General features: G+C 37.2%; 8 protein-coding genes across 10 annotated transcripts in view; 6 read left to right on the top strand and 2 right to left on the bottom strand.

Annotated features, from left to right (window-relative positions):
- Nucleotides 1-4125, top strand: part of LOC121763054 (protein DAMAGED DNA-BINDING 2-like) — a 4341-nt gene extending 216 nt beyond the window's left edge. The window contains exons 2-12 of one of the 3 annotated variants that reach the window (XM_042159107.1): nucleotides 5-214; nucleotides 425-515; nucleotides 692-819; nucleotides 1111-1233; nucleotides 1333-1421; nucleotides 1518-1638; nucleotides 2106-2197; nucleotides 2601-2730; nucleotides 2913-3161; nucleotides 3263-3459; nucleotides 3557-4125. In XM_042159107.1, coding sequence (XP_042015041.1) covers nucleotides 485-515; nucleotides 692-819; nucleotides 1111-1233; nucleotides 1333-1421; nucleotides 1518-1638; nucleotides 2106-2197; nucleotides 2601-2730; nucleotides 2913-3161; nucleotides 3263-3459; nucleotides 3557-3770 — 1374 coding nt within the window. In that variant the 5' untranslated portion in view covers nucleotides 5-214; nucleotides 425-484 and the 3' untranslated portion in view covers nucleotides 3771-4125. Of the gene's footprint in view, nucleotides 215-424; nucleotides 516-691; nucleotides 820-1110; nucleotides 1234-1332; nucleotides 1422-1517; nucleotides 1639-2105; nucleotides 2198-2600; nucleotides 2731-2912; nucleotides 3162-3262; nucleotides 3460-3556 lie in introns of all 3 variants that reach the window. The other 2 variants (XM_042159106.1, XM_042159105.1) reach the window with 2 other exon arrangements.
- A 2380-nt stretch (nucleotides 4126-6505) lies between these two features.
- On the bottom strand, nucleotides 6506-7624 carry LOC121761783 ((S)-8-oxocitronellyl enol synthase CYC2-like). The gene has a single exon (XM_042157450.1). It carries the CDS (start codon nucleotides 7622-7624, stop codon nucleotides 6506-6508), a length of 1119 nt encoding a protein of 372 aa, XP_042013384.1.
- Nucleotides 7625-10882: 3258 nt separating this feature from the next.
- Nucleotides 10883-13163, top strand: LOC121762935 (inositol 3-kinase-like). The gene is made up of 2 exons (XM_042158962.1): nucleotides 10883-11983; nucleotides 12575-13163. Exons 1-2 carry the CDS (start codon nucleotides 11144-11146, stop codon nucleotides 12842-12844), a joined length of 1110 nt encoding a protein of 369 aa, XP_042014896.1. The 5' UTR covers nucleotides 10883-11143; the 3' UTR covers nucleotides 12845-13163.
- A 3210-nt stretch (nucleotides 13164-16373) lies between these two features.
- On the top strand, nucleotides 16374-20758 carry LOC121761874 (SMR domain-containing protein At5g58720-like). Its single transcript, XM_042157578.1, has 11 exons — nucleotides 16374-17272; nucleotides 17637-17662; nucleotides 17814-17903; nucleotides 18136-18218; nucleotides 18780-19009; nucleotides 19207-19283; nucleotides 19367-19423; nucleotides 19786-19853; nucleotides 19923-20029; nucleotides 20132-20202; nucleotides 20303-20758. The coding sequence occupies exons 1-11, from the start codon at nucleotides 16744-16746 to the stop codon at nucleotides 20429-20431; spliced, it is 1467 nt and encodes a 488-aa protein (XP_042013512.1). The 5' UTR covers nucleotides 16374-16743; the 3' UTR covers nucleotides 20432-20758.
- Nucleotides 20759-21562: 804 nt separating this feature from the next.
- Nucleotides 21563-21901, top strand: LOC121760702 (protein EARLY FLOWERING 4-like). Its single transcript, XM_042156335.1, has one exon. The coding sequence runs from the start codon at nucleotides 21563-21565 to the stop codon at nucleotides 21899-21901; it is 339 nt and encodes a 112-aa protein (XP_042012269.1).
- Nucleotides 21902-22224: 323 nt separating this feature from the next.
- Nucleotides 22225-25177, bottom strand: LOC121761875 (peptidyl-prolyl cis-trans isomerase CYP20-1-like). The gene is made up of 7 exons (XM_042157579.1): nucleotides 25050-25177; nucleotides 24638-24716; nucleotides 23737-23784; nucleotides 23626-23649; nucleotides 23187-23369; nucleotides 23031-23106; nucleotides 22225-22736 (listed from the first exon to the last, which is right to left on the bottom strand). The coding sequence occupies exons 1-7, from the start codon at nucleotides 25116-25118 to the stop codon at nucleotides 22592-22594; spliced, it is 624 nt and encodes a 207-aa protein (XP_042013513.1). The 5' UTR covers nucleotides 25119-25177; the 3' UTR covers nucleotides 22225-22591.
- A 2713-nt stretch (nucleotides 25178-27890) lies between these two features.
- On the top strand, nucleotides 27891-37569 carry LOC121761873 (6-phosphofructo-2-kinase/fructose-2,6-bisphosphatase-like). Its single transcript, XM_042157577.1, has 23 exons — nucleotides 27891-28148; nucleotides 28363-28426; nucleotides 28529-28824; nucleotides 29124-29330; nucleotides 29800-30009; nucleotides 30118-30213; nucleotides 31417-31515; nucleotides 31605-31634; nucleotides 32042-32095; nucleotides 32269-32322; nucleotides 32396-32473; nucleotides 32920-33011; nucleotides 33085-33142; nucleotides 33242-33316; nucleotides 33422-33469; nucleotides 34743-34840; nucleotides 35191-35266; nucleotides 35399-35461; nucleotides 35574-35665; nucleotides 36445-36513; nucleotides 36608-36671; nucleotides 36759-36824; nucleotides 37053-37569. Exons 1-23 carry the CDS (start codon nucleotides 27984-27986, stop codon nucleotides 37125-37127), a joined length of 2229 nt encoding a protein of 742 aa, XP_042013511.1. The 5' UTR covers nucleotides 27891-27983; the 3' UTR covers nucleotides 37128-37569.
- A 4333-nt stretch (nucleotides 37570-41902) lies between these two features.
- LOC121760701 (zinc finger MYM-type protein 1-like) lies at nucleotides 41903-42721 on the top strand. Its single transcript, XM_042156334.1, has one exon. It carries the CDS (start codon nucleotides 41903-41905, stop codon nucleotides 42719-42721), a length of 819 nt encoding a protein of 272 aa, XP_042012268.1.
- The last annotated feature ends 27753 nt before the right edge of the window (nucleotides 42722-70474 follow it).

Here is a 70474-nt window from a genome sequence, read left to right as displayed (position 1 = left end):
GCAGACGAGGAGGGGTCCTTCGTTCCCCAAAATCGTGATTGAGAGAGATTCCGACACCGAAGATAGTTCAGAAGAAGAAGATTTTGATGATGAAGTCCAGAAACTCGCCGGAGAGGCGTCGGATGATGAGCAAGCAGAGGAAAAGGATGATGCATCGACGTCGACGAAGAGGAAAAGAGAGCCTATCACTATCAGCCTCAAGAGAGTTTGCAAAGTAAATAGCTATTTCTAGTTTTTAGTTTTTTTTGTTTCAATTTCAGTAATTATTCTACTAGCAGTGTGCTTTATATGCGTCAGATTATGACGATTTTGAACGTATACAACGTGTGCTTGTGTGTGATTTTTTATGGATAGTGAAACATTCTGTTGTTGGAGATATGTTTGTGTGAGATTATGACATACTGTTTGGTGTATTGTTGTTTAGGTGTGTAAGCAGTCAGGTCATGAAGCCGGGTTTCGTGGCGCCACCTACATTGACTGCCCTATGAAGCCATGTTTTCTTTGCAAACTGCCTGGTATTTCATGTTGGAAATGTGTTGTTTTGAAATGTGCTGTTTGTGTCATTGTGTGTGAACTGGTTATTTATCTTAGATGTGATTAGATGTGATTGATAGCTTGATGATAGCTTCCATTCCGCGGTGCCATAAGCTAAAATAGGGGCATTTTCCTCATTAATTTTTTTTAATTGAAGGGCATACCACGATGACTTGCCCTCACAAAGTGGCTACTGAGTTTGGGGTTTCGCCTGCACCCTTGAAGAACTCTCATAATTCGTTGAAGTATCTTTTCGACCGCCAACTTAGGTGTCATGTGCCTAAGGTAACGCCTCTTGGCATGCTCTTTGATTTCTGGACTGGGTTTGTCTTTTGTGTATTTGGGGTTCTGTCATTTGATATTGTGATCATATTTCTCCTTTCGCTTTATGTATAAGGACTTTTATATGGATTCTTTGTTGATCATTCATTTTTAGTTGTTTTCTTATCAATATCTTGAGGTTGAAAGTCAGTTCCATTTTGGTTTTACTTTTGAGTATTGAGTGTACAAGGATATTTATCATGAAAGTTTTTTTTCCATGTTATGAAATATGGTTTAATGCTTTGCTCTTAACAGATGAAGCCAGCATTTGTGATTCCGAATAAAGTTAACTGTGCCGTAATTAGATATCATAGCAGACGTGTTACATGTTTGGAGTTCCACCCGACAAAGAACAACATTCTTATATCTGGGGACAAGGTTAGCCCTGCATTCTCTTAAGCGCATAGCTCTCAGTTTTGTGTACATTTAATGAATAACTGAGCAATATGGTTCTCCTTTTCTATGGTTATGGTATAGAAAGGACAGCTTGGAGTTTGGGATTATGAGAAAGTGCACGAGAGGATAGTATATGGAAACATACATAGCTGCATATTGAACAACATGAAGTGAGTTCTGCTGGTTTCATTTGATTTTCGTGATTGACTGATGACTCGTGCATGAACAGTGTCTTGACTCGGATGGTTGGCTGTCACATTCTACAGGTATAATCCATTAAATGATGGAACCGTCTATGGTGCCTCATCAGATGGTACTGTCAGCTGCACTGATTTAGAAACTGGAATTTCATCATCATTGGTCAACCTCAATCCTACTGGGTGGCAGGTATCTCCTGACCATCTGTTAAAACAAATACAAATGGTATCTAGTATCTGCAGTTAACATGTTAATTTATCTTGTATATAACTGGTCATCTTACTCGTGGTCTTACTAGTTCGCCTGCATTCATTTAATCCTAGATATTACCGCATCTGTTGTCCGCATCTGTGCCATTTAAAATGGGTTTGAAGACTGCTTAGTGCTTACTAACTTCATATTCAACTTCTCTTCTATCTCGGCTGAAGGCATTTTTTGGTTGCTCCAAGGGCTTTTAAATATTAAACAGAGAAAAGTGCAGTCCAACAGCTAAAATGTTTATGTAGAAGTGGAAAAAAAGTAACTAAAAATGATCATTCTTGTCTTGCTCTTAGCTTTATTCATTCATGAGGTTTAGTTCTTTGGTTAGTGGTTACTGCATTTTGTACATGACATGCGTTTGGAATCTAATTAAAGTAGTTGTTGTTTTTCTTTAGGGGCCTAGTAGTTGGAAGATGCTCTATGGTCTGGATCTGAACTCTGATAAAGGAATTTTGCTTGCTGCAGATAATTTTGGGCTTCTCTATATGTGAGTATTCCCTGTTTTATTGAGCTCTTTGCACATGTGTTTCGTGAAATTGTAGGCTAAAAAAGAGGAGAATAGATGTGCTTGACTCACTGTCAATGTTACCAGCATCACTTTTAGTGCAACATTCTCACATATAGTTTCATTCTTACGGTGAATATTTTAAAAAGATCCATTAATATGTTGATTGCCTTCAAGGTACATTGTACTTCATATGGTCATAAAATTTTTATCTTATTTTTTAGTTGTTATTTGATATGATTTAGCTGTATCTACAAACTTCTCATTTTGATGTATGTCGTGTCATCCAGCTGTGGACAATTTCATTATAATGCATGATAGTGTGCAAGATTTCCTTGGCAAGTTATAAATTACTATGGCTTTACTTTTTAAAATGCATATGCAGGATTGATGCGCGCTCCAACAATGTGACAGGAAAGCCTATACTGATTCACAAGAAAAAAAGCAAAGTTACTGGTTTACACTGTCATCCTCTCCAACCAGATCTCCTTCTAAGTTGTGGCAATGATCACTTCGTAAGCTTCTCCTGCCTAGTTTTTGGTTGTTTGATCCACTCTTGTGTTTATGTGACAGACAAATAGATTGCTTCTGTTCCTTGACGAGTGATGACTACATTTGCGGCCCTTTATTCAGTATTTTTTGTAGCTTGTATCTAATTTCTTCATGTGCACTCTTACATAGTTTATATCTATCCCAGGCTCGTATATGGGACATTCGGCGACTTGAAGATGGCTCTTCTATTTATAATCTTCAACACAAGCGTGTTGTTAATTCAGCCTATTTTTCTCCACAAAGCGGTAGCAAAATACTGACTACGTCTCAGGACAACCGGATTCGTGTATGGGATTCCATCTTTGGAGATTTGGACTCTCCAAGCCGAGAGATTGTACACAGTCAGGATTTCAATCGGCATTTGACTCCTTTTCGAGCTGAATGGGATCCAAAGGTAACAAATACATTCCCTACAGCTTGATAGTCTAAATACTCTATGACTGACTATTGTGTTGCCAAATTATAATCAAATACGAAAACTGTTCTTTTACACAGGATATCTCAGAGTCCCTCGTTGTTGTTGGGCGTTACATAAGTGAAAACTATAATGGAGTAGCCTTACATCCCATAGATTTTATTGACATCACTAATGGTCAGTTAGTCGCGGAGGTCATGGATCCAAATATAATGACAATCACTCCTGTAAATAAGCTACATCCACGCGATGATGTCCTGGCATCTGGTAGCTCCAGGTATGTATATCAGTTCATCTTTGCTTCAGTTCCTTTCTTTCTAGTATCATTTGTTTTGTTTGGTTGATTACACTGCATTATGGTTCGGTCGAGCCAGGTCTATCTTCATCTGGAAGCCCCAAGAAAACACTGAGCTAGAGCGCGAAGAGGTTGCTAATCGGATCATTATCTGCGGGAAGGCTGAAAAATCACGGAAAGGGAAGCTCGATGATGACAGTGGTGATGATGACATGTTTGACTCCAAGAAGAACTCGAAGACGAAGAAAATTCATGTAAAATCTAAGGTACATGGTGGTAAGAGGAAATGCTGATTTTTGGGTAGGGATTTTGAAGAAGAGGCAATACAAACCTTTTCAGCCTTCTACATGCACTGCTCCTGTGCTTTTGATATTGTGTGTATGAAATAGGGTAACATAGTGATTAGAAGGGTTAACTGGATGGGGTGAGTGAGAAATCGCTTGATATTTTTGCGCGTATGAGAACACGGTCCAAGCCTCCCTAAAATATCGGTTGGGCCATGTTAAGCTATTGCAGCCACTATATTATTTAGGTTTGTACTTGTTTTTTCCTACTGTGGAAGTAAGAATTTGTTACTTTATGCTCTACTTTTAATACAACACTCCCGAAGTAGAGTATTGAAATGAAGTTGAATATCTCATTTTACAACATTCGGGTTCAATTCTCTATCAACATATATATGGTGTCTCGACCTCTGATATCAGGTCACCTCACTTTATGCTTTGATAATATTTGATCATTTTTTTAGATTTTCCTCTCTATAATTTATTCATAATAATTGGTTCTGTCGTCCTGAAAATCCATTTCTTTGGCGGTGCGTGCTTGCTCGCTCGCTCAAAATATGTTTTTTCCAAGCTGAATCCACTGGAACTATTTCTGATTAAAGAATCTCTTTCTAGTTGCTTCGGAACAATTAAGATATTCTTCAGAAGAAATATGGGCTTATGGCAACATGCTTGGTCCTGCTTATAGGTCAAATCACTACATTTTAAATAGTAATGGTACAAATATTCAATTAGTTCGGACTTGTATAGTACTATGTCCCTCCCAAGTTACTTGAGTCGTATTCCGCTTTGGATTGTCCCAAGTTACTTGAGTCATTTTTTTTTGGCTAAAAACAAAACATTTAAGAGTGACCACAGTGGGTGAATCACGGTGGCCACCGCGGCGGGGGAGAAGTCGCTGCATACGCGGAGCGGCGGTCTCGCAATGGTTCCGCGGCGGCCTATTGTGAGCCGTCGAGACCGTTGCGGCGGTCAAAAACGTTTTTTTTTTGTTAATTTTTTTTTATGACTAGGCGGGACAAGCCTTTTGTGACTGTGACTAGGTGGATAAGTTTTTGTGGCTGTGGCATGGTTGTTCCGTCTTATTGTGGACACTCTAATATCACATACGTTATTCTTTCTTTTACCTTATTCTCTCTTTTTTCTCTTACTTTATTCACTCTTGTCCCCTATAACTCATTAAACACAACTTTCTTAAATCTCGAAAAGAAACGTCTCAAATAATGTCGGATGGAGAGAGTATTGAATTGGGACCAAGACGAAAAAGTTCTTCTAGTCTAGAAGCTCGTGCTTCCTTTGTTGAAATAAAGGTAAATAAATGGTTTGATTCTACATTTCTTAAGAATCGATAGCATGTCACAGGCACAAGCTTTGCATGGCCGGATTTATATCTCCATTTGTATATCTCATTATAGTTGAGTTATATTTTTTTATTGTTATATTATAATTGAGTTATTTTTTTTTATAAAATATCATATTTAATTTCTTTAATTTTTATTTTTTTCACATTTTATTTTCTCTGGTCTCTTTATCTGTCTTTATTTTTATTCTTCTTATATTATTTATCTTCATTTAATTCATTAAATATATTTTTTTAAAACTAATGTGCTCAAAAGTCTAGTGGAATAGAGGAAGTATAAAATTATGTGCGTAGGTGAAATAAAATATTGAATTATAATACTAAAATAACTAAGAGATACTCAGATAGTCAGATGAGATACCCAGCAAGCATGTTTCATGGTTTTCATTTAAGTTGCATATATGATTTTGTCAAGGCACATTATCAGCAAACTTTGTGGGAGAGTTAGTAAAATATAAATAGGATCTTTAATTGTATTATATGATTGAGTGTGCAGTTTCAGTATAAGAGAATAATATGACTGAGTGTGTAGTTTAGAGTAATAAATTTAGGTTCGTTTTACTTATTTACAGTCGGTTTCTCAGCTTTTGCTTGCATTCGATTTATAAGCCATCCATATTTAAAGTGCAATAATACATATATCCCCTATTTAAACTCAATTTCCGTGTTAAGAATAATATATTCTTAGAAGGAATAATGTATTTAATTAATCAAAGTAAAACACGCCATTTGTAAATGGTCCATTGCTGCTTAGAAAATGTAATTATTAGGTTATATTTTAATGATTTTATTGCGGTATTACATATGTTCCAATTCTCAATTCTTCTATTTGAAATAATTAAATACTATTAACAATATTCGTAATTGACTACCTAGACAAGATTAGCGGAAAATGAGAACCACTATCTCAAAGCACGAGGCTTTGCTTGTTAGATTCATGAATTAAGATTGGCAAAAACTCTAGTGATCACTATTACATTCAACTTTAACTCTTATTCACACATTCCTCAAACTTTGTAATATATGTGTAATGTAGTCCAAATCCAAATATACAAATACCAAAGTTTGGTAATTTGGTAATCTAACAGAAACGGATATTTAATCCAACAAAAAAAAAGAAACGAATATTAGAGAATTTAAGTAACCCAATAAAAAACATGAAGTTCAACATAAATTGCGTATGCTTTTTATTAGGAATCAATCTAGGTCAGTTACACATGATTGGTTTATATATAGTCAACCGAATAAGAATTATTTTATTATATACAATAAAATGATAAATACAAATATATATCAATAACAAATATCAAGATGCCCAAATCAAATTAGTGGTGTAGCACAAATCTATCATTACACCTGTATTTTAATTTGATAGACTCATCGATCATGGAATTAACTTATCTTCCCTCATCACATCAATCCAATAAACCATCGAATCCAAAACATGGTACCTGCTCTTAAATCCAATCAAATCAATCTTGCTGCGGCTGCACAACATCTTGAATGGGCATCGAAACATCTGATCCAAGAAATCCCAATTTGCCAAATCACTCATCTCAGTCTCCACAAGCCCCTCTTTTGCAACAATTTCCTTCCAAACTCCCTCCATACCCTCCATACCTAGGGAATACACGAAATCTCCCGAAAACGTGCACTTTTCGGGAGTTTCAATCCCTAGCTTTGCCCCGATACCGGGCCAGATTTCCTTCCAAGTATAGTATTCACCGTTTATCGCGTTATAAGCACGACCCTCCGTGCCCTGCTCGTGGCGGGTAGCAGCGAACACGTGCTGATCCGCCACGAGGCGGGCGTCGGAGGCATCGATGCACATCTCCTCCCAACACATCTTGGTGCCTCCAAACACAAAAGGAAGGTTCAAATACTTACGTATAGTCCCATAAACACAAATTGTACCCATTAAATTATAGTAAGCTCTTCTAGAGCTACCAATAATGAACCCTGGCCTATGAATAGACCAATCCACTTTATACAAGGGCAACATTTCTTGCAACAAATCCTCAAGCCCATAATAAAAATTATGGCCTATGTTCACCCTTGGTGAATCCTCATTGTAGCAACTAACTTCTCCTCCCAACAACCCTTGTAGTGAGATGTAATGTTTCGCCCCCGTCTGGAGCGAAACATGCCTGAGGCGCCCCGCCTTTGGGAGGAGGGCGACGAGGGCATTAGCCATCATCGCCCTATTCTGCCCATAGCACTCAGGGCTATCCAGCGGGAACATGCTGGCCCACGTGACCCAGAAAATGTGGGTCACGTCATTTATTAGAGACAATTTGTCTCGAGCCTCGTGAGAGTGTAAGAGGTCGCACGACACAAAGTGGTATCTCCGATGGGCGTTGATGGTGTCCATCGAGATGTCGGGTCGACGGGCGACTCCGTACACCTTCCAGCCACGCAAAAGCAGAGTTGTTGCTAGCTCCTTCCCCACCAGCCCTGTGACCCCAAAGATGATTGCTACATTTGCAATAGATTTGGCAGCCATTTTTCGTTTCTATTGTTTTTGGCTAATTATAATTAGAGAAGCCAACTAAGGTGAATATATACAAGTCCTATAACATTAGGCATTAATGGTAGCTTCAAAAAAAGGTGCAAGTGCCTTAATTATATAAAGATATTCAACAATCAAACTCCTTGTTTATAGGAAAGATTTGTGGCTTTGGCCTTAAGAAATTGCAAAAAGACTAGTTGTAGATGGGTAGGACTATTCAATACATTCGGCGCAGGTATTATAAAAATAAAGTAGACCGTTCTACCATATACAATTATTAAAAATTACGACACATCTTGTTTTCTATATTATTCACTAGTTTTGATCTTTAAAGAGATTGTTATAAAATTGCATTCCTATAAAAAGTAATTTATCCAATATCCATAATCAGCAAATCAAGCCCATGTCTATTTTTTTTTCAGAAAATGAAATAAGGCAAGAATTATTAAGCAAAGTTTTACAGACTAATAAAAAGTGCTCATTCTAAAAAGACTAGGATGTAAGGAGAGAGACTATTTAGATTTTAGTGTATAAACCCCATACCAGTTACTCTTACGGTCAATATGGGACATTGAGTCTGTAACAATCGACCCCCCTTAAGGATCAACGTCCTCGTTGGTCTCATCTAGTTCTTTGCCAGGCCACCACTCCAAGTTCTCGTTGGTCACAATCATGTTAGTCACGGCGAGTTCTTTGCTCGGCCACCACTCCATGAACTACCACTCCGAGTCGACCCCAAACGTACTCGTTAGTCATGGCGAGTTCTTTCCCCGACCACCATTTTGAACTGTTTGGGCTCTCATTGAAAGCATCAATGTTACAGACCAAATAAGAGAATTCGTCTCAAAAGACTAGTATGTTAGGAGAGAGAAATCATTTAATCTTTAAACCCTTGGTTGCTCTTATAACCGATGTAAGACATTGAATCCGTAATACAAAATCCTAAATATTTGGAAAAAAAAGGAATGGATTTGGGAGTGGTTTAGTCAAAAGAAATCAAGTTGGCGACTGGGAAGCAACTACTTGCTTGATAACTGGAATATTAGCCGTCATCTTGTTGGCATTCTTCCACTTTTTTTAGACCAAATTTCATTCTCTCTCTATATATATATCTATGTAAATGGCACATGCTGATAATTGAATAAGGAGTAAGGACAGCCTTGCGATCATGTTAGCTCCTTAAATAATAATAGCATCAATTCAATTCCACTTGTCCTAAAACTATTAGTATCAATGTTTTTAATTGATAATTGCTGCTTTGTATCGTCTATTATCTGCAAAGAGGTGGTTTCAAATTTCAAGTGTGGATGCTTCAAGTCTCAATTATGTAAATTAGCATTTTTATTTTACGCCCGCACGGGCTTAACTCAGTTGGTTCCTGGGTGGTAGATTGTCCCTAAGCAGACAGGATCGAATGCTGGCAGCCGCAGTGTGGGAGTTTCACCACTGTGGTGGCTCCTTGTGTGCTGGTTACCAGTGTAAGTTCCTCCCACCTAATGGGCCGCTGAGGTACCGTGTTTGAACCCCTCCATAGCGATGTCGGGCCGGGTTATGGGGGCGCCTGGGGTGAGCGAATCACCTTTTGTCCCTAAGCATTTTTATTTTACGTAAGTGAAGATGTCAGCAATCATACATTTTATTCTCAGCAGGTACAACACAAAACTTAAAAACCTACTATCTATATATATATAGTGCAAACATGCTACCTCTAATTAATTATGTACCTAAGGGTTAGATGTGTTGAGTTATTCTGAAAAAAAGTATGGTGAAATGATGAGATGTGATGAACCAATTCTTTTGATTAAATCATTCATATGGGAAAAATTATTTCGACTTTTTTGTATGTACATATATATAATCTGGTGGTAGATAGCGTCATTCAATTTTTTAAATAATATTGATGAATGATTTTTGCTATCACCTTATGAATAGTTTATGCTTATGTGAAACAATTAATTTTAATGCATGTTTTTGTAGATGTAGTAGGTATACGAGGCCCATATTTGAAGCTTGAAGCCCACTTCTTAGGTGATAAAAAAGCCCAATTCGTGGAGGCCTTTGTATCCAAGTTGAAAACTAACCGGAATAAGTAGAGACAAAGCCCACAAGTATAATAATTTTCTAATTAATTTACATATTATTTAAAAACATTTAAAGCAACCCTTATTTTCACCAAAAAAATCATCAGAACATTTATTAATAATTGTACAAACTCGAACTTCTTAAATTTATTATGTTATATGTGCATTCAAATATACTTTAATTAGGAGTCCCCAATTCTTAAATAAAAAATTAGAATTGGAATTTAGATAGAAAAGTTGCATATGATAGATAGGAGTGTGCTTCCATAATTTAAATGTTTTTTACCATTACTATATTTAAGTCGAAATCGAACTACGACATGCAGAGAATGGGGACACGTGGGGAACTGCTATATTTATAAAAAAATGAAGGAAATTAATTAGAGTTTGTCTTCCAGCACGTGTGAGAGTGACTAAGCTCATTTTGTCTTATTTCCCTTTTCATCGTCCGCTATTTTCACAACAAAACGATAAAATGAATTTTCATAGTGTTGGTGAGTTGGTAGAGTAATTAAAAATAAAAATAAAAATAAAAATAAAAATAAAAATAAAAACGAATTTCAATTTAAATAAATGTATCAGGCCAAATTGTAAAAATAAAAATATATTAAATACAAGTTAACTTCCATTAAAATACCTTTTTATTCAAACTCAATTCAAATTTATTCATACTCCGAATTAAAATAGTACTCTGTTATATAGTAGTGGAGACATTTCTTTAAGTTACGAGGAATACGAAAAATTGTGTTAAGTGAGTTAAGTAAAGACCGAATAAAGTAGGAAATGAAAAAGTTAGAGAGATGAAGAGCGAATAAAGTAAGTGAGAAGAAATATTTTGATTTTTATTTAAAAAATGAAATGACTCAACTATTATGTAACGTATCAAAATGACAAAATGACCTCAATACTATAAAAACCGAACGAAGAACTGGTACTAGTTCATATCCCTAATTCCAACTAATATTAATCCATATTGTGGAATAAAATAATCCAACTAACTAATAAATTATATGCAGTAAGTATAAACCAAAAAGTTTTAATTATTTTCATTAGTTAAATGAATATTAATCCTTTATTAATTCCTGTAATTTATTATACACGAATATAATTTATAAATTAATGCGATTCATGTAAGGAGTTGGACTCAATTAGATGAACGAGTTCATGAATTTCAAAAGACGGGAATTGGTGAAGAGCAGCATATATTCGAAAATAGAGAACAAATCGGGCAACTGAAAAACAGAATAATAGATTTTCAAATGTTCGCTCAATCTGAATGCAATAGCAAATACTAGCTTGAATTCAAAGCATCAAACCCTACCCCGACTCCTCCACGCGTTGCCACCAATCGCCCCTCCCATTTTTGTCCCCTTCCCTTTCTCTGCATTTCCATGGCGTTTCCAATTCACTAATTTTCTAATTCCCCCAAAAAATGATCGAAAATCGGTCCCCTATTTCCTGCCTCGTCGTCGGCAACTACTGCCACGACGTCCTACTCAAGGATGGCGTCGTCCTCGCCGAGTCTCTCGGCGGCGCCGCCGCCTTCATCTCCGCCGTCCTCGACGGTGCCGCCGTCTCTTCCACCTTCGTTTCCAAAGTCGGCTCCGATTTCGCCTACTCCGTCGTGCGGCCCCCCTCCGTTTCCCTCTCTTCCAAAACGACGGCGTTCCACGCGCATTTCTCCTCGCAGGTGCTGCGGCACGATCGGGTGTTGAAGCGGGTGGAAACGTGCGCCCCGATCACCCCCTCGGACCTCCCCGCCTCGCGGCGGTTCGAGTTCGGGATGGCGGTCGGCGTCGCCGGGGAAATTCTGCCGGAGACGCTCGAGAGGATGCTCGACATCTGCGACACCGTGTTCGTCGACGTCCAAGCCCTAATTCGCGCGTTCGATCCCGACGACGGGACGGTGAGCCTCGTGCATCTTAGGGATTCCGGATTCGGCCACCTGGTGCCGCGGATCGGGTTCTTGAAGGCGTCGTCGGACGAGGCGCCGTACGTCGGCGTGGAGGCGGCGAGGAAGGAGTGCTGCGTGGTGGTGACGAGTGGGGAGGAAGGGTGCACGGTTTATTACCGGAATGCGGAGCAGCGGATTACCCCCTTTCCTACCGTGCAGGTCGATCCGACGGGGGCTGGAGATAGCTTCCTCGGCGGATTGGTGGCGGGGTTGGTCCAGGGGCTGCCCGTGCCCGATGCCGCCCTGTTAGGGAACTTCTTCGGCTCCCTCACCGTCGGGCAGCTCGGGTTGCCCAAATTTGATTCTAGGGTTTTGCAGGTTCGTCTGTAAAATCAATCTCTCTTTCTCTCTAATCGTTTTTTATGATCAATTTGGTGTCGTTTTTCCTCTAATTCAACTGTTGAGTTGATTGCATGCTTTCGTAATTGTATGATTTGAGATTGTGAGGAGCTGATAAATCTGGGCTGTCAACTGTTTGAGAAAATGATTAATTGCATGTTCCTGAATTTGCTTGAAACTCTGTAGTTATATTTGATTGTTGCAGAGGATTTGTTGTTCCTCTATAATTAAGCAGATACTTAACTCACTAGCAGTGCCATTTTCTTTTATCAAATCATATGGAACTCTTTTAACATTTCTGCTTCTCAAATCATATGGATTTGAGGAATTAGTATGTATAATCATTTGCCTGTTCTTGGTCTTCAATTTCGTGGATTTGGATTTTGTTACTTCTAGTTGGGTTGGTAGGGAAATTGTTCAAATCAATGTAATTAAGAATGAAATTGTTGCCCTAAAAACTAGCACTAAATATGCATCATTGGAAGATTCAATAAGCTTATGTTACTATTATGCTAGTATTGCTACTTGACCTTTTCTTCTGCTGATGAGTACTCTGCAATTTCCTTACAGGCAGTCAAGGATGAGCTCCATCGGAGGAGGTTGAAAATGCTTGGGATGCTAAACGGAGAACTGGTGTTCGTGAAGCCTAATGATCACGAGGACTTCCATATGGCTCTTGTTAGAGCCAAGATAATAACCTCTCTTCCAGTCCGAGACTGCCAACAAGATTCGCCTAGACTTGTTGAAAATCACAACCATGTCTCCTCCAACGGGCAGCCAAAGCTTTTGTCCAGCCATGCTTGTGAGGAACCGATCATGTCAGCTAACCGGATACCTTGATGAATCTCAGCAGCGTCCGCCCACCACCACCAACCGGGCAAAGGATCAATAAATGGGGAAGCAAAAAGATATGAAAAATAAAGAGGCGATGACACTGGCCAAGATTGTTCTGACTCCAAGCACCGCTTCAATCTTATGATCGTCGATGTTTCTTGAGTTGGTAGAGCGGCAGTATCTTCGTGCTGCCCTTGCTACCATGCAGTCGGAGGACGAAGAAGAAAGATGCAAGAGTGTAAAGGTTTTGGTAGGGCAAAAGATGTAGGGATGTAGTACATTTAATGGTCTTCGAAAATGTGAAATATCTGTGGTTTTCTATTTTCGCCTTATTTATTTCTCCATATATTATTTTTACCAACATAAAACAAGCTTATTTTAGTAAAACAAGTTAATTTAGTTCGAGAGTTTTAAGATAATTCAAATCAAGAAGTGGCTTATAATTTGGGATATTTCAAATAGGAATACAAATACAGTGAATGATATCGAGGGGAAAGATTAAATAGATATAATACAGGGAGTGGAGTACTATCGTAGACCACAGTTTAATTGTGGGTGATTATTAATTGAGTTAATTTTATTACAATATTTGAAATTTAATTTTATTTAAACTTTTAAAAATAGTACTACTGTATTGCTTATAGTATTTATTTATTTATTTTAATATTTTAAATTTATAAATTTTATCTTCACTTTTTTATTGTATCGATTTAATCCAAGTTATTTCAACTTATGGAATTTATGTCAATCTTTTTATTCGTATCAATTTAATCAATTTTTTTAAATAAATTTCTAAAAACTAAAAACAATATATAAAGTTAATATTATTGAGTGTACAACGTAATTTTGGCAAAAAAAAAGTAAGTCATAGTTTGATACGTCATGTAACAATTTCAACCTTAGACTGAAGTTTTCATAGTAAAAATTGTTATAGATTAAAAAATTACAGTATATGGTATAATTGATGAGTTAAAAAGATTAAGATAGATATTTGGTAAATCGAAAAAGTTGTGATATACTACATGGTAAAAGAAAAGAGTTAAAATTGAAAAATATTAAAGACTAGGTACCTTTTGTTAATTAAATTTGTCCTAAATTCAATATAAATCCAATTTATATAAACGGTATAGGGAATTTGAGGTTTGATAGGAAAACTAACAAACTCCATAAACACTAGTCGCGTGTAGTAGAAATATTATTTGGCCCTTTCAAGAAAAAGTTCCGATTGTAATTTGATGATATTTATCAGGTATGTTTTCGAATCATCAAGATCTACTTCTCTATGTTTTAGTAATTTATTTGAGCACATATTCAACATAGAGTTTAGGTGCTAATCAGATTTACAGAAAGAAAAGATGGATTTATTATTCAAATTCTATTTAATAATATGCCATTACAAAAGTGCATGTCAGTTTTGAAAGATATTAGTACAAGAGGTTATTTTGAGTTAATTTAGAACTATGAAATATTATCATCTTTAGCATTTTATGTCTGATAAATTTTGCTCTAAGTTTGAAACTGAAAATCCTAATGCTAATAATTATTAAAACAATTAAAGAGCAAAATTAATTTAAGCATTGGCAAAATTGGAAGTATGAAATTCAATTTGAGTCCACACATCATATCTTTACCCTAAATTTTAGAGCATCTCCAATGGCGGCGAGCGAACAGGTTAGCCGATTCCCGGCGCTGGCCGGTCCGCTCGCCGAACCATCAGCGAGCGCCATTTCGGTGAAAAAATCGGCGATCCGACGCCGATTTTCGGGCGCTGGCCGATCCGCTCGCCGGTCGGCTGGCCGCCATTGCAGGCTCCCGATCGGCGAGCGATCGGCCAGCTCAATTTTTTTTCGAAACACTATATATACGCGATTTGCACGTCATTTTCATTCGCACCGCTTGTTTTAACGAGTTTTCTCTCTCACTTAATTTCTGTACAAGAGCAATAAAGCAAAATAGAGAACAACAACGAATCTACTCCAATGACGAGCGGGTCTCAAACTCCCACGGTACCCGTGGGAGGTGGATGGGGTCCGATGGCCGGGTACTACAACATGTACCCTTGGCAGCAGATGATGCTCGGGATGGCAGCCGGGGGTAGTATGCCGGGATGGCAGGGGATGCAGGGCGGGGTCGGGGCGCAGTCGACCCCATCGGAGACGCAGTTCACTAGGTGTGATACTTTCTCCTTAGAGGAGTTGGAGATAGATCTCGAGGATGCGGACACTCCCGTTCAAACTGGGGAAGTAGGGCGGGGTCGGGGCGCACCAAAGAAGAATAAGGGCAAGGGGAAGGGCAAAAGGGTGGTCGGCGAGTCGGCACAGCCGGCTGATGACGACATCCCGACATGGAGGAAGTGGACGGATGCGGAGAACGCCGCGCTGTCCAAGGCTTGGGTGAGTGTTTGCGATGATCCCCTCCATTCGAACAATCAGAGGATCGTCAACTTGTGGGCTAAAATATCAGCAGCCTATAAGACATTTTGCCCGGAGGGGAGGCCACACAGCGGGGAGGAGTGCCGGAAGGGGTAGGGCCGAATCAGGGCTGCGGTCTCCCGATTTTCGGGCTTGTACACCAACGCCCTTCGCATGCAGACCAGTGGCCAAACTGACGAGGATTGCAGGAGGATAGCAGAGAAAGTCTTCCCGTGCCCGGGCCTTATAAGGAGTTCACCTACTGGAACTGCTTTGAGGTGCTGATGGACTCCGAGAAGTTTCGGGCAGGTATCGATGTTGGCTGGCCGAAGGAGCAGCGACTGAACTATGCCGATGATTACAGCGGCAGCGGCGGCGGTTCCCACGACCTCCCCGAGGATGTTCAGGAGTTCCCGTCCCCTCCATCGTTTACTCGCCACACTCGCTCGGTTGGTCAAAGGCGGGTGCAACGGGTAGCGAGAGGGGTCGCCCAGGGGTCCCAGGAGGTCCAGTCGACATCCCCCCTGGTTGGAAAGTCGCCAACCGAGCTCACCTTCTTCGCGGGCTCAGATGCACAAGATCTTAGCGGAATGGAGGGTGGCAACTGACCCCGTGGAGAAGAGGTTTCTTCACTCAATGCTCGAGAGTATGCGGGTCGATTTGGATGCCGCCTCGACACAGTTGGGGGGCTCAGACGCGGGCTCAGATGCCGCAGATTTGGGGGTCCCGGATAGCGGCGGCGCCGACGGCGACGACCACGAGGAGTGAGGCGGAGGCAAGGGCTCGTGTGTGGAAGAGGTTTTTTTTAAATTAATGTAATTTTTTTTAATTAATGTACTTTTTTTAATTTAAATATTATTATTGAATTTTCCCATATCTGTGTCGTAAATTTAATTCCGTATTTTGTGTGATTGTTAATTATTTATTTTTTATAATTTTGTTTATTGTGGTTAGCCTATTGCTTATCCAGATACTTGTCTTGATGATGTGGTAGAAAGAATTTTTAGTGCTATGATGTGGCAGAAGGAATTTCTGGCTAGCCTACCACCATTGGAGATGCTTTTAGGCGCATCTTTGGGGCACAAAACAACCTTTTAATATTCTCTTCTGGAAAATATTTTTAAAATCACACACCTTTTTGCTACCGTTTTTTATCCCTAATTTTTTTAAAAAAATTAGGGATTTCATCATCGATCCTTTTCGCAATTTCGTGTTTATCTTCCTTTATCTCATCGAGATTCTCTGTTTCCTCAAATATAGCGCGTAAATTATCGTGCTATGATTGGATCAACCGTTCCAATTTCTGCTTACCTCCTTTTTGGACGTTGACCTAATCCCATTCCTTCTTCTGCCTTCAAAGGGGTTTCGCCGTTTGCTTTTTTAATCGTACCGTAAAAATGTGAAACGGCACCTCTGTTGTGAAGGGATGTTGATTTTGTAGATAGTTTGTGTGTATATGTACTATGTAGGGTTATATATCTATATTTCTGGAAGATGACAAGTAGGAAGAAGAAATCGAGAGCCGCTAGGAATGGAAATGCTGAAACTCATGCTACAAGATCTGGAGAAAATGGGCAGAAATCCGTGAAAAATGCGGTGGAAGCGTTTGCTTCGATGTCTTTGGGGGAAGCTCCGATTAGGGCTGCAGAGATCCCTGAAAAAGCTGCAGTGATGGAGGATCAGAGCACGACGTGCTCGAGCTCTAACGGGAGCTATGAAATGGGCTCGTGCTCGAGCTCGAGCTCGAGCTCGAATGCTTCGGATATGTTTGGTTTGGGGAATGGTTTCCGTCAAGAGGAGCTTAAGCAGAAGAGTAGGCCTAAGATGAAGAGAGTTGTTGCTACTGCTGGAACTGTGTCCAATATGCTGGGGAAGGACTATGTGAGGTCTGTGCCAAAAAGGGAGGCTTGGAAAAGTAACGGTTTTCTCGAGGAGAATTGGAGCAAGGAGGCTGAACAGTTCCTCTGCTCGATGCTTGGAGATAACTGTGAATTAAGCCTGGCTGTAGTTAGTGATGTATTGTGTGAGTTGTTTGTGATCATGTGTCAACACTTTCCTTTTTTGCTATTTGTTGTTTTTTGTTCCTAACTTGGAGGATTGGTTTGGGGTTGGATTTAGGTAACTATATGAAGTATCTTAGATTTTAGGAGGAGGATGTGATGCCATGAGATGTACTATTTTTTTTGTCTAGGAACTCGGAATGTTGAATGTGAGTGATTTGTATTGGTTAATTGCCAAATTGTGGAAGAATAGAAGAGGATGACACTTGAATTTGAATAGAAATAGGTTCTTTTGGGGAGATAAGGATCGTAGGTTGTACTTAAGTGAGTATGTGTTTTGGATAGTTGTAGATTCTTTGTATCCTAAACTCATCTATACTTTTGCAGGTCAGTGCGGTTATGACCTAGATAAGGTGAATGACACTAGTTCTCTTTCTTTCTTTGCCTAAAACTTTTGTTTTTCGAAATAACTATGCTATGTGTCTTTTCCTTTTGAAGTATCGGGGTAGTAGCTAAACTCCAAGTTCATTTCATATCTTGGTTTTTATGCTTTATATTTGTCAGGCTTTGGACACGTTGCTTGAATTGTCAGCTTCCTCAAATGAGCAACCCGGTGGCTATTGCGAGTCTACTAGCAGTGAATCAAGTGAAAATGTATGCTAAAAATGATTGCCTTTTATCTTTTCCAGTGTACGTTAGGATTCTCCAATCTTCTGTTGAGCATGCTCATGTACTTTGCTAGTAGGTACTAGGTAGTAACATGATAAGGCAATGACAATTTACATTAGGTCGAAACGGTATAGAATATGACAACAACTGGGGTGTATTACTTAGTGTTAGAATTGGATGAAATAAGAAAATTTTATAATTGACTGTTGTGTTGCAGGTAATTGATGGAACATCTGACTCAACTTATCGGTCAGCATTTGTTGAACCTGACAATGTGTGGTTTTCAGGAGACCTATTCTGGTAATGGAGTTGTTCTGTTTCTTCATGATCAATGTCTTACTATACTTCCAAGTTGAATGGTTTTATCAGTTTCATTTGTTCGACCGGAACTTCAAAGTGCAGAGTTCATAGACTAAAAGTGTTAACCATTCTCTATAAGAAAAACAAATTCATAATCATTCTACTTCCTCAAATTCTTAATTTATCATGGGGAAAATTTTACTTTTGAGTAATTTCTGTGTTCAATGATATCTCTTGAATAAGTTCATTATTTACTTTCGTTTACCATCTGATTCTGAGACACATTTTCCTGTAAATGACCCATGGATCAATTTACAAGGGAACATATTGTGTTTTCAGAGGGTTGTCCGTCAAGGAAAATCCTGCATTGGAGATAATTGAAGAGCACTATATATTGTGAGAATGCAAAACATGCAAAAGTTGTATGTTCTCAAATCTCAAGTGATGGAAACGCATTATACTATTAAGATACTTACTAGTTTCAGCATGTTGAAGTTGATCTCCTTATTGGATGCTTGGATTGTGGATGCTTAACTGGATCACTCATTTTTATTGCCTCAGGAATAATCCAAAATTTCCTCAATCCAGTGGGTCCCGCCGCAAATCAGAGAAAGTAGTCTCGGAGGCAGAACTTCCTCAGAAGGTGTTGCAATCCTTGTTTAATATGCCCACGCCGAAGGAAGCCGAACAAGAACCAAACAAAATGAACTGGAGAAATGTTGTTAAGAAAATGGTATCCCTTGGTCAAGGATCTAAAGATGAAAATGAACAACAGCAGCAGCATATCCATGGTACTGATAGAAATGTTTACTGGTGGGATTCTCTTGTAAAATGTTTTTGGTGAATGCTGATGATTTTTGTTCTCTGCTGCATCGCTTTTACTTGTTCCTTGTGTTTTCTCTTGTCACTCGCCCCTAATTTATAAGCTCTTATGAAATTTTATGTTATTTCTAACCCAAACTTAAATTAACTTCTCTCAAACTTGTAGCTCAAGGAGACGAATATCATGTGCTCAGGGAAACTGCGCATGAGCACTGGGATTCAATGAAATCATACTATCAAAAGGTCAGGACTGCTGTTTCTTTACACGGTTGTAATTGGTTTTCAAATTAGATCCCATAAATCTGAGAAGGCTTATTATACTGCAGGCTGTTACAGCATTTTCAAGTGGGGAGAGAGGCTATGCATCTTATCTTTTTGAGCAGGTATTTTACCTTAAGATTAGCTCATATGCTCTCTCCTGGTGTGTGTATACTGTACACTTGCTTAGAAGGGGGCTCGTCTGCGGGGTTGCTATTGATTTATTATTCTATCCAAGAAGCTAACCGACAGTGCATTCTTTCCTTTACATTCGAAGTTACCATATCCTCTGAGCACTGGCTTTAAATAGTGCTTTGCCTTCTATAAGCTTTGGATTTCTTTACTGCATGCTATACTCTTCTTTAGATGCCTCTCTGCACATGTATTTACGTGTGTATAACACTCCCTTAGTGTGTGTGTCACCACATATCAGGTTAAATTTTACAGTGCGTAGTAATGCTTACGAGATCTCTATGGATGGATGCAGGGGAAGTTGCAAAACAAGAAGGCTCAAGAGGCAGATGTGAAGGCTAGCCGAGATATATTCGATGCAAGGTGGGCTAATTGAAGAAAGACTGATGTTGTTAGTAGATTTGTCCGTTTCACCTATTTCTCGAATTGCAGGAACAAGAACATAGAAAACATGATAACAATTGATCTGCACGGACAACATATTAAGCAAGCAATGAAGGTTCTGAAGCTCCACCTTCTGTTTGGAGCATACGTCCGATGTAGGATTCCACGCCACCTCTTCAAACTAAGATTAATTGCCATTTTGGAAATTCTTAGCTTCCAACACTTACTCTTCTTTTCTTTATCATGCAACTCTCTAGCTGTGAAGGTATTCAGGGTTATCACTGGATGTGGCAGCCATGGTGTTGGCAAGTCGAAGCTGAAAACCTCGGTAAGATCGAATCAAGCTTCCAACTTGACATGCATGTTTGAATGTCATCTACAAGGACTCTTTTTTGACCTTGTTCGATCTTTCTCAACTGTGTGCGCAGGTCATTGGTCTTCTGCAGAAAGAGGGTATTAAATGGTCTGAGGAGAACCGCGGGACACTGCTCGTGAGGCTTGAGGGGCAGATGGATTTCAGCTTCCTCGACTCGGGTTCAGGCAGCGACGGTGATTAACCTAGGCAGGTTAGCACCAGTTCTATACTTTGACATTCCTTCCTTGTATCTCTCTGGAAGAAGTCCTCAAAGAATGTTGATATCTTATGAAGATTTAGGTGTACAATGTTAGAGAAGAGAACTAACTCTGTTCCAGATTAGGGTTTTCTAGTTTGGTTTAATGTGGGATGCAAATAAACTAATTGTATTTGTAGCTAAGCATTATTGGCATCATTTGTATTCTGTACAAATTTGTTGTTTTGAGGAATATTATTATTCAATCTCTGATTGTTGACTTGAGTGTACTATCTCATGGGGTTTGTGATATTTGGAAAACTTTAATTGTGATGTTTGTGTTATGCATTACCATTATTCCGTCATTTTGTCATAAAATATCGTAAATTTGCTGTTTATCCCTCGTGACTGCATGAAAAAAATTGAACCATTAAAGAATTTGCTAAAGCTATCATTTTTTTAGACTTGTAAACATGAAAACAAAAAATGTCGAAAGTGGGAATGATTGTCAACATTTTTTTACTAAGCGGAAATGATGGATACCCACATGTGAAGGTAATCAATAATTTTCAGTCAATTTCATTGTTCTTCACTCTTAATCAGTTTTAATTAAAATAACAATGAAATTTGTCATAATTTTAAAAATTTTCATATGCACAAGTGTATCACCCATTATCAAGTCTGTTTAGTCCATGTGAACATTATTTCATTCATTTTATCTATATATAATTAAATTATTAATAATATCATTAATTTTGTAATTTATGTAAAATTAAAGTTCAATTTATCATTTTATTTATACTTTAAATAAAATAAATAAATAAATAAATAGAAGAACAAATTAAACGTTAGTTTCTTATAATAATAGTAATACTCCTATAAATTAAAACGAGAATGATATTATAATATTTTCGTGTTGAGTTGTTTATAATTAGTAAGAGGATAAGGAGTTCAAATACGTAAAATCCGAAAAACTATTATTTTGGTAAAAAAGAAAAATGATTATAAAATAAATAACCGACATGGCTTTTCACCGCCTAATTCAACGGATCCCTTGAATATTTGCTCATATTCATATACAATGGAACCTCAAAATACCACCAAACCAGAAGCTCGGTCCCTTGATCCTCCTCCTCAATGAACGACGCCTCCAATTTCCTCATCTCCGCCGCCAACCACAGATTCTCCGACGGCGAGGACGCAGCTGCGGACGACGAGGACGACTTTGAGACATGGGAAGCCCTAAGCAAGAGCTTCGGAGAGGTCCAATCGGTGCTCGATCGCAACCGCCGCCTAATTCAGCAGGTCAACGACAACCACCGCTCCAAAATTCCCGATAATCTGGCCAAAAATGTCGCGCTCATATGCGAGATCAATGATAACATGTCAAGAGTCGTCGGCCTCTATTCTGGTCTCTCCGCCACCTTGTCCGCCGTCGTTCGGCGGCGGCGCGAAGGAAATGGAATATTGAAATAATATGTAGTGTATGGCTGATTGAATTGTGTTGGATGATGATTGTTACAGTTGTGTTGAGTTGTGTTGGTGAGCTACGACATGGCCTACCCAATTTTGCAATAACGTACATATGATCCAGCTTGGGTTTGTTTTTTGACCAACTTCAGTTTTGAAGGAAAAAGGAAGGTCAAATTGACGAATGTTGTGTGAGCAAAGCAATGTTTTGAAAGCTTTTTTTTTCTTCTTTTTGGAAAGGGAAAGATTTTTTCTCCAAGTTTTAGTTTTAGTTTTAGAAGAAGAATAGAAAAGTGTTTGTGCTAATGCAGGTTAACGAAATGATTGGGTTAATTTCATAAATTCATATTATCATTGTAAGATATAGAGAGCATAAAAGCTCTTGTATCCAAGATTTATGTTCCAAATGCCCAGGTTTGTCCGATAACTTCAGCATTCAAACTCACAACTAAGTGGAACTTTAGAGTCTTGGTGCATCTAATATGGGAGGGTTCGGTTTGCAAAATTGTATCCGAGATTAAATTTGTAGTATGTTTGGTTCATGAGGTTCAATCTCTCAACTAGATGAATAATCATGAGATAATTATTCATAGCTAATCCCCTATGACTAAAATAATCTCACAACTCAATCCTATATTATATCTTGGTATTATTTTATTTTGGCAACCGAACACCACCTATATGTATAAAAAGTGATCACATTGGGAGTGGGAGTTCACCACTATCGACAATCACCACTTTGCTTTTGGGTGTGCCGCTTTGATTGCCTTCAGCTTCAATCTTGTACACCACATCCATCCCGGATAGCACCTTTCCAAATACGACATGCCGGCCATCTAACCTGAGACACGGTAACAAGTAACTTGTTGATTTGCAAGAATTGGAACTAGGACTTAGCTTTCAGATCTGATGGCTGTATTATTGTATTTGGCAACCGCAAATCCAGGTGGAAATTGTAGTCAAATAAAAGCTAATAGTCATTCCAAAGATTTCCAATTGCCAACACAACTTATGAGTACCGGAAGTTTGGGCCAAGCTTACATTTGAAAACAAACTCAATTTATTGGGTACTAAAATGTCCTTGTCAAACAGTATGACGCGATTCTGAAAAAAACACGCATTATGTATAACTTACCAGCTGGTTGTCACAGTAGTGATGAAGAACTGGGAACCATTAGTGTCAGGGCCAGCGTTTGCCATCGACAGGATTCCTATGATGGCGGTTGTAAGATAACAACGAGTTCAAACTTTCTTTATCAATTAGATTAGCAAAAGAATAGCAAATATATACCAGGTCCTGTGTGTTTGATCTTAAAGTTTTCATCAGCAAACTTCTCCCCGTAGATTGATTCTCCACCTCTTCCATCGCCTAGAGTAAAGTCGCCTCCTTGAAGCATGAAGTTGGGTATAATCCTGTGGAATGTACTTCCCTTGTAATGCAGAGGCTTCCCGTGTTTTCCAACCCCCTTCTCACCTGAATTTACACAAAATAAGATTTCCCTCACACGAAGTATTCAGCAACTCACTCAAAAATGGCTTCGAGATAACAGATTCTTTAAGTTTACTCGAGCATAGTCAATAACTTACATGCCTAAGATACTGCACAGTTATGAAGCCATCCAACTAAAATTAAAATCAACAGGGACTCTATGGGTCATCCAGTTGAGACTTGAGATACCGACGTCAACATGGCATGCACAAACAAGAAAAAGAAGACAAAAGTGCTGTACCTGTGCACAGAGCTCTAAAATTTTCTGCGAGACAAAATAACCAAAAGTCAGTTATATAGCAAATATTTGAAAATTGCTCAGGAAACATTAATCCCACAAAGCTAATCATACCTGCTGTCTTAGGAACAGTTTTCCCAAAGAGACCCATAGTGATGCGTCCTAAGAACATATGCCTCTCGTATTAGTCAAGGCAACAGTAAACTAATAAACGCAAAAAAAAATAAACACATGAGTGTGTGAATCTGAATATAAATTACCCGATATCTACTAGCATACATCATGTATGGGTGGTGCAATGATGAATTGACTTCTAGGGCATGTGGTGGTTTGGTGCATATAATGGTGAATGGATATGATGAATGCGTAAGGGTGTGATGAACATGGTTATGGGGGAATGGTTCCCATACAACAAGAAGAAACTTACTCACATTCCCATTCCCGTTCTCATTCTTACGAACTACAGTTGTTTTCTAGTTTCTTTATCACAATCACACACAGACTTCACTACCAACCTGGACCAAAATCCTAAATACAGTCAAACTCACGTGTTCTCTACTCTTCTACCCCTCTCATAAATCAGACTTCATAGCCAAAACTCATGACTTCCTAAGCACCTGTTTCCCTTGGCTATATCTTTTCTAAATCAGAGCATTGTGGTGCTCTTCCTTTCTAGGATTTCTTATGTGACAGACTCTCTGACTAAGTCTAAATATGCCTACAAAGACCTAGATGCCCAAATAACTCTAGTGCGATGCAGACCACTTCAACTATTCTTTATACAGTCCCTAATTTATGCTGTCTGGTGATTGACATGGACATAATACAGTCGCAATGTTTATGTGGCATGATGGTTTGCAAAACTATGAGATGTAACACTACTCTACAAAATAGATTTGAAAATCCAATGTACATAAATATCATAGAATTGGAGAAAGCCAGTGAACGATGGCTAGCAAAAATAAGAGAGAAAACACTAAATCGCAAAATATATTCAAATATCCAATATCCATACCAGCTGGTTTGCCATCAATCTCAATGTCAAAGTAAACCTTGTGAGTCACTTCTTTCAATTTTTCCTGGGATTTCTTTGCCTGCAGGAGAAATCAATAAAATTAACAGAACGATAACGAAGAAGACACTGCCCCGGATATCTCAAAACAGAATATACAAAACTCAAGATCTCTATGAGAAATGTTATACACACTTATTTCAAAGAACAAAAGTTTTCCCCCAAATTTAAATTATACTCATAGCAGCAAAAAAAAGGTCAAAATCGACGATTTCTAAATCAAATCAGTTACAGACTGGCACCGAGAGGGAGAACAACAGCAAACTACAACGGATTTCTGAAGAATTAAAAAATATTTAAAATAAAAAAAAACAATAGTGAAAAGGAATAAAATTTAAAAAAATTGAAGAATAACCTGTGCAAGAGAGAAGCTAAGACAGACTAGCAAAGTGAAGAGGAGATGTAGTCTCTGATTTGCCGCCATTTCTGTTCTGATCGAGGGTTTCCTTCAGCTTCAGTTACTCAGCTGAGAAGTGAGAACTGGTGATTTTAGATAAAAATAGGAGTATTAAGATGGGGTTTCTTCCAATGGCGTAACGACACGTCTGCTCATTAGTGTCCTAATTTTTGTGTATAATAATAATTCAAAGTACTTACCCGTAAATTATCTATTTTATGATTAATACTCCTATTTTTATCAACTCTAATGATTACTTACCCCTATATTAATTTTGTGTCTGAGTTAATGTACCTCTCACCTAAATTTTGGATTTATCAACTCTAATTATTACTCCCTCCGTCTCAAAATAAGAGTCATATTTTGACATTTTGGTACGTTCCACAATAAGAGTCTTATTTCACTTTTACCATAAATGGTAAGTAGGTCATATATTCCACCAACTTATTCCACTTACATTTTGTTATAAAATTATATATAAGTGTGACACATGTTTCACTAACTTATCAACTCACTTTTCTTTACATTTCTTAAAATTCGTGTCATAACTAAATATGACTTCTATTCCAGGACGGAGGAAGTACTAATTATTAGTAATAAATTATAATGATAATATATTCCACAAAATAATTATAGTAGTAGTATGTAATATAATTTGGCTAAAAAATCTCTTGATAATGAATATGATATTCATTAAATTATAAAATTGAAATTTAGCAAAAGTAATGAAACTAACATACTTTATAAAAGTGGACAAAAAAGTGGCCCTTGAATCTCACCTAAGTTGGAGGGGATTAAAAAAAAATTCAAAAATGTAATGATACATAGTAGATGCAATAATAAAGTACTCCGTACTAAAGTTCTTCTCTGTTCCTAAGTATATGATCATTTTATGAAATGAACGTAGAATATTCATATTTTGAAAATCGAGTTCCAAACAAATGAAAATGTTGTCGCAATCGTCCTTTTTTTACGGTACCGTCAAAATACTTACAATCAACGCCAATTAACTAATTTTTGACCTAATTAGTACTTCATAATAATTTTTTGAGAGAGAGAGGTGAAGAACGGTGCCTATTTTTATGAGAAATATTAAAAGCTACTTATAATTTAATAATGGATTATTATACTACTACTACTACTAACTATGTCAAAATTGGTTAATTGACGTTGTTTGTCAGTTTTTTGACGGCACTGTAAAAAAAAGACGATTCCGGCGATAATTTTATTTGCTTGGGACTTAATTTTTGAAAAGTAAATGTTCTTGACCAACTTTGTAAAATGAAAATAGTGTAATAAAGTAATAGTGCAGGCTAGGTGAGTTGCAAAATTTTCAATTTTGTTTCATAACTTAAAATTTTCGTTTGTTCTATTTTATTATAAATAAAAGAGTAAAAGTCAATTTTGGTCCTAAACATATGGTCGAAATACGAATTTAGTCTAAAACATTCACTTTTGAAAAACGGGTCTATAACAAATGAAATTCGTGTTGATTGGGTCCATTTTTTACGGTTACGTCAATTTTTGACGATCAACTGTCGATTAGCGAAATTTTGACCTGATTAGGCATAATGTAGCATATATATACAGATTGTTTTTTAAAAAATTGAAAATGCAAAATTAAAACAAGTTTCTGATATTAAAAAAAATGCAAACAAGTTTCATGATTCACTTTGAATTTTTCATTTCGCCCTTTCTTTCTCAAGAACCCTACTTTTATCTTTCTCTACAACACCACCATACAACGTATGATGTCAAAAAACAAGTTTCTGTGTCACTGGCACAATCAAAACCATCATCAAAGTCAACTATCCACCATCAAACAACAAGTACCTACCATAAAAAACCAGTACACACCACCAATATAATAAACGACAAACTAGTCCTTGATATTCATAATCATGATCAAATACGTCTCGAACATTTTACAATTGAAATCAAGGGTTAAAAGAACTAGGGTTTGTCGTCGTCCTCCCTGCGTCGTCTTCTTCCTCAGGGACTTCGTCGAGGCTCGACTTCTGGGATTGGAGAAAGCTTAACTTCCGCGTCGGTACTAGGGTTTGCCGACGGACCTTGTTCCATTTGCTTCAGAGGAGGAGAATGATGTCTGTTAGAATCGAGCTCCGACCGCCCTTCAGTTTCACTTTGATTTTCAGGCGGGTGGTGGCTGGGCTGCCTCTTCCTCGAATACGCCGCTTTGACGTTCACAAGTCCGTCGGTGGAACGAAACTCATGGTACGACGACTTCCAACTCATGGCTGGCGGCGTCGGCGTTCTCGGTAGGAATCAGACTTAGGGTTTTTGTGGATTGTGGAGAGAGAGAGAGAGAGAGAGAGTTGGGGAGGGAGTCGACTCATTTCCAGTATTTGGAGTTAGGTGAGGAATGATTTTTGAATTAGAAATGGAAAAGGAAAAGGAATTAAAAAAGTCTTAAAAAAATTTAATTAGCAAAATAATTAGAATAATAATTAGATGACTAATAATTCGTGATTAAGCCTAATCGAGTCAAAATTTCACTAATCGACGGTTGATCGTAAATAATTGACGGAACCGTAAAAAATGGGCACAATAGACACGAATTTCATTTGTTATGGACTCGTTTTTCAAAAAATAAATGTTTTGGACCAAATTCTTATTCGGCGACATGTTAAGGACCAAAATTGAGTTACTCTAAATAAAATAGTGACAGAACATTATCTTAATTCTTAAGCGTAGTTCATTCACTAAACAAGCTAGAAATTATGCTTATTTCATAATGCGTTTTAACAAAAGTGGATAAATAGATTCGTGGAAATCAAGAAATATGACCATCTATCACTTCACTAACTCTGCTTTCTTATTCTATTCTTATCTGCATCAACTATCAAGCACTTCTTCACTCATCTAAATAATATGGGCACCGCCGCATCCACCAACGCCGATACCAGCTCCGAAGACCACGCTGGCGGCCAGCTCTATGTCTCTCTCAAGATGGAGAACTACAGGCTCAAAGGGGAGCTCGTGCCCCATGTCTTCGGCTCCGCCCCTCTCGTTGGCTCCTGGGACTCCTCCAAAGCTGTGAGACTTTTCTTTCCTTTAATTGCAAATTTCCCATTTCTGCGCGCGTGATTGAAATTGAAATTCGATGAGATGCGTTCACATTCTTCTTCCTCTTTGAATTTGTCTCTATTGATTGCGGAGTTTTCCCTCAATTTTGTGACTTGATTGAATAGGATTGCATTGGTGTCTATATCAGCACTTACTGATTAATTCATTCTACTGTATACTATAGCTCTCTATGGAGCGTGAATCGACTTTTATGTGGGAATTAAGCTTTGTTGTACCACCTAATCACGGTAATTTAGCTCCTAATATGTGTAACCATTATTATGCTGCGTCTCCGTTTTTTCGTGTATCAGAAATTTGAAGTCGGATGTTTCTTGTATTGATTGTAATAGAGACGCTGGATTTTAAGTTTTTGTTGAAGCCTAAGCATGGTAACGTGCCATGTATTGTGGAGGAGGGTCCGAATAGGCATTTGATAGGAGGTGCATTGCAAGGGGACCGGAACTCAGCCGTGTTTAAGGTGGCTGGAGATGAGCTTCTTGAGTATAAAGTGTTCATTCAAGCAGATAGGGTTTCACCGTTCGATCTTGCTGCAAGTTGGAGGGTGTATCAGGAGAACTTCCAGCGATCCACTGTCCGTGGTATACCAGATGTCAGTATAGCTTCTGCTACTGAAGCGGGTAATGAGGTAGGTATAGAGTGTTTTGTACTAATGATAGTGTTCTCAAGTTGTAGATTGTATTGGGATTCTGAAATTTTATTGATTCTAACTGATCATTTATTAGATAGCTGCTTGTGTAGCATTTTTCTTTCCCTTTATGACTGGGTTCATCAATATTTTACTAGCTTTCCTTGTAAATTGCTCTTTGCTTTGTTTGTGTGGATATTAGCTCCCCGTCTCCTACTGTAACTTATATAACTTTGTACGGTTGAAATCATCTCCATAAGTGAAATATCACCTCATTCAGTGGACACTTTTTGATACAGAATGGATCCCCAGCAAGTTTGGAGCTTGATATTGAGCATTATGTTGTTCCAGCTCCATCATCGGCCAATTCAGGTCCTGTGTATGCAGCAAATATGACAGAAACTCCTAGGTCACTCATTCGTTCAGGGAAATTTTCCAGGAATGACAGCTCTAGTAGTTCATCGCATTCTCAAAAGGATCTTGGTGCCTCGGTTGACCGACCTGGTGTATGGTGTTAATTTATTCCTCCCTTTTCTATTTCTGAGTTGTTTGCCATTCTAATGTGATAATCATGAGAATTTTATGTACTTCAGCCACGTAATGATTAAATCTTCAGAACATCATTTATCATAGTTTTTTCATACACAATAAATATGTATGCAATGTTATCTTCCTACTTTGTATAGAGGTACTGATACTTCTTAATAATGGAAGATTATCCTTTCGATAACTGAATCCGTCAATGTAATTGAATGCTATTCTTTTGCCAAGGCAAAAAGAAAGACCATCCTTCAAATGTAGTCACGGTAGTAAATGGCAGAAAGTTACTCTTGACAAGGATAGAGAACTATTAAAATACATATCTGATGTGTTTACATACCATCTCATTGTATTGAGAACAAACCCCTTTGATATTACAACTTCTGTACAAGTGTTCCTTCTTATGTTGACTCTGTGGTGTCAACTTTCTATCAGGGGATGGAAGTCATTGTCCCAGAAACAGCAAAGTTGTCTTTAGAATCTGGCTTGGTCGAGTCAAAGTCAGTTGGAACTTCTTCTAACATTCAGAAACATGAAGGACACAGAGGACTCTTTGTGGATAGGGGTGTAGGATCTCCTAGACTATTAAAATCATCAAGCGCATCAACTTTTTCTCTTGATGTCAAACTTGATTCAGAATCCAAGGTTTGTGAGAAATCTATGAGATGCTTGGTCTAACATTACTGAGAAATGAGAATGTATATCTTTCATGCAGAAGTAACCTCTGAGACATCATTGATTGTTTTTTTCTAGAACTCTATGCCAGCTGCTGCAGGAGCTGTTGCAGCTGGAGCTATAGCAGATCAGATGCTTGGCCCCAAGGAGGATAGACACCTGGCAATTGTCCTGGTACGTTCCTAGTATTCTAGCCAACAGTTGATAGAAGTTTTAATTACCACTTTAAGGTCTGGTAGATCTTTCTGGGAAGACTGCTTTAGTTGACTATTAACTGTTGCCATCTGCCCTTAGTTTCCTTTTTAAGTATTAGAATATTCAGGATTTAACAATTGTTAGATAAAGTTGAATATATTTTTCAGTTCCATTTTGCTATTAAAATATTGGCCTTCCGAAAACCAAGTCCCAAACAATTCTATGTCCACATTTCTTATACTCCCTCCATCCCATAAAAATAGACACTTTTGGAATGACACGGGTTCTAATGCACAATTGGTAAAGTAGGAGAGAGATAGAAAAAAATGACTGAATTATTGTTAATGGAGAATGAGGCCCACATCATTAGAGTGAAAAAAGTTACCAAAATGTGTGTGTGAGTCGGCCAAGCGGTAGAGTGGTGATGCATGAGGCCAAAGTCCCGGGTTCGAGACCACCGTGGTGACCATTGAATTTATATTCATTTGCCCATCAAAAAAAAGTTACCAAAAATAGTATTGGACTATTTTGTGGGATGAACCAAAATGGAAAGAGTGTATATTTCTATGGGATGGAGGGAGTAGTACATTTTTCCTTCTGATGTCTATTTTCATATATGGTACTCCCTCCGTCCCATAATAGATGTCACACTTTCCTTTTTAGTTAGTCCCAAAAAAGATGTCACATTTCCTTTTTTGGAAAAAGCTACCTCTCACATTAATATAAATATACTATTTTCTCTCTCCACCTAACACACAAAACAACATCACCTAAAATCCCGTGCCAGTCCCCAAGTATGCCATCTAATATGGGACGGAGGGAGTACATAATTATGTAAATATGTGATGCAACTTACACGAACAATTCCAGCAATATGAAGCTTAAACAGCAGCATGATATAATTTTAAATGAAAAATTAGTTGCTCTGCATTTTATCCGAGTCTGCACAAGGAGGCTTGGGGACGTTTCTTCAGAGAGCTAATATCTAAAGATTTAAACAAATAGGTAAACCTTTTATTAAGTTTCAATATGCTATCCTATAGAGTTATACTTTACAGTTGTGTATCTGATATGCAATATCCTTTCAACAATGCCCAAGATACAAGGAATGTCATCTTGTATTTCATCCATGAATTTTATGAGTTGTTATATTTTCATGCTCCAAATTGAGCTTTCTTACAGGTTGGGCTGCCTGCACGAGGGAAAACTTTCACTGCAGCAAAACTTACTCGGTATCTTCGCTGGTTAGGTCATGATACCAAACACTTCAATGTTGGGAAGGTCGTTGATTTTCAATTTGGAATTTTCTTTTGTTATTTTCCTGCTAGTATTTTGAGAGTAAGCGGCATTATTGTGTATTCTTGTTGCAGTATCGAAGGCTCAAGCATGGAGTTAACCAGGTACTGTCAGTTGGCCACATCTTTTCTTCCACTTCTTTGTTTGCTTGTCTCACGAAGCACAGAGGTGTCAATTCCATTCCTCATGGACCCTCTAGATCCCTAATGTGTTGACATTTTAGTCTCTATTATCAAGAAAATTTAGAGGAAGTTTCCTCTTATTTGTGGCAAGCATCAGGAATAATTTTGACCCAATGTAACTTTCTCGAGTATATGTATGGTATCATTAATATGAGATCACCAAGTGTAAGACAGCATTGGGCACAAATGCCTTCAACTGTAATTTGCAATTATTTGACAACACATCAAACTTGTTGAACTCTAGTATCCTAGAAAGTTCAAATTGTTATACTACTTATTTTACTCTCGTTGATATGGATCTCCCAGTATAACTAATTTCATTGATGCAGACAGCTGATTTTTTCAGAGGTGACAATCTAGAAGGCATAGAGGCACGCAATGAGGTATTCATATTTGATTATTTATTTCGAATCTGATTTTTCTGTGAATGAATCCAACAATAAGAAGGTGCAGGTTTATGCAAAATTTTATTGTTATGTTTTTTCTTGTATAAAAACTTACAATCGGTATTGACCTTTTTCCTTGGGCATAGTTTTAATCCATAACATGCTACTAGGTAGCAGCACTTGCAATGGAGGATATGATATCTTGGATGCAAGAGGGTGGCCAGGTAGGTATATTTCATATTATCCGCATGGACATTTATTAGAAACTTTGGTAATGCATTTTATAACTATGCTTAGGTTGGGATATTTGATGCTACAAACAGTACCAGGAAAAGAAGGAATATGCTTATGAAAATGGCTGAAGGTGAATGCAAGGTGGAGTACTGAATTTTGGTTGCTTTGTTGATATTGATTCAGCATACTGTATATTCTAAGTCATTTTCTATTGATTTGGTTATATGGTATGAAGTGGTTGACCATTAATATGTTAGCATGCTTGAAGATGCTTGCTTAAAGGATTTTCTTTTTAAGTTGGATTCAACGCATAAAGAAGCAGAATAACTTCAAATGTGACTTGTGCCTACCCATTGAGAACGTCTGTCAGTTTATTAACAACACTGGAGTAATATTTTCGAGTTCTATTGTGTGCTAAAATTTTGTTTTCAATTATAATAAATTGTTGCTTATTATGAGTATGTTACAGTTCTTATGCTGTAGTTACTTTAAATGTGTATTTCCAGAGTATCAGCGTATTCATAATATAGTGTGATTTGGGTCATCTTTCCCACTAGATTTTTGATTATGATGTTTTTTACTCACAGATTATCTTTCTAGAGACATTATGCAACGATAGGAATATAATTGAGAGGAATATACGTCTCAAAGTTCAACAGAGCCCTGACTATGCAGAAGAGTATGACACAAGATGGTTTCCTTGATATTTACGCACCACATATTATCACATAGTGATTTGTGGTATATTTCAGGCCAGATTTTGAAGCAGGGTATAATGACTTCAAGGTCCGACTGGAAAATTACGAAAAGGTAGACCCCAGGACATAGCTTTTGATATTAGGTGCCATTTTTCTGATGTATTATGTGTAGAAAAGTAATGGTTTATGAGCAGTTTTTCTTTTTGTTCAGGTCTATGAGCCAGTTGAAGAAGGGTCTTACATAAAAATGATTGATATGGTCTCTGGAAATGGTGGACAAATACAAGTAAATCCTCTCAATTTTGCTTAATTATCTATTCATTGTATTAGCTATCTATGTATTGAGCTAGAATACTTAATTCCTCTAAATATACGTGTTTTGTTGAAACAGGTGAACAACATTAGTGGATACCTTCCAGGGCGGATAGTATTCTTCCTGGTATGTTGTAAACATTAGTAAGGACCAGTGTTGTTAGGGTCGAGGGTCGCACCGGGTCGATAAGGTGAAAATTCGGGTCGCGGGTCGACGAGTCGACTTGGTCGAGAGACCCACTAATCTAGGCTAATTTTTTTGCCTTTTAATATTAAATCAAATAAATATATTACTCTAATGTTTATAATATATCAAATAATATAAATGTAGGCACAATTCATGTGAATAGAGATAAAGTGGAAAATAAAAATTATCAAAATATCAAAACAATTCATAAGTCATAAGTATATCACAAAATAAATAATTGAAACCATTGTCTGAAAATGTCAAAAGAAAAAAGTTATGAAATGTGCGTCATTTTGTATGTAGTATTAACTTATAATAAAATAGGAGTGGAATGTGAAATCTATTTTAAAAATTAGTAAAAAATAAATGAATATGTATTAGTAGACAAACCTATATAAAATATGAGACGAATAATTACAGAAAAATTAATAAATAATTTGATTAATACAATAGATTATTATACAAATAAAATAATAAAACTTCAAATAGTACAATTTGAATCTCGAAACGTTTATATAGTAGAAGAACAATATTAATTTATTCCTAAAATAATATACTCATTTTCCACCATTAAATTATACTCCAAAGATAGGATTTACAATATATCCATGTAAATATATTGGATTTAATTTAACTAATCAAAAGTTTGGTAAAATAGTATTTTTATTGCTGCCTAAAAAAGTGAGCTAAACTATGTCAATTTTTTATATTTTCCTAATCCCACTAAACAAATGAATAGTGACAAATGATGTACTCTATTCCCAAGGCTCATAATTATACTTCTCTCTCCTCTCTCCTCTCTCCTCTCTCCTCTCTCTTCTCCATCATCTTCCTTCATTCAATCTCTGTAAAAAAAACGCAAAAACACTGTAGCCGTAGCCGAAACGCTCGACCCACCCGAAACGCTTGACCCCGCCGACCCAACCGACCCAGCGCGACCCATGCATCTCGATCAACCCACCCATGTTGGGGCGGTCATGGTCTCGACCTGGGCGACCCGGGCGACCCGAGCGACCCGGGCGCCAAATTAACAACACTGGTAAGGACATTATGAAGATATGTGATTTGCCTCCAAAAATGTGCTGATCAATTATTTTTAAAATATTGCCTAAATTTGGGTGCATGCAGTGGGAGTTGTGTTTTATTTATCACCAAAATTTACAATGATGCCAAATATGAGATTTGGCTGATGGTGTTGCGTATCGAATTGCAGGTAAATACACATCTTACTCCCCGTCCAATTTTGCTTACCAGGCACGGAGAGAGCCGAGACAATGTCAGAGGTCGAATCGGTGGTGACAGTGCCATAAGGTTCTTTTATTTGTGGAATGTGAATACACTTTCTACTTTTCTTTGACCTTTTCCACAGCCTCTTTAAAATTGATTAGTTTTCTGGGACAAATTAAAAAGGAGAGAATGATCCTTTTCCTGCAACCATGTTTTATTGAGAGAAGTTAATTTCATTGCAAAACTACAGGTTAACATTTCTTCAAGTACTCAGGTTTTGCACTAGCATAAATCTGAAATATTTTTCACTCATCGGAAACGATCAATGTTCTTTCTACCTTGTTTCAGTTATCAATACTCTTCTGTGTACCAGCGTAAGGGTAATTTGATCTGGTTTCATTTGGTAACTTTGGGAGCTAATTTTTCTTGTGCAGTGATTCTGGCGAGCTTTATGCTAAGAAACTTTCAAATTTTGTTGAGAGACGCCTAAAAAATGAAAAGGCTGCTTCCGTAAGATTTCCTGTCTTCATAAGTTTCGGGAGATAGAGTTCCAGTTTCTATGCCTCATTTTAACTCAGTCTGGCTTATGGAATATTACGAGGATTTTATATCTGTATAATTTTATGTTTCTACTGTGATCAGATATGGACTAGCACACTACAGAGAACAATTTTGACAGCGACTCCGATTGGTGGATTTCCCAAGGTTATCATAAACGCCCCCTCTGCACTGAACTTCATAATAAATGTATGGTTGTCTGTTGTCGGTTTCTTGGACTGGCATCTAATATTACTCATTCTACTACGCCATCATGTAGATACAATGGCGTGCACTTGACGAAATTAATGCTGGTGTATGCGATGGGATGACATATGAAGAAATTAAGAAAAATATGCCAGAAGAATATGAGTATGCTTCACTTCTTATGTGTTAGTTTACTTTCATCTATATATAGTACTCCCTCCGTCCCATAGAAATATGCCATATTTCCTTTTTCGTCTGTCCTATACAAATAGTCCATATCCATTTGTGGTAACTTTTTTCTCCTTTTCTTTTACTTCATCATTTATGGGCCCCACCTTCCACTACACAATTTCAACTACTTTTTCTCCTTCTCTCTTACTTTACCAATTATACATTAAAACCCGTGCCAAAACACAAAAGCCTATTTCTATGGGACGGAGGGAGTATTATTTTAGCCTGAAAGCAGTATAACTGAATATATATCATATATGTGCAAGGAGGCCTATCCATTTGATGATATTACATGAAACTCTCCATTTTCTCATCTTATCCTTTCGAAGATGAGTAATAACCACTTTGTAGTACAGATTTGAGAATATTAGCATTTGCTGCTAGTCATCCATTCCATGTACAAGTATGATTTAAGTACATAAAAATCTGTCCATATATAACTCTAATATTGAGGCCTCAACCTGCTTGTGTTATCAAGAATTGAATTCCACGAAGCATATCCCTAGAGAAACCAGTTAGGTCACGTATTTGAATTGTCTCGTTCCCTGTCTTTTCTGTAACAGGAATTTTGTACCATTAAGAATCTGTTAACCTAACTAAATTAGGAAGATGTTATTTCCTGTCATTCGTTTCCTATCTATTTGTTTATTTGGTACTCTTGTTTCCTTTTCTCATTTGTTAACTTCTCTAAATAAATGTCATACAAACTGCAGATCACGTAAAAAGGACAAGTTAAGGTACAGATATCCTCGCGGAGAATCTTATCTTGACGTCATACAGAGGTCTGTCCTATGCAGTTCAAATGAGTCTTTTGCTTTGGGTCAAATTCCAACTTCATAATGCCTAGTACATTGAATTTGTTTCTTCTCTTTTCAGGCTTGAGCCTGTGATTATTGAGCTTGAACGACAAAGAGCTCCCGTTGTAGTCATATCTCACCAGGTTATAAATCTATGATATAATTTTAGTTTTCTCCAAAAAAAGCAGAATATATGCTTGAATGCCAAATGACTTCTTCGGAATTTTCAGGCAGTTTTGAGGGCTTTGTATGCTTATTTCGCTGATAGGCCATTGAAAGAGATTCCCCACATCGAGGTATTACATTCACGGCTATGCACAATTTCCACATCTTAGAATAACTTACAAGTTTGGAACTTTGAGATTCTGTACTTGAAATATAATCTGAATATTTGGTTTATTTGAGACAAAGCTGCAAAACTATATAAAACAAAGATACTCTTCCATTTTTATTTTGTTCTATATGGAATGGAAGCATCTTTGTGAAAACTAAACTCGGCTCTTCTTTTCTTTGGAAATGTGCAGATGCCACTTCACACAATAATTGAGATACAGATGGGAGTTACCGGTGTCCAAGAGAAACGATACAAGCTCATGTGAGAGCTTACAAAACTTGACTGCATTGCATAGTAAGCTTCCGTTCGTTAAATACTAATGTTACTCACTGTAAAAAACCGATACAAGCGAGACACATAATGTTAGGCGGTGAAAGTTGCTCAGCATGAACAGAATTTTGTGGCTACTGTAATAACCTCAATGCCTGGAATCTGTTCTTGATCCGAAGGGGTCGAAAATAATGACCAATCGCCCGCTGTCTTGTCCCCGTCTCCGATTTGCTTGTGCACTGTGTGTTAAGAGTCCAGCGGTGTCACAGGAGTTGTGATTTGAGCTCTGCTCCTCACATTATTTTATTAGGAGTATATGATAAAAATAAATAGTCCAAATCAATTTCCTAACAAGTAAAAAGTCCTTTTCTTTTTTGAGTGTAGTATGTAACATGCATTTTACTTTCAATGGGAATACCATGGTGGGTTCGACCTAATCATTTTCTATACTGCTATAGATGTATTAAACTCATAAAAAATTGTATTATAGGAGTAATTACGTATTTACATCAATTGATGTGTTGGATCGGCTAAGGATCAACCCATACCATAAAAATCATGGGCTTTGCCTGCGATCCAATCTTCGATTGGTATTTTCATTTAAGAAAATTCTTTTTTAATACTCTTTTCATATATTTCGTAACTTATTTATAAATTTATTGTTATAAAATATAGTAAAAGAGGGAGAAATGTTATCACACTAATATCTTTATAGAGAAAAGGAATTCAATTTGTATAAGAGAAATTATCTATGCTATAAAAAGAATGAAAATGAGTGAAAAAATATATATCCCACCATTTTCTAAAACCCGAACGGCTGAACGTGCTCATGTGGTTGTGAATTTATAATGTCGATCTCACAATTAAAAAAAAAAAACTAATCAAACTATAAAACTCAATTCAATGATCGATCCAAAATATAATAAACCGTTCAGTTGGTTATAAACTTCAAGAGTTATGATACATAAAGTACGTAGTTTTTGCAATAACTTTTTGACTTTATAAGTACAAGTTTTTGGTTCTCCTATAAGAGTATTAAATACGTATGCTTATTTTTCCGCTAACTTTTTGACTTTTAATGGTATAACTTTTATGTCAATTATTTATTTCATGATTATACTACTAGTGTCCCTTAAAAATAATCCCTATAAAAAATTCATGTGTTTTAATACACAATCGATTAAGTAGAAGATGTAAGAAAGAAAATGGTCGAAATAGTTATAGTTACAACTGGGACTCACATTAAGTAGTGTTCACTTATAGTTAGTGATGAATCTGAGTGGTACTATAAGTTATCAATAATATATAATGTATAGTAATAATGAGTTGTAAACAATTTTTCAAGATAAAACAGACTAATTTGATGGATGGATAGACCAAAATGTAAAAATGGAAATTTAGAGGACATATGGAATATTAAATAAGTAGCTTCAGTTAATATTTGAAATGATTACTTGATTAGCCGACCAATGAATTGGCCTAAACCTCTAAACATAACCGAATCGATTAGTGTATTAACTTATCATTTAGTCGAAAATAACCTTGATAAAGTTTTAAACTAATTTTATATCGAGCTCATTTGAATAATTTGTAGTACAAGAGAACACATAATTCATTGTTGTAAATTGTAATGGGTGATGGGTTGAGAAATAGATTTTGTAAATTCTAATATTCATTATAAAAAAAATGCAAAGTGATGCATTTGGAGTTTAGGATGAAAAATGTCCTATGCCAGAAGTTTGAGTTGGAAGAAGCCTTTTAACTCAATTGGTTAACCGTTTAAGTAACTCAATACTTATCCCTATTAAACGACAAAAAAGTTTGAGCAGAAAATTAGTTCTCTACAAGACCATCCATCAAAGTTTGCATTAATTTAGTGAATGTCTTAAATTTTCATATAAAAATATTTGGTATTTTGTGGACTGCTACATGGAGTAACAAATTTCCTAACAAATTTGGGATGCTGTGTCTCAAATACCTAATTTTTAACGTCCCACTCTGTATCGTACACGTCATATTACAAATCAATTAACTAAAGAAAAGTAAATAAAGAAGACCAAACAAAATAATACTCCCTCGTAAAAGTATGAATGGTTCTCTTATTAATCCATCCCTAAAAAGTATAAACTTTCCTATTTTTAGAATATTTTACCCTTATAAATTATTTTATTTACAACTTATACCATTACACTATACTAATAATGATGTGAGGTCCACTCTCTACTAATATTATTTACATTATTATTTATCTCTCTTTCTCTTAATTTATAATTATACATTAAAATTCATGTTGAATCAAATGTTCGTACTTTTCAAAAACAGAGGAAGTAAAACTATAAGTTGAACCCCTATAGAATAATTAGTACATTCATCCTCTATGTATTTAATAGTACTCTATCATTTAATACAAAAGATCTAAGTGTAACATTTAATACACAATTTAAGTTTAGGCGTTATAGTTGAAAAAGAGGTCAAAAAAATAATGAAAACGACAAATAGCTATTTTATCAGTGCGCCATGCGTAGTAATAAAAGCTTGCATGTTGGCCACGCAAATATTTGCATGCATTTTAATCAAAAAAATGTTGGACACATGGAACCCATGAAAAATACCTAATCTCAAAAATACATAAAATGCAGGCTAAATTATGATTTTTTATACCAGCTTTAAAATTTGTTTCTAACATCAAACTACTAATATGGTTGTAACGGGTCAAAATTACGGCACTAACAGGGCTTACTAATAAATTACATGGCTCCATCAAACTTTACCAAAATAATATTGCATTGTAGACAATGAAACAACATATATTCTTTTTACATGTGTGCTATAAAAAGTGTACATCTAATTACATACTAATAGTTACCTTTTTAAATTACATAGGCAATCGGCGAGGCACACCCAAGGGTACTTGCATCCTTTAATTTATACTCAATTAATACTATGCATATTACTGACGAAATTTATTTATAATATTGTTACTCGTTCAAATTTCGGATTAATACTTAATTAGGAGTATAATTATTTACCACAAAATGTAGAGTACATTTTTAGACATAATTATATTTATGGAGATAAAACGTTATAGGAGAGAGGCAGAGCGTACTATATAGTACATCATGTTCTTTTTAAAGAGATATTCTTAATATGAATTTGTCAAAAAAACTTATCAAATGTTCCATTTTCAGTCTCAAATTCAATCATAAATTCATTTTTAACGTGTGTGTCATGACTCATGTCACTATTTTACTTTTCAAATTTTCATTTCATTAATCTTTACTATTCGTCAAATTTATATATTTTTTTAACTTATAATATTTCAAAAATAAAAACATAAAAATAAATATTCCAAAAATAGACAAACTTGCATATGACACGGGTTTAAAATGTACAATTGGTAATATAAGAGAAAGATTGAAAAAAGTAAGAAAGAGAGTGGAAAAATATAATGGGGTCTATATTATTAGTGGTGTGTAATTGATTAAAAACTTTCTATATACATAGACTTTGTCTAATTTTGAGGGACGATCTAAAATGATAAAACTAGTTAATTTTTTTGGGACGAAAGAAGTGTTAATTAAAAATAAAAAACTACACTTCAAAATTTAAAAAATTCACGTTTATCCCAGCAGGACCCCCCAACATACAACCAGGGGCGGAGGGAGGGTGGGGCCGGGGGGCCCATGGTCCCCCCACTAATTCTTAAAAGAGGGAACATTATTTTTGGTCCACGAATTTTGCCAAAGTATCATTTTAGGTCCGTGAACTTTGAAAATATCATTTTAGGTCCATGAACTTTGAGTTAGTATCATTTGAGGTACTTTTTACTATTTCCAAGTTTTTTTGGACGAAAATACCCTCAATACCTTAAAATGTATATATTTTTAATAAATTTATCATATACTCATATTTTTTTAAATATCTTTACAATATATTTTTGACAAATTTTCTAAATATAATTTGACCTTAAATATTATCACTTAATTTTGTGACATGCAAGTAAAATTGCTTCTTCAATTTTTATATTAATTTTTTTTAAAAATTGAATAAAGAACTTTCTTTAATAATAAAAAAATGAATAAAGATCTTTTTATAAAAAAATGAATAAAGATCTTTTTATAAATATATTTACAATATATTTTTGACAAATTTTCTAAATATAATTTGACCTTCAATATTATCATTTAATTTTGTGACATGCGAGAAAAGATCTTTATTCAATTTTTTATTATTAAAGAAAAGTTCTTTATTCAATTTTTTAAAAAAATAATATAAAAAATTAAAGAAGCAATTTTACTTGCATGTCACAAAATTAAGTGATAATATTTAGAAAATTTGTCAAAAATATATTGTAAAGATATTTATAAAAAATTATGAGTATATGATAAATTTATTAAAAATATATACACTTTAAGATATTGAGGGTATTTTCGTCCAAAAAAACTTGGAAATAGTAAAAAGTACCTCAAATGATACTAACTCCAAGTTCACGGACCTAAAATGATATTTTCAAAGTTCACGGACCTAAAATAATACTTTGGCAAAGTTCGTGGACAAAAATGATGTTCACTCTTCTTAAAAAACTTAGGGGTATTTTAGTAATTTCACAATAATTATAATTTATAATAAATATAATATTAGAGATAGGTTTCAGCAAAATATATATGAATCGTGCCTCTTAATTTAGCATATTCATTCTGCCGTTCCAATCCAAGTCTGAATTTAGCGTATTCATTCTGCCGTTTTGAGTTTGTCTTTGTGTTACATCTTATGAAGCAAATCTTGGGAATCACACATGAACTCTCCCAAGTGCTACAAAAGAAAGATCACGACATTGTTAATGTGATGAATCTTGTCAAGGTAGCAAAATCACGTCTGCAAATAATGAGGGAAAAAGATTGGGATGTATTGCTTGATGATGTTTCTATGTTTTGTAGCAAATATGAACTGGATGTGCTTGACATGGAAGATGAGTTTGTAGCTCGAAAAAGAGGAAGACGTAGAGCAGAGAAAATGAAGAATCTCCACTATTATCGAGTTGAGCTCTTTTGTTCTGTTATTGACTTGCAAGCTCAAGAGTTGAATCAACGTTTTGATGAAGTCAACACAGACTTAGTTTTATGCATGTCATGTTTTGATCCTAGGGATTTATTTTCTGCATTTGATTTGGAGAAGCTGCTTCGTCTTGCACGGTATTATCCTTCTGAATTTTCTGAAGTTGCTTTGTCCGAGCTTAAAAGTCAACTTGAGAACTTTATTTTCGATGTGCGCATAGATGAAAAGTTTTCACAAATATCAGGAATCAGTGGTCTTGCTCAAAAGATGGTTTCTACAAGGAAACATGAAGTTTTTCCAATGGTTTATTCATTAGTTAAGTTGTCATTGATCTTACCAGTTACCACTGCATCAGTAGAAAGAGCCTTTTCAGCAATGAAGATCATCAAGACTTCTCTACGTAATAGCATGGGAGACCAACTATTGAATGATTGCTTAGTTCCTTACATCGAAAAGGATGTGTTTGTTAAAGTTACCAATGAAACTATTATGCAGCGGTTTCAGAAGATTAAGAATAGAAGACAAATGTTATGATGTGATTGCATTTGACTTTTATATTTTGAACCTTATAATTTAATTTATGTAATTTTTTTTGAAGTTTAATTTTGGACCCCCCATTATGAAATCTCTGGCTCCGCCACTGCATACAACCTTCCACCCGTGACGCAGCCACTCGTGTACCCGGCTGGACCGCAACATACGCCTGGATCCGCATTGCTCGGTCGATGCTTCAAGTTCTCGTCTTGCAACACAACCATGATTCTGGTGCCATTTAAATGGACAACGCCTAATTAATTTTAAATTATAAAGTAGGACGAGAAGAGTATGTATTTGTTAAATATCTAATGTGATTCCTATCAACTATTTATATTCATAGTTAAACTATATAGGAAATTTATAAAATTAAATTTTAAAGACTCTTTTATATTTGCTCTAAAAAAGTTTTGGTCAAATACATTAAATGTGTTATCTTTTTGGTCCATAATTAACATTTCGTTAACTTTAACGGTCAAATATATTTTAACCAAATTAGTTACTTAATTATGAATTTAACTGACAATTAACCTAATTAATTTAATTAAAATTTATAAAATATTTTTTTATCTATGATAAAATTAAATTAAATTAAAACTTATCAAATATTTTATAAAAATTAAATTAAGTACAAACTAATAAAATATTTTACCTATAGTTTTTACCCATATTAAAAATTAAATTTAAGAATATTTTATAAATTTTAACATTTTTTTATTATGTATAAAACATATTTTATAAATTTAATATTTTTTATTATAAGTTAAAAATATTTTATAAATTTGAGTAAGTATTAAATTAATTAGATTAATATGATCAATTAGGTTCATAATTATGTAAAAATACAGTTGATTGTTAATGTTAATGAAAAGGTTAATTATGGACAAAAATGGACTAAAAGATAACACACTTAATGTATATGACCAAATAGTTTCTTAGGACAAATGTAAGGGGTGGAATTTGGACTTTAGTCTTTTTTAAAAGTATTGGTTCGAACTAAGACCAAACCAAAGGATTTGAATTTTTTTGATAAAGCAAACACCTTTTCGGTTTCTAACATTGTTATTTGCAGGTTAATAACTTTGTGACGCCCCGGATTTTATTCCTTTTAGTTGGATTTAGTCGGATTTAATAGCTCGATTAATTCTCGTTTGGAGGACGTAGAATTTTCATTGTAATATCCGGCTTTGGAACAAATCAAGCTTATTGAAAGAATTTGAGTACAAAAGAAAAGTTTCAAGAATAAAAGTAATTGGGATACTTTTATTAAGGAAAAGTGAGTGCATACAAATAACTCTACATCCAAATGCTTAATTAAGGAAATACTACACCCCACTCCTTGAGCTACAAATTCAAGTATTACATAAAAATGAACATACAACTTTCATCTATTCCAAAAATAGGATGAGTAGGAAAGTAGGACAAAATGGTGAAGTAAGCCAATCTCTCCCCATCTTCCTCGGTCTTGGAGGAGCCACAAAGTGCCAAAGAGATGACCTTGCACCTACAAAGTTTACACCAAAAAGGGGTCAGTTTGGAACTCACAAATAAAGGGAAAAGAGGCACAAGCTCAATTAGAGATGAGGAATAGTAGAGCTATATAGGTCAACCATTAGGCTGCAAATTAGAGCTGAGATCAGCCCTTTTGTTATCTTCTCAAGTTTCACCAAAGTGTAAATTAGAGCAAATAGGCGTGGTAAAAGGAGCCAATGTATATGCTTAAAATAAGCATGGACCAGAGCCAATCTTTCCCACCATCCAAGGCTGAGGAAACAACCAAGGAAGGTTAGTCTATTATTCACCAATTTAGCATGATCAACATTGTTATAAAGCTCAGAAAGGGAGCTAAATTGTAGCCAAAATTAAGAGCTCAATGCCCAAGATTCTGCCACAAGAGGCCAAGGAATGTTGCCTATAAATACCACCGTCCCCTTCCCCACTCCACAACTACATTCTGTCAAAATTTTCGCAAGGCAAGGAGTGCGACGGAGTAAGGGACGACGGCAAAGAGGGCAGCCAAGAAAACCAAGAGAGTTCACCAAGTGAGGTAACTTCCTCAACACCATATTGCATCATATAGAGCAGCCGTAAGTAGTCAAGGACTTAGATTTCTAGGACTCGCGAAATAAGGTAGAGCTTAGAAACGACCATTACTCAACAAAACGGAACAATGCATAAACCACATAGGCCACACGAAACAAACAATGAGAACATAAACACAGAACGAGGATATCAAGGCTATCAAATCTCTCCCCAATGGATAATGGAAATAATTTCACATAGCTACTGCCACGATTCCCGAAAATCAAGCGGGGGAAAGGGGGAGGATGACTTAGCTTAGGGAAGGAGTCGCCGAAGCAAAGCCGAGAACGGTACATGGCGACGGTGGCGGAGCGAATCCCCGAGGAGCTGAGTAGGCGGCGAAAGCTCGACGGGAGAGAACGCTGTGGGAGAGGGAACCTGCACCGGCAGAGCTCCGAAGCCCCGACGAGGTAACGGTGTTCTCGCCAAAGCGAGGGGACGCCGCCGCTTCCCCGATTCGGTTATGAAGACGCCAAATTCGGAAGAGGAAATCAATTTTGGGAAAGTGAAAGAAATAGCGGGAGGAGAGGAGACGCCGGAGAAGAGCGTGGACGGCGATGATCGATTCACGCCGGAGATGGCGACACGTTGAGGCGTGAGTGTGAGGAAGAAGACGTTGCGATGCTTGATTTTGGAAATTTTAGAAATTGGGAATGTAATTGAGAGAGAGAGAGTCGAAGGATGGGGGAGTATAATGGTGGACCGCCTATTTCTTTTGTTTGGGCCAATGAAATAATTGATTTGGGCCACAAGGGAATAATGATTTATCTGGATTTTGGGCCAAGTTAAATTAGATGGGCCGATTAAATTTTGGGCCGAGGGAGTTTGGTTTGGGATGAACTACATAAATTATTTTGTTGGAATTAGAATTTAATTTTATTTGGAAAAGGATTAATTTAAGAAATTAAGCTTGGAGCTTAATTGAATTGATCTCCGAATAATTTAAGTTTTCCAAAATGGAAAGAGATGAAGCGAAGACGCGAAGGGCCGACCGGCGTCGCCCCGCGACGCCATGGGCGGCCTTAAGAAACCTTAAGGAATTGTAAAATCCGAAAGAAATGATTTAAGACAAATTTTAGGAATCCATATTTAATTAAGAGAAAATAGAATTTCTCCAAATTAGTGAGCAAAATAATTTAAGTGCCGTCGTATAGTAAAGCCGAGTTAGGATTTAAAAAAAATCCTATGAGCCGAGACTAAGAGATAGGATGCATGCATTCTTTTCTAAAAAAAAATTGTTCAAGTACTAATTAGCGTGTTACGCTATTTATTTCTAAAGGAGAATTTATTCGAGGGCAAGTGAGGCCAAACGAGGATTTTAATCGAAGATAAGCATACCAGGTGGGCACTCTTTTAATATCCAGCACTATAGTGTGGATATAAAGCAAATACTTTTGAAGTTATGAAATATCATATTTTCTCAAAAATGGGGATATGATTTATTTTAAAGTTGTTGTCATCCATAAAATGTTTGTTTTCGAGACCTGTCTGTGAAGGCTATATGCCGAGAGTTTGGTGATGCCAAAAATTTGGTAACGAATTCGGTTCCCAATAGGACCGCAAATCCTATTCGGAATGACGTGCGCGAGCGCTGTGAGCCATCCTAGAGAGAGGTTGGCCGACGAAGGTGCTTGTTGAAGGCGGCCACCTTCACGACACACTGGATTCTCAGACATGGTGGGTATATCAAGAACTTAGACTGATCAGTCGGACTTTTAAGATCACAAAAGAATTTAGTATGCTCGGGCCTTTTTAAGAAAACCTCCGTGTGATACTGCTGATGGATGACAACTTATATTTGTATATTTTGTTTTCGGCACGTGTCCACTGAGTACTCCTGTACTCAGCCCTGCATGTATTTATAAATGTGCAGGTTGAACGTCAAGATGGAGAAGAATTTATCGGAGTCGATGCTATTAAATAATCATGTGGATTTCTCGACGATTTGTGTCTTCATACACGAAGTCGTTCAGTAGGGACCTATTCCGCTGTGTTTTGTTAAAAGAGAATAGTAATGTCTCATCATCGAACTCTGATTCAGTTGACATGCCGCATTATTCTACTCTGAGAATTGTGATCAAATACTTGACTGTTATTTTGTAATATCACATTTGGCCTTCAGCAAGTTCTTCAGATTCTACCCCTTTTCTATCCCCGCTTCTTTAATCCCCCATTAGTCGCGAATTACTCAATCTTGTTATCCTTAACAAGAATTGGGTCGTGACATAACTCATAAGTATTGGTTAATAACTCATAAGGATCAAGGATTTAGATGCTAAATCATGAAGGCTCGTGTGGAGGACCCTTGCATCACCATAAGCACAACTCCTCAGAATGGGCATCAAGAGAGTCGAAAAAATGATCTCTGTATCTTTTGCAAGGAAGAATATGAGTCCATTGAACAAATCTTCTTTTGCTGCAAGATTTCCAACATTTTATGGTACTAGTATTATTGTTGTAACATATGAAATATCTCTTGTATCTGCCTAAAGATCCATTGGCTTACTTTCTACGTTGGCTTGGAATTCCATTTTCAAAGCTTGCCAAAAATTTTGGATCTCTATGTTTAGTAGTAGTATTATTCTTTGATCTATTTGGGACATTCATAACAAAATAATATTTCAAGAGAAGACTTTTATGACATCTTGAGTATTAGGTGAAAGGATGATGATCTAACTTCCCATTCTCATCGAATCAAATGACTAATAATCTTTAGTGAAGTAACCACAGGTGTTTGGTCTTCTTTACTACTCCTAGTTGTTTTTAGTTTTTTGAAATGGGTATTGTCTGTAAAGTCATGAATTTTCAAAATAGTTTGATTTTTTCCGTGAACTTTAAATGTTGCATGAAAAGTCATGAACTTTACCGGACTGTGTAAATTTCCCATCCGATCAGACCCGATAGATTTCTGACACAACTTATCCTACGTGGCACTCCGGAGGTGTGACTTGGCAACTTCACTAATTCTGATTGTTTCTCTTCTATCTTTGCAATCTCTGGCTCCGAACTTATCACAAACATACAAATAGTACAAATGAAAACATACAAATCGAATTTCACAAATCAATTTCAGCATACAAATCGACATAAACATACAAATTGAATTCCATAAATCGAATTTAGCATAAAAGTAGCATTGATTCCACAGTTCGACTCGAACCCTAAATTTGTCATTTATCAAGTCACACCTCCGGCGCGCCACGTAGGATAAATTTGTGTCAGAAATTTATCGGTTCGGGTCTGATGAGAAATTTACACAGTCCGGTAAAGTTCATGACTTTTCATGCAACATTTAAAGTTCACAGGAAAAACCAAACTATTTTAAAAGTTCATAACTTTATAGAAAATTTCCCTTTTTTTAAATAGGGTGTCATGGTCGTCGGTTTGTTGATTTTATAGTTGAGTTGTGGTTCTCTTGTGGCTTTGTTATGAGTGTTTTAGCTCTTGTGTTTGATTGTTGGTTGTTGTCGGTTTTGACTTTTTTGTGGAACTTTTTATTCGCCGCTCTATGTTGACTTTGGGCATTTTCTTTTCAATAAAAAATTGGTTTCATTTTTTATTTTAAACTAGAGGTATGGTTGAATGAGAATCACATTTAAATATTTCATCGGTCCTATAATAAATGTTACATTTAAGTAATGATACGAAATTTTAAAAGATATTGTTTTATCATGTGTTAAGTGTAAAAAATATGTTTACTAATATTAATGTTGTAGAGAACTTATTTCAAAAAAGAAAATATACCATCTTTTGTAAGATAAAATTAAAAGGTGAGTGTGACATTTATTATAGGACGGAGGGAGGCAAAACTAAGACTTAAACAATTGTCGCAAGATGAGATTTTGATGGATAGTATATAAATTATTTTGGAAATCTTATTCATCAAATTTTAACTTAATATGGTGTTTTAGTCTTTTAAAAACAATTTTCAGCTATGACAAATCCTTTCTCACGTCAGTATTTTATGATTTCAATCTAATTTCTTTCATAATTTTCTTATCTTTCTTAAAAATAACTCAAAGCTATGTATTTTTACATAATTTAATTTAATATTGTTGGGCTTTTTGTGTGGCTGGATCAACCATAAACGGCCCAAGCGAATTGAAGACTCAGGCCCAAGTTGTGAAGGCCCAAAAGTGAGATTGAATAGAGCCGTTGTATTTGAATAGCTCGTTCAGTTACAACAGCCAATTCAGTTTTCACATCTTGTTTTATCGTGTTGTGCGATCCAAGAAGATAGAGAGAGAAGTGAGTACATCTTGTAATTCTTTAGCTAGCTAGATGAGTGATTCACAATCGAGTTGTTTCTCCGATTGAGTAGCAAGCTGAGTGATAGTGTATTGTAATCGACTTCGTTTGTTTTGTGTTCACAATAATATTGTCTCCCCTTCGTCCGTGAATCTCGCGTCGATCTTTGTATTTGATTCTTCAAATTGGCGCCGTCTGTGGGAAGCGATTTGATCGGCGCAATGTCTTCGGTGAAATTCGATCTGGAGAAATTTACGGGCAAGAATGATTTCGGCTTATGGAGGTTGAAGATGAAGGCCGTGATGATGCAACAAGGGCTTTGGGAATTCCTCAAAGATGGGGAGGGCGACACCGTCAAGGGTGCGGATGAAAAGGTCGATCTAAAGGCTCAAGAACTTCAACAAAAGGCGTACAGTACTCTGATCCTGAGTCTCAGCGATCGAGTCCCGAGGGAGGTTTCGAAGGAGGAGACCGCCGCGGCAGTTTGGAGAAAGCTTGAGTCCATCTATATGACGAAGTATCTTGCAAATCGCCTTCATCTAAAACAGAAGCTTTTCACTTTCCAAATATCAGAGGCGAAGAGCATCTTGGAGCAGCTCGAAGGTTTTGGTAAATGCGTGGATGATCTGGAGGACATCGATGAGCAGATCAAGGATGAAGATAATTCAGGGACGCTATACTCCTTGCAAGGGACTCCAAGATCACCTATGAAGAGGTATATTCGGCTTTAAAGTTGAAGGATTTTCAAAATTGTTCAACAAAATTGCGTGATCAGGCTGGGGAAAGCTTGAGTGTGAAGGCCAATATCAAGAAACCTGATAAATGGAAGAAGCAGGGTTCTGAAAAATGGAAAGGGAAGGGCCAGAAGGAGTGGGATCAGAAGGAATCTAGGACTTGCAACTATTGCAAGAAGCCTGGACACATCAAGAAAAATTGCTGGGCCTTGAAGAAGAAGCAGACTGAAACCAACTCTGATCAGAATACTGCTGACTGTGCAGCAGATTTGGAGTCGGCTCAGGTCATGAATGTGACTGAGAGGCCTATTGCAGACTCTTGGATCGTGGACTCCGGGTGCTCCCTCCACATATGCAGCCACAAGAATTGGTTTGAAGACCTCACTGAATCACAAGGGTCAGTTTTGCTCGGCAACAACCAGGTGTGTATTGTAAAAGGAATTGGTAATATTCGTTTTAAGGTGCATGATGGTTCTATCAAATTGCTGACTGAAGTAAGGTATATACCTAGCATTAAAAGAAACCTTGTATCTGTTGGTGTGCTGGAAATGAAGGGGTTTTCTTGTGTGTTTTCTGATGGGAGCATGAGAGTTATGAATGGTAATGCCATTGCTATGTCAGCCTCTAGAAGAAATAGATTGTATTATCTGGAGGCTGAGGTCATTGTAGGAGATTCTTGTGTTGCTGAGGAACAGAATTTGGTGTTGTGGCACAAAAGATTAGGCCATGTGGGTGGCAAAGGGCTTAAAGAATTGGTCAAGAAGGGTGTTTTTGCATGTGATGATAAGGAGAGTGTGAAAATGTGTGAGTCTTGCTTACTGGGAAAGGGAAAGAAATTGCCCTATGGCTCAGGAAAGCACAACTCCACACGGCCTCTAGATTATTGTCACAGTGATTTGTGGGGACCTAGTCCAGTTAATTCCATAGGAGGTGGAAGGTACTTCATAAGCATAGTTGATGACTACAGTAGGAAGGTTTGGGTCTGGATTCTCAAAGAAAAATCAGACACTTTTGACAGATTCAGTTCTTGGTATAAGGCTGTTGAAGTAGAAAAGGGGTATGGTTTAAAGTGTCTAAGGACAGACAACGGGCTTGAGTTCCTATCAGGTGAATTTGATAGATTCGGTAAGCAAAAGGGAGTGAAGAGGCATAGAACTGCTCCGGGAAATCCTCAACAAAATGGGACCGCAGAGAGAATGAATAGAACACTGCTTGAGAGAGTGAGATGCATGATATTTACCTCTGGGGTACCAAAGAGGTTTTGGGCAGAGGCTGTCTCCACTGCTGCAAAATTGATCAATAAATGTCCAAGCTCAGCCATTGGCTTTGACACTCCAGATAACAGATGGTATGGGAGTCTTGGAGGCTATGAGAGGCTCAGGGTTTTTGGATGCAGAGCGTTTGCTCACATAAAGTAAGGGAAGTTAGAGCCTAGAGCACTAAGGTGCATTTTTCTAGGGTATCAAGATGGTGCAAAGGCATATAGGCTATGGTGCACAGAAGATGGGAATTAGAAGGTCATCATTAGCCGGGATGTCATTTTTGATGAGTCAATTATGCCATTCAAGCCCATTGAGCATACAGAGATAATTCCAGAACCTGCTGGAATCAGTTTTGATCAGCCTGAACATGAAAATAGAGGCTCAGATGATGCTGATTTCGGAGAGCAACTGATACCCTCAGATGAAGAGAATGAGCAGCTTTCTGAATTGCATCCAGATGCCTCTGATCAAGAGCCACAGAGCCAGCAATATGCTATAGCCAGAGATAGAACCAGAAGGGAGATCAGACCACCAACAAGGTTCAGAGATGCAGATTTTGTGTACTATGCATTGTGTGTTGCAGAGGAGTTGGAAATCTCAGAGCCAGGCACCTATAAGGAAGCTATTGGCAGTAAAGATAAAGAGAAATGGATAAAGGCCATGATGGATGAGATAGACTCTCTCATTAAAAACAAAACCTGGGTCCTAGTTCTCAGATCACAGATTCAACAAAGGCCTATCTCTTGCAAGTGGATTTACAAGAAAAAAGGTGGAGGCCTCTAAGAATGATAGTATCAGATATAAGGCTCGCTTAGTTTCAAGAGGTTTCATACAGGAGGAGGGGATTGATTACACCGAGGTCTTCTCACCTATTGTGAAACACAGTTCAATAAGGATACTCTTGGCAATTGTGGCTCGGAGAGATTGGGAATTACAACAATTAGATGTAAAAACTGCTTTTTTACATGGTGAGTTGGAGAAAACAATCTATATGGAGCAGCCACAAGGGTTCATAAGGCCATGAGATGAAGATAAGGTCTGTTGCTTGAAGAGGAGTCTTTATGGACTCAAGCAAAGTAGCCGGAAGTGGTACCTGACTTTTGACAGACAGATGGAAAAACTTGGCTTTAAGAAATCTGCCTTTGATAGTTGTGTTTACATAAGGTACAAAGGAGGCAAGGCGATTGCTTACTTATTGCTCTATGTGGATGATATGCTCGTGGCTGGGCCTAGTAAGGCAGATATTAAACAAGTGAAAGAGGACTTGGAGAAAGCCTTTGAGATGAAGGACTTGGGGAATGCAAAGAGAATTCTTGGCATGGATATCATTAGAGACAGAACTGGTAAGAAGTTGTGGCTGATGCAGTATAGCTATATCAAGAAGATGTTGATCAAATTCCAGATGATTGACTCTAGAAAGGTATCAACTCCAACAAGTCCACATTTCAAGCTTTCTGTCAGTCAGAAACCAGCCAATGATCAAGAAAGGAAGTTGACGTCTAAGGTTCCCTATGCAAGTATTGTTGGGAGTATTATGTACATGATGTTGTGTACTCGGCCTGATCTATCTCATGCCATAAGCCTGACCAGCAGATACATGGCAGATCCGGGTGGCACACATTGGCAAGCCTTGAAGTGGATAATGAAGTATTTAGTGGGCACACAAGAATTAGGATTGTTGTTCTGCACAGTGGATGATGAGGATGAACTCATAGGCTACTGCGATGCAGATTATGCTGCAAATATTGATAGTAGGAAGTCCCAATCTGCCTATATCTTCAAGCTTTTTGGTACAACAATCAGTTGGAAGTCCAATATTCAGTCTGTGGTTGCGCTCTCTACAACAGAGGCAGAGTATATTTCGTTAGCGGAGGCGGTTAAGGAAGCTAAGTGGCTGAAGGGAATATTGGGTGACTTTGGTGTGGTGCAGGAGGCTGTAACTATTTTGTGTGACAACAACAGTGCCATTAGCTTAGCCAAGCACCAGACTTTCCATGAAAAAAGTAAGCACATTGATATCAAACTTCATTTTGTGAGGGATGAGATAGGCTGAGGCATGGTGGCAATCAAGAAGGTTCACACTTCTGAGAATGCGGCTGACATGATGACTAAACCCCTACCAAGTGCTAAGTTCGAGCATTGTTTAAACTTGGTTAGTTTAATTGCAAGAAGATGAGGGAATTTTGGCGAAGGTGGAGTTGGCTGGCCGGATGGTGGATGCAGCCAAGGTGGAGTTTGTTGGGCTTTTTGTGTGGCTGGATCAACCATAGGCGGCCCAAGCGAATTGAAGACTCAGGCCCAAGTTGTGAAGGCCCAAAAGTGAGATTGAATAGAGCCGTTGTATTTGAATAGCTCGTTCAGTTACAACAGCCAATTCAGTTTTCACATCTTGTTTTCTCGTGTTGTGCGATCCAAGAAGACAGAGAGAGAAGTGAGTACATCTTGTAATTCTTTAGCTAGCTAGATGAGTGATTCACAATCGAGTTATTTCTCCGATTGAGTAGCAAGCTGAGTGATAGTGTATTGTAATCGACTTCGTTTGTTTTGTATTCGCAATAATATTGTCTCCCCTTCGTCCGTGAATCTCGCGTCGATATTTGTATTTGATTCTTCAAATATAATTTAAAGTTTTGAGATACTAGTATTTTTTAAAAATTACTATATTGGAGTATAATCCTTAGTTTAGTTTGTAAAAAATCATGGATTAAATATGCCCGGTCAATGGATTTTGACCAAATAATAAATATGACAAGACATTTAATTTTGTGAAATTAAATGATATAGCGTCGATCTACATTTTACATAGATAAATGTAGTATATTCACTTTCTCAAATCCGATTTCCGGTGAGTGAGAAATAGTGGATTAAAGTTGAGCGTAATTAGCTTTTAATTAAAGCTTGGAGCTTGAGCTTAGGAAATAATTAACTAGTGTTAATTATCCCACATTGGAGAAGTGACACATCTTTTAATGTGTTTAAACTAAGTGACTTTATGTTACTTAATAATTATAGTGGACCAAGATGGGTGAAAGAGCCCACACGCGCGCGCCGCCGCCACCGCCCGCCCGCCCGAGCCTGAGCCCGTGGTCGTGGTCGTGGTCGCGGTCGCGGGCCGCGGGCCTTGGGCACGGGCCCGATCCCGATCTTGATCTTGATCTTGATCTTGGACTTGGATCTTGGTAATTGGTCTTTGGGTGGTCTTTGGGCTCGGGTTTGGACCCGTAATAATCTTTTTAGACCACCGCTGAGTCAACAATCCAAGTGGCTTGACACGTCGTCAAGCGTGGCAGAGTCAAAGCTGCCACGTGAGAAAAACACACGCTCCACACGCGAATGGCACACTCCTGCCACATGCTTGTAACCGCCGACGGTTACGAATCTGCCATGATGAGCCTTCATGGCTTGGTTGACCCTGCATGGTGGCTTGGCTTATAAATAGGCTAGCCATTCCACTGCATTTCACACACTGAAAACCACAAGCATACTTCCTCTCTCTGCATAGTTTTCGAAGCTCTGCCCTCTTCCTCTTCCAGTTCGCCGGAGCTCGTTCCAACTGCGGTGTTGCAACGAACGAGACGTAGTCGTTTCATCTTTGGGGACGACACGCCAAAACCGAGAACACTACCGGGGCGTATCTCGTCTTGCGGAAAGAGGCATTCCTCGACTCGGCTAAGTTCTTCTTTACAGTTTCGAATTCCCATTGTAATTTTCGTTTCTGTTTTTCTTTTCTCTTCTCTCGGGTTGTATTACGCCCGGTTAGTGTTGTTTTTTATAGCTATATCTCCAACAATCGCAAGACGAGATATACACTACAGAAGACCTTAGACTTTCAGAAAACGAATTAAAAACTTTCGAAACTCAAACCTTTGCTGGAAATGTCGACCAACGTCAACACCACCTCTGCCACCACTCCGGCCACTGTCGCATCCACCGTTCCGGCCACCAATACCGCCGTCACTCTTCCCACTCCATCCACCGGTGTATCTGCTAATGCATCCACCATCTCCATGATGCCGACCCCTGGCTTCCCAGCCGCCTCATCAACTGTCCCATGGGTTTGGGACAACCCTTTTGGGGCGTCCACTGGTTCCACCTTTGGTGGTTCGGTTGGTTCCACTTTTAGTGGTTCCTTCGGATCCTTTAATGGATCGAGTGTTGGTGCCTTCGGGCTCAATACTAGTGTTGGATCTTTCGGGATCAACACGAATGTGGAGGGGGCACTATGCCCAACACGAACTTGGGGGGTTCTATGCCCAACCCAACTGTTGGCTCCTACGGGAGCAACGGGATAGGCTCCTTCCATGGGGTCAATCCGGCACCAATGGCACCAAGAATGATGTCACCTGCCGAGAAGCCACCAAAGTTTGGAGGATTTGACTTCAAGCGGTGGTACCAAAAGATGTTGTTCTACTTGACAACATTGGGCGTCGCCAACTTCCTCATGGAAAACGAGCCGCCCGCGCCAACGACCAAGAGACTAGGCTCGAAGTCATGGCGGGCTATGAAGCTTGGAGAAAAGGGGATTATCTATGTAAAAATTTTATTTTAAGTGCATTAGATGATAGCCTCTACAATGTATACTCCAATGTAACCACATCTAAACAAATGTGGGAAAGCCTAGAAAAGAAGTATAGCATAGATAATGCTGCAGGTACTGAACAAGTTGTAGCATCCAAGTTTATGGACTACAAGATGGTCGACTCTCGACCTATCATGGAGCAAGTCCAAGAGCTCCAAATGATCATCCACGCATTAGTGGCTGAAGGGATGACCTTGCCCGACAAATTCCTAAGGTGCACGATCATTGACAAGCTTCCTCCCAGTTGGAAGGATTTCAAGAGCTATCTCAAGCACAAGCGAAAGCAGATGACCCTTGAAGACTTGATCGTGAAATTGCGCATTGAGGCTGATGTACGCAAAAGCGACCAAAAGGCTAAGGGCTTCACCCCACTTGAAGCCAAAGTCAATCTGTTGGAGCGAGGTGGTCCTTCCAACAAACGCCCTCGCCCAAATCGTCCAAATGACAAAGGGAAGGGAAAACAACCTACAAAGAAGTTTGAAGGCGATTGCTACAAATGTGGCAAACCGGGCCACTTTGCAAAGGACTGCCGCAGCAAGAAGAAGAAGCCGGCTGCCCACGTCGTTGAGAAGGAGTTCAAGGACTGGGATGAAAACGACCTCATTGCTGTGGTCACTGAAGAGGTTAACCTTGTTGATAACAAGGGTGGCTGGTACATCGACACCGGCGCTACTGCTCATGTCTGCTCAGATAGGAGCAAGTTTGCCTCCTACACTGCTGTTGAAGGGAGGAAGATCAACATGGGGAATCAAGCATCGTCCGAAATTCTCGGCGTTAGCAACGTGATTCTCATGATGACGTCTGGCGTCACAATCACTTTGAAGGATGTGCTGCATGTCCCGAATATCCGCAAGAACCTAGTGTCAGGATCAATACTAGTTAATAAGGGGATTAAACTTGTCTTTGAGTCTGATAGGTTTGCATTGTACAAGTTTGGAAAGTCACTCGGAAAAGGTTATGTAACCGATGGACTTTTCAAGCTTAGTGTAGCAACTCGCAGTGTTGCAAAGCCGTTGGCTAATAATAATAAAACATCTACTTCCTCTTATTTGACTGAGTGTTCAAATTTATGGCATTGTAGATTGGGACATGTAAATTCAAAAGCCATCAAAAGATTAGTAAATTTAGATTTACTAAAGGCTAATGAAGTGAATACTCAATATAAATGTGAAATTTGTCTTGAAGCAAAAATGACTAAGTTGCCGTTTCACTCGGTGGAACGAAGCACAAAATCCCTTGAATTAATTCACACGGATGTATGTGATTTAAAGATGGTGCAAACTAGAGGTGGTAAAAAGTACTTTATCACTTTCATAGATGATTGCACAAGGTATTGCTACACTTATCTTTTAAGAAGTAAAGATTAAGCAATAGAAGCGCTCAAAAATTATAAGAACGAAGTTGAGAATCAACTTGGTTGTAAAATCAAAACGATTCGAAGCGATAGATGAAGCGAATATGTAGCCTCGTTTGAGGAGTTATGCAACGCAAGTGGTATAATTCATCAAACGACTGCACCATATTCACCACAATCTAATGGTGTTGCAGAATGCAAAAATCGAACTCTAAAAGATATGATGAATGCACTGCTTCTGACTTCAGGATTACCACATAACATGTGGGGGGAAGCTGTATTGACAGTCAACTATATATTGAATAAAATCCCTCTCAAATGAAAAGATGTTACTCCTTATGAGTTGTGGAAGGAAAGGAAGTCATCCTACAAACACCTCAAAGTGTGGGGGTGTTTGGCTAAGGTGATGGTTCCTCCGCCCAAAGAAGTTACAATCGGACCTAAAACGGTTGATTGTGTCTTCATTGGATATGCACTTAATAGTAGTGCATATCGATTTGTTGTTCACAAGTCTGAAATATCGACTATTACTGTAGGAACAACAATTGAGTCAAGGAATGCTGTATTTCTCGAAAATACTTTTCCTTGTTCCTTGCAAAGACAAGGAAAAAGTCTTAACCAATTCTGAGACAAGAATTGATGAAGAAGCCACTATTTCTAAACCAGTGGAGATTGAAGCCACTAGTTCTAAATCAGTGGATGAGGAACCTAAATCGCGCAAGCGTGCAAGGCCCGATCCAAATGATACAGTTCTAAGACGTGGTAGTAGGGTCAGAACACCAAAAACATTTGGTCCTGACTACATTGCTTTTATGTTAGATGAAGAACCGACATCTATAAAAGTAGCCTTCGATGGCCCAGACGGGTTACATTGGAGAGAAGCTGTTCAAAGCGAAATTGATTCAATTTTGCTAAACCACACTTGGGTGTTGGTAGATCTACCTGAAGGTGCGAAACCTCTGGGTTGCAAATGGGTACTTAAAAGGAAATTTAAGGCCGATGGAACAGTGGATAAATATAAAGCCCGATTAGTAGTAAAAGGTTTTAAACAAAAAGAAGGACATGACTTCTTCGATACCTATTCACCTGTAACAAGGATTACATCTATCCGAGTGCTTCTCGCTATTGCTTCATTGCACAATCTTGAGATTCATCAAATGGATGTAAAGACAGCGTTTCTAAATGGTGAACTAGAAGATGAAATCTATATGGAACAACCCGAAGGGTTTGTAGTACCTGGACAAGAGAAAAAGGTATGCAAACTCGTAAAGTCTCTATATGGATTGAAACAAGCGCCATTGCAATGGCACTTAAAGTTTGATAATGTGATGTTATCAAATGGATTCAAGATCAACGAGTGCGACAAATGTGTCTACATCAAGAGCACTAATAAAGGCCATGTTATAGTGTGTCTATACGTTGATGATATGTTAATCTTGGTTAGCAACACTCAAGTAATTAACGACACAAAGACCATGTTAAAGAGAAACTTTGACATGAAAGACATGGGTCTAGCTGATGTAATTCTTGGAATGAAGATTCTAAGAACGTCTGATGGAATCATCTTAACACAATCACATTATGTTGAGAAGATATTGAATAAATTCAAAGCCTATGATGGCGCGCCGGTTAAGACTCCAATTGAACTCGACGTTCACTTGAGCAAGAACAAAGGCGAGCCAGTTACACAAGAAGAGTATGCACGGGTCATCGGATGCATTATGTACTTAACTAATTGCACTCGACCTGACATTGCTTGTGCCGTGAACAAGTTGAGTCGTTACACGAGAAATCCAAGCAAAGAACATTGGAGAGCTCTTGCGAGGGTTTTGAGATATTTAAAACATACTCATAATCTTGGGCTACACTTCTCGAGATACCCCCCGGTACTTGAAGGGTACTGTGATGCAAATTGGATATCCGACAATAGAGACTCACTTTCAACAAGTGGATACGCCTTTACTATTGGGGGTGGTGCTGTATCGTGGAAATCCACAAAACAGACATGTATAGCCCGATCAACCATGGAATCAGAGTTCATCGCCTTAGACAAGGCAGGTGAGGAAGTTGAGTTGCTTAAGAACTTCCTTGAAGATATTCCATGTTGGTCTAAGCCAGTGCCACCAGTGCTTATCCACTGCGATAGCCAAGCAGATATTGGAAGGGCAAACAATGGCTTCTATAACGGTAAGTCTCGACATATACGTCGACGACATAACACCGTTAGACATTTGATCACAACATGGGTGATTACAATTGACTATGTAAAGTCAATAGATAATCTAGCAGATCCGCTAACCAAAGGGTTAAACCGTGATCAAATGAATAAGTTGCTAAAGGGAATGGGCTTGAAATCCACAAATTAAAGAATTGTCATAGTGGTAACCCAACCATGAAGACTGGAGATCCCAAGAACTTGGTTCAAAGGGACAACTAAGCTATGAGAGTTCATGGGAAACACTCAACTATATCTATTCCCTAGAGAGCAATAGAGTGTTGGAGAACTTGCCTAGTGGTAAAGGCCAAGTCTATGACTTTTAATGGTTCTTAAGGATCTCAAAGAGATGGAGTTCTCAAAGAGACCAAGTATGGCAAGGTACTTGACTAAGAGCCACCTATGTAAGTGCGAAGTGTGGTCGCTTCATAAAACGCACTTATGAATCCAAAGTGGTGTCCAAGACCGCAATGGACACAAAACGTGAGAACGGATGAGGTTGAGGTGTTTAAGCGTTAACACCATTGTTTCGGTGCACGCCGTGGGGGATTAGTTCTAAGCATCGCGCTACTAAGCCGCCTGTGTATCCGATGGTGTCGGCTATGGAGGGTTTAAAGGCAACAACTACCTATCCTTATGCTTATATACCTCTCGAGGGTTGAGCTTGTGTCTGCATGCATATGCATTCGGCTATTTCCACTCATGTGGGGTATTGTAAAAAATCATGGATTAAATATGCCCGGTCAATGGATTTTGACCAAATAATAAATATGACGAGACATTTAATTTTGTGAAATTAAATGATATAGCGTCGATCTACATTTTACGTAGATAAATCTAGTATATTCACTTTCTCAAATCCGATTTCCGGTGAGTGAGAAATAGTGGATTAAAGTTGGGCGTAATTAGCTTTTAATTAAATTAAGTGACTTTATGTTACTTAATAATTATAGTGGACCAAGATGGGTGAAAGAGCCCACACGCGCGCACACGCGCGCGCCGCCGCCGCCGCCCGCCCGAGCCCGAGCCTGTGCTCGTGGTCGCGGGCCTCGGGCCAGGGCCCGATCTCGATCTTGGAAATTGGTCTTGGGGCTCGGGTCTTTTTAGACCACCGCTGAGTCAGCAATCCAAGTGGCTTGACACGTCGTCAAGCGTGGCACAATCAAAGCTGCCACGTGAGAAAAACACACGCTCCACACGCGAATGACACACTCCTGCCACACGCTTGTAACCGCCGACGGTTACGAATCTGCCATGATGAGCCTTCATGGCTTGGTTGACCCTGCATGGTGGCTTGGCCTATAAATAGGCTAGTCATTCCACTGCATTTCACACACTGAAAATCACAAGCATACTTCCTCTCTCTGCATAGTTTTCGAAGCTCTGCCCTCTTCCTCTTCCAGTTCGCCGGAGCTCGTTCCAACTGCAGTGTTGCAACGAACCAGACGTAGTCGTTTCATCTTTGGGGACGACACGCCAAAACCGATAACACTACCGGGGCGTATCTCGTCTTGCGGAAAGAGGCCTTCCTCTACTCGGCTAAGTTCTTCTTACAGTTTCGAATTCCCATTGTAATTTTCGTTTCTGTTTTTCTTTTCTCTTCTCTCGGGTTGTATTACGCCCGGTTAGTGTTGTTTTTTATAGCTATATCTCCAACATAGTTTTCTACTCCGTATATAATAAAATAGACTGAATGAGGTAGGGGAGTTATACTTGTTTAATTTTAGGACCTAACCAATATTATCGTATTTAAAACGTGACACTTGCACTCTATTAATGTATTCGAAAGGAGCTATGATTATATTGGTTTTAGATAGTGCTGGTCATCCATTAACTTTCATATCCAATGAATTAAATCTACGTCTTAGTTATACATTGAGCCAATCAAACCTTAGTATGATTTTATGTATGTATGTATTGGATATATACTCTCTTCAATCCTAAAAATTTTTCATTTATTTCTATTTTCGTCCATTCCTAAAATTTTATCACCTTTCATTTTTCCATTTTTGATAGTGGATCCTGCATTCCACTAATCCATTTCTATTCATATTTTATTATAAAATTAATATATAAAAGTAGGACCTATATGCCACAAACTTTTTCTGTCCACTTCCTATTACATTTCTTAAAACCGTGTCGGGTTAAATGGTGACAAATTATATGGGATGGAGGGAGTAGTACAAATTTTATTAATAATGAGACCGTGAAAATACTTGCACTTAATGTATGAAACAATTTGCATCCATAAAAAATTGCCCCTCCTAAATTTGAAGCTGAATATGCATTCATCATCAATTACAACGTATTCACAAATTATACCTAGCCCCTAATAAAAGATTTTGTTCTAGTAATATTTAATATTTCTATTTTTTATTATTTTCAAAATACAACTTCAGCCGTTGCTATATGAATGTTATTGGAGGTTAAACTATTAGAAATTTAAATGTTTAAAGAGGCAGAGTGGATCTGAAAACAAAAACTGCAGAGAATAGTGAACAACAATGGATGTCAGGTGCGCGGGAAGAAGAAGACCAACTATAAAGAGTTAGAATTAATATAACACAATTATATTGGAAAGCACTCTTTCAAAAGTGACGGGCTGTTGTGCTTTACAAAGCATGCTGGTTTAACTTTTTCTCTTTTTAAATAAAAGTGGAACTATCATTTTTAAAAGTAAAACATCGGTTTAAAGTTTTGCTTTTAAAGATCTCAGGCCACCTGCAATATAGCCGATCTTTCCACCCAACATGATCGGTGGCAGGGACGGAACTAGGATTTTAAGGAAGTCGGTGCTGAATTTAAAAATAATATTAACATATTTAATTTTATTTTTATTTATAATATTTTATAGTTTTTAGGAGACACTAAATTATAGTAATTGTATTAGACGGACCAGCATGACTTTAAACTATAAATATCAACTTTTTTTTGTGTGCTCTTCTACTATAGTATATGAGAGAGAGAGGCCTTTAACTTTACCATTAATATTTTTATAGTAAAAAGGAAGTGATTGTCTCAAAACTTACACTTAAATATAATAATATGTATAAAAAGTAGTAGTATATAAATATTCATAATATTGAAAAATAGATGAATATAAAAAAGAGACTAAAGAAATATCCTAAATAAATTATACACTATAATATTAAGAAGAAGATCACAAAAATATTAAACTAAAAATGGTGCGTGGAAACTTGGAATGTGATAGAATATTTATTATTGTATCTTCTTAATAATGTGAAGCTGTATAAATAAGATTTAATATACTAATTAATTAGATAATTAGAAATTAGGGCTTCGATTCCAATCACTAATCCCTAATGACCTAAGCCCAACATAAAATACAACTAATAGCCCAGTAAAACTATCTTCTTCCCCAAATCAAATTTCTCACACGCACAGTTGCAGAACGACGATGGCGGCCAGGGTGAGGATACTGGGTCCGGCACCAGCCAAGCCCCCGCTGGAGTGGTGGCTTGGCCAGTGCTATCTCCGTCCCTGATCGGTGGAAAGATCGGTCCTATTGCAGCCTCACCGCCGATCACTCTGCTATCCTCCATGCCCCACCAATAGGTCGCGACGACAACTGATTCCACCGATTTGACCTAAATATGTTATTTATTTATTTATTTAATTTTGTTCCTACATTTTACACTATAAATACTCCACTTCTCATCTCATGTCATTCACACCACTACAATCACATATCTCTTTCTATTTTTCCCACTCTCTGCTCGTAATGAATCCTGGGCGACATGGTATGCGATATTACCATCACATGTTAATATCGGGCTTGAATCGGGACCCTTTGGACTATGGTATGCGATATTACCATCACATGATGCAACAACGATGGCGCGTTTCTTTTATAAATCTTGTATCGTTGATGTCATGTATGCATGCATCATCATGCATAACATGATAGTCGAGAATGAAGGTGAAGGCGTCACCAATTAGGGCGAGGAGGACGCTGGACCTAGCTCGGTGGCTCTGGTGTAGCCCAAACGCCCCAAAAATCAAGGTTTACCAGTCGGCTTCAATGAAGTTCTAGCGGCAACGACTACTGATAAGGCCTATTTCATGCATCGGTTTAGGGGCGAAATGTATGCTACTTGATAAGTTTATCGTGCAAAGCAAGTGTTAATTGTGCAGGAATGCCGCTTGACCAAGGGCAACAAGGCCAAGCTGATCAAGCTGGTGCAGATGGAGAAAAAGGCCAAAAATCGGGTGGAATGATCAAGGGGGTGATCAAGCAGTTAGGCGGGGACCACGACATTCTAGAAGAGAAGCACGTGTAGCTGATGCGTTGGATAGGATCATCAATCAGTTATCAAGAACGAAGGAGAATCCTCATTCGATTGCTGTGGGACCACCGCATTCTAGAAGAAGGGGGACATGTCAATTGATGAGATGCGCTATCCTAGCGTGAGCGAATATTCTCTGCTTAAATCGTTATCTAGCTGGAGGTCGTTGCGACGAGCTTATAAATAGAGGATGTGCCACCATAATTAGGGAGTTCGATAGCTTCTTCTTTTGGATCTTCCTTTTTATTATTTTTTTCCGTTCTAGTTTAGTTTCCAGTTCCGAAGAAATCTTAGTTAGAGAAATGGTCAGTTAGAGAGAGAGAGCGACCGAAGGGAGCGCGACAGAATACTCAATATCTGTTCGGCGCTATATCAAGTTTCCTGCCGAGAACTTCTCGGCTTTACTCGTTTTCTTATGTTCTGAAGTTGTTAGCTTAGTTTAATTCCGTGTTGTTCCTAGTTAAACAATCGATCTTTTTGTATCCCGCATGTTCACAGTACTGTTTTGGAGTTCTGAGTATAAAATCGGAGTTGTTTCGTTTTCGTCGTCTTGTTTACTGTTCCAATTTTAGTTTCACTTTTAAGTCTCTGATCCAGTATTTCATTATGTTGAATGTCAAGGTGTTTTCGCAGTTTCGTAAGCATACCTAGGTAGTTAAGTCTTTATTCCAACCTGTCGTTCACCTGGTCCAATTTCTATTTTTCTTCCAGCATGATGCATGCCTTGATCAAGTAGATAGTTTATTTTCTGCCTAGCGTAATCCATTAGCTTAAAAACTCCCAACTTAAAGCGTGGCAGCAGCCGACCCCTGTTCACTACTCACACACTCAACACAGGGGTTTCTCTGTGGGATTGACCCCGAACTTGCCGCTTTAATGTTAAAGTAGTGCAAATTTGGGAGTTATAAAAATATATTTGCGGTGGGAACGAGAGAGAACGCCTTGATCAAGTGGCAACGACATTTACTAACTGATCAACTCGGTTCAGTTATCTTTCATATAGCTTGATCCACTCGCTTCTTAAATCACGTCCGACCAACTACAATGGGCGAGGAACATGAGTATGCTCAGCTCCAACGCGATATGATCGAAGAAATTTGGTCACGTTACCGTTGAAACTTATTTGTACCTTTTTAGTTTGTTTCTCGTTGTATTTTTTCGGCATATTAATATGACGAAGATTTTCATATTGTGTTCTTAAATTTATATTATTTTGCTATTATATTTTATAACACAAAAAAATAAAAAATAATGGTGAAATAAGGATAGATGTATTTATAGGGCAGTATTTTTGGTGCTATTATAGGTGCTTGGGCTGGAAGATAAAATACTGACGTGACAGGAAAAATGGGATGAACGAATTTAAAAGCGTTAGAGCATGCACATCGGTGCACTTAGCTAAGAGCAGGCGTCATGTCGTTGGCACGGCGGGTACCCTGCTCACCGCTGTGCTCTTGCCAACATCACGTCCTTGCTCTTAGCTAAGAGCAAGGCACGGCGGGTACCCTGCTCACCGCTGTGCTCTTGCCAACGGCACGACCTTGCTCTTAGCTAAGAGCACCACCGTGCCAACGGCAAGAGCACGAGCAGCGACGTGGCATGCTCTGATTGGCCGTTGGTTTATCATTTATTTATTTATTTTTTAATTCGAAAAAATATGAAAAATTCAGATTTAATAAAAAAATATTTTCCCACTTCCTAATAAAATATATTGATTTTTCCACACTTTTAATTTATTTTTCATTATTTTTATCTCAAAATTCACACTTTCATCTATAAATACCTCCATTTCAACACAAAAAATCACACTACACCAAACAACTCTCTCAACCTCAATTTTTAGGATTTTAATTTTGTAATTTTTAAATTTTTAGTAATTTGTAATAGTATTTCGAGTACTTTTAATGCATTTTAATATTGTGGAATTGATTTTAGTAATTGAAGTATTAAAATTGAATAATAGAATGGTGGGACCCTCGAACATGCTCTTGCGGAAGAGCATGGATGTGGGTGTTGTGCTCTTGCGGAAGAACAGAGAGTAAAGTGGGTCCGGGCCCACTTCCATGCTCTTGTTAAAGAGCATGAACGTGGATGATTTAGTTTATAATTTTGATTCAGGAATACAAAATTCATAACTTAATTTTAAACAAACAAATACAATTAGCTAATTCTAATTTTAATAATAATGTTTATTTTCTATTGCAAATTTCTTATAATCTATAATCCATAAAATATGGTTTCAACATTCTTATGATTAAATTCACGGAAACTCAATAACTCTATCTTCATCGTGGCTGTATTTTTTATATATTTTTTCAATTCACTGATATTAATATTTTTTTATACAATTCTTCATATTTAGTTAATTAGTTTATTATGAGAAATTAAGAATGAGAACGTGTAAAAAACACGCTATACATTGTAGTTAGAATTTCTTTTCTACTGGGCTTTGAATGATTTTGATCTACTGCACTGTAATATTTCAATTAATGTATTGGCTTAATTTTGCGGTGAAGTATTTACAGTGTGTGTTTTCATAGTTGTTTGGTTTGTAGTAGTTTTTATAAATAGGAGTACTATAGTAGAGCTTTTATTAAAAAAGAAGAAAACTATGTGTCCACCCCTGATTACAAATTGCAAAATGCAAATAAATATCATGGTAGTTGTGTAAAATTTAATAGAATTACATGTTAATATTCATACGTACTTTTCACTAGAACCCAATTTAATTAGTTAACCTTTGACGAAAAGATATGCCATGCTATTAATATAAAATGCGAAAATATTTATGACAGCTATAGTATTTGTTTGGCCATTTTCGTCAGCCTTCACCTTTGGCATTTCATACGTTTTGAAATGCATATGAATATACATCGAATCTGGTACATAACTTTATTGAATTGTTGGCATCTACCTTTTTTGGTCGAATGAATATACATGCAATATCAAATTCATATTAGTTACTCCCTCCATTCCATAGTAGTGGAGACATTTCTTTTCGACACGGAGATTAAAAAAAAATATGTTAGGTGGGGTAAGTAAAGGAATAATATAGTAGGAAATAAAAAAAGTAGAGAGAAGAAGAAAGAATAAAGTAAGAGAGAGTAAAGTAAGTGAGAAGAAATGTGTTCACCTTTTACTAAAAGGGGAAATGAATATATTACTATGGAACGTACCAAAATGACAAAATGACTTCACTACTATGGAACGGAGATAGTAGTATAATATTTTTTTTATTTTATTCGAAAGAGAAAGATCATTATATCAAACAAGAAAAAAACCAACAAAATAATTATATCCCTCAATCCATTAATTAAGTTGGAAATTCAGTAGTCAAAACAATCGAACTCAATGGGTTAATCTCCCTCAAATTGCGCCAAAACGTGGAACACTCCTATCACAAGACTAAATCGAGCAATAATCATAATAATATCGTGAATAATAATTAATCTAATTGTTTTTTTAATGCGGGGTGATGAGATCGTTGAATACTTGAACTGAATTATAATCACAAGAAAGTAAAATTATAATTAATACTCCATCCGTCCCACAAAGATTGTCTCACTTTGACCAGACATGAGTTTTAAGAAATGTAATGAACCGTGAGTTGAAAAAGTTAGTGGAATGTGAGTAGAAATGAGTTAGTGAAATATGAGGTCTGCTACAAAAAATGGTAAAAAGTGAAATATGACAAATTTTGTGGGACGAATGGAAAAATTGGACAATCTTTGTGGGACGGAGGGAGTATGTAAAATTATTGTATCTACAACTGTGAAGATATTAAAGGTAGGTATTCGAATCATGGACATATAAGAAAAATCAAAATTAGTTTATATTAGTTTGAGCACATATAATTTTAAGAGTAAAAAATACATCTCTGATGGTCCCAAAAATTAAAATAGGTTTATATCGTTAAAAACACAATTTTGAAAATGACAACAACACAAGATTATTTGTGTCCACATATATAGATATAGACACATAGTAGTCGTTTGAGCTTATAATAGTATTAATTTTAGTTCATCAAATCAAATTTAATTAATGATTTTAGTTTATTTACTTTGAGAAATTGACGTAAAGTAGGGGAATTAAGTGATTAAAACAATCAAAATATTTTGGATAGTATGTCTATGTCGTATGTCTTTCATAACCTAAACAATTGTGATTATACATGGAGTACAATTTTGTGATATATAATATCAAGACATCAAATCCACTAATCTATCTAAGAGTAATAAGTCTCTATTTTTACAAATTTATATTCGTGTTTCCTTTATGAAAATAACTTAGTGACTCTATATATTCATGAAGATTTGAGTTTAATTAATTTTTTTAATATAATTGTATGACGTATATGTGTATTAGAAATATTATTTAGCTTGTAAATATAAAAGATCGATGGCGTGGCACGTAGCCGCACCTATGTATCTTTATTGCCAATTAAAATGCGCCGAGTATACTGTCCAATCTAAATACTAGAATTGTAGTCCAAGAGCATTAGCAATGAGACGCTCGTTGGTGCCCTAATAACATACTAAATTTTATTTTTTTGGGGTTTTTATGTTCGACACTGCAATTAATTGATCTTTATGACGGCTGAATTTTCCTAATGCAGTAAAAGTTTCAATTTGATTAAAATAGTGTTATCATAGTTTGAGTTGCCTACCCTTCACAAAGTTTTTATATATTTTCTTAGGGGGTGAACTTGTTTAAGAGGAAAAACTTTGTTTTAATGAGCGAGGATACACTTTATTTACTTGAGAAGGAGAAATACTATTTTCTTTTGTGAGATTAAATTTTTTGAAGTAAAAATTCGAAGGTTACCTTAGAAGGTGAAAGATACTATTTTCTTTTGTGAGATTAAATTTTTCGAAGTAAAAATTCGATTGTTACCTTACCGTTATACTATCGTTAAATCTAGGAGTGGGCAGATACGGTATACCTTACCGAAACTATCATACTGTATATTTTATAAAAATTCGGTATGCAAAAAAAAATCATACCTTTACCTTACTGAAATTTTCAGTATACCTTATTTTCGGTATGGTGAATTTCCATACCTATATCGTACCTCATTTTCGGTATACCGTACTTTTGCGGTATGCCTGACTTTCAACATTAATGACAATAGAATATTTGAATTTTTAGAATATTATTTATATTTTTATAATTTAAAAAATATATTAAATATACTCTATATATAATTATATTTATATTTCACAATAGATTTTCTAATTTAAAAATATACAAAACATATTTTATACATAATTATATTTATATTTTATGGTATATACCTTAATTTACAGTATATACTGAATTTCGGTATTCCGCGGTATCTGAAAATTCATACAATTACCCTACCGAAATCTTTTGGTAATATATCATATCGTACCGTAAATCACGGTATATCAAAAATTCGATATTTTTGGTATTTTTTTGGTACGATAAGAACAGTATATCAGTATTTTTTTCGAACCCTAGTTAAATCACAATGTAATACATGTTGATACTAGAATGTTTAATACTCCCTCCGTCCTATCGAAGATGACCTACTTTCTTTTTTCATCCGTCCCAACCAAGATGACCCCTTTTTATTTAGGAAATATTTAAAATACTCAATTATCTTTTCCCTTTCTTACTTTATTCATCTCTTCTACTTTTAAACACCTAAGAGCATCCGCAGTGGTGAGAAATTGACTTCCGTTCGTTCGTGCCAGCGGCACGACACCCGCTGTCCGCCGCTGTGCTCTCGTCGCTGGCACGGAGCTGCTCGTTGCATCGAGCACGTTCGTGCCAGTGAGCAGCTGACGTGGCGCGTTCTAATTGGCCAACGGATTTATCCGTTGGAAATTCAATTTTTTTAAAATAATAAAAAATAATACAAAAAATTTTAATTTTTTTTTCAGATTCCCAAAAATATGACCGTTTTATTACCGTTTTTTTAGAATTTTTAAAATTTTTTTAAAATTTTATATTCCCAAAATCATCTATAAATACACACATTCATCATCCATTTTTTATTGAGCTACAAGAAGACCTAATCAACACATTTGGGCGAAATTTGGTCACGAGTACTGGATTTTTTTAATTTTTAGGATTTTAATTATGTAATTTTTAATTTTTTTTGTAGTTTTTAATATTATTCTGGTTATTTTTAATGCATTTTAATATTGTGGAAATCTTTTTATTTAAATTGAATAATAGAATGGTGGGACCCTTGAGCTCGTCATTGCGGAACAGCACGGATGTGGGTGTTGTGCTCTTGCCTAAGAGCAGGGAGTAAAAGTGGATTCGGGCCCACATCCGTGCTCGTTGGCAAGAGCACGGATGGGGATGCTCTAACAACCTTTTCTCTCTCTTACTTTTTGCGTCTCTCCTACTTTTAAACACCAATAACCTTTTATCTCTTTTACTTTATTCATCTCTCTTACTTTTAACACCCAACAACTTTCCCTCTCCCTTTTTAAACACTTTAAAATTAGCATGCATAAAATCTCGTGTCGTCCCAAGAAAGGGTCATCTTACTCCATCCGTCCCCAAAGAATATGTACTTTAAGTGCGACAGTGTTTTAATATTACATTAGTAAAAGTAATTGTGGGACAGAATAAAAAAGAAAGAGTGCATATTCTGGTGGGACAGAAGGAGTATTAACCAATAGGTCTGAAATTTTCTTGTAATTTACTAGTATATGATATATCTACCTTACTATCTACACTCAATAGTCAAATAATATGATAATTCTTCATTCCACCGATAAATTTTTCATTTTATCATTTTTGTCCGTCCATTAATATATTTTCTGTTTGTCTTTTAGTAGGACTCCGCCACTAACTTAATTTTATTTACATTTTATTGCTCCCTCTGTCCCACGTTACTTGAAGCATTTCTTTTCGGCACGATATTTAAGAAAGTTGTGTTTAATGAGGTAAATAAATTAAAATAAAGTAGATGAGAGAATAAAGTAGATGAGA

The sequence above is a fragment of the Salvia splendens genome, chromosome 13, assembly GCF_004379255.2.
Source record: "Salvia splendens isolate huo1 chromosome 13, SspV2, whole genome shotgun sequence".
NCBI lineage: Eukaryota > Viridiplantae > Streptophyta > Magnoliopsida > Lamiales > Lamiaceae > Salvia > Salvia splendens.
This window is presented reverse-complemented; position numbering and strand designations above follow the sequence as displayed.

Coding starts and splice junctions, on each gene's coding strand:
- LOC121761783 (XM_042157450.1), bottom strand. CDS start 7,624: ATGGCTGCCAAATCTATTGCAAATGTAGCAATCATCTTTGGGGTCACA.
- LOC121762935 (XM_042158962.1), top strand. CDS start 11,144: ATGATCGAAAATCGGTCCCCTATTTCCTGCCTCGTCGTCGGCAACTAC. Junction 11,984..12,574: donor TTGATTCTAGGGTTTTGCAG/GTTCGTCTGTAA, acceptor ATTTCCTTACAG/GCAGTCAAGGATGAGCTCCA.
- LOC121761874 (XM_042157578.1), top strand. CDS start 16,744: ATGACAAGTAGGAAGAAGAAATCGAGAGCCGCTAGGAATGGAAATGCT. Junction 18,219..18,779: donor TTTTCAGGAGACCTATTCTG/GTAATGGAGTTG, acceptor TTATTGCCTCAG/GAATAATCCAAAATTTCCTC. Junction 19,424..19,785: donor CATCTTATCTTTTTGAGCAG/GTATTTTACCTT, acceptor GGATGGATGCAG/GGGAAGTTGCAAAACAAGAA.
- LOC121760702 (XM_042156335.1), top strand. CDS start 21,563: ATGAACGACGCCTCCAATTTCCTCATCTCCGCCGCCAACCACAGATTC.
- LOC121761875 (XM_042157579.1), bottom strand. CDS start 25,118: ATGGCGGCAAATCAGAGACTACATCTCCTCTTCACTTTGCTAGTCTGT. Junction 24,717..25,049: donor TTAGCTTCTCTCTTGCACAG/GTTATTCTTCAA, acceptor TTTCTCCTGCAG/GCAAAGAAATCCCAGGAAAA. Junction 22,737..23,030: donor ACTACTGTGACAACCAGCTG/GTAAGTTATACA, acceptor ACCGTGTCTCAG/GTTAGATGGCCGGCATGTCG.
- LOC121761873 (XM_042157577.1), top strand. CDS start 27,984: ATGGGCACCGCCGCATCCACCAACGCCGATACCAGCTCCGAAGACCAC. Junction 33,317..33,421: donor GAAATGGTGGACAAATACAA/GTAAATCCTCTC, acceptor TTGTTGAAACAG/GTGAACAACATTAGTGGATA. Junction 35,462..35,573: donor CGATTGGTGGATTTCCCAAG/GTTATCATAAAC, acceptor GCCATCATGTAG/ATACAATGGCGTGCACTTGA.
- LOC121760701 (XM_042156334.1), top strand. CDS start 41,903: ATGAAGCAAATCTTGGGAATCACACATGAACTCTCCCAAGTGCTACAA.